The sequence below is a fragment of the Erythrolamprus reginae genome, chromosome Z (assembly GCF_031021105.1).
Source record: "Erythrolamprus reginae isolate rEryReg1 chromosome Z, rEryReg1.hap1, whole genome shotgun sequence".
Taxonomy (NCBI): domain Eukaryota; kingdom Metazoa; phylum Chordata; class Lepidosauria; order Squamata; family Dipsadidae; genus Erythrolamprus; species Erythrolamprus reginae.
In genome coordinates this window covers 149,297,106-149,361,452 of record NC_091963.1, presented here as the reverse complement: position 1 = coordinate 149,361,452, position 64,347 = coordinate 149,297,106, and the positions used below count along the sequence as shown (strand labels likewise).

At 42.7% G+C, this 64,347-nt stretch overlaps 1 protein-coding gene across 1 annotated transcript; it reads right to left on the bottom strand.

Annotated features, from left to right (window-relative positions):
* Positions 1–7,158: 7,158 nt before the first annotated feature.
* LOC139154692 (polyunsaturated fatty acid lipoxygenase ALOX15B-like) lies at positions 7,159–50,065 on the bottom strand. The gene is made up of 14 exons (XM_070729578.1): positions 49,880–50,065; positions 33,981–34,185; positions 32,978–33,059; positions 29,418–29,540; positions 27,131–27,234; positions 26,207–26,379; positions 24,678–24,821; positions 23,480–23,683; positions 20,215–20,301; positions 18,571–18,740; positions 15,499–15,620; positions 14,071–14,171; positions 12,109–12,279; positions 7,159–7,338 (listed from the first exon to the last, which is right to left on the bottom strand). Exons 1-14 carry the CDS (start codon positions 50,063–50,065, stop codon positions 7,159–7,161), a joined length of 2,052 nt encoding a protein of 683 aa, XP_070585679.1.
* Positions 50,066–64,347: the final 14,282 nt, after the last annotated feature.

Here is a 64,347-nt window from a genome sequence, read left to right as displayed (position 1 = left end):
AAACAGAATACCCTATGAGACTAGACTTTCAATCCTGGGCCTAGAAAGCTTAGAACTAAGACGCCTTAAACATGATCCAAGTATTGCCCACAAGATCATATGCTGCAACGTCCTGCCTGTCGGCGACTACTTCAGCTTCAACCACAACAACACAAGAGCACACAACAGATTTAAACTTAATATTAACCTCTCCAAACTTGACTGTAAAAAATATGACTTCAGTAACCAAGTTGTCGAAGCATGGAACTCATTACCGGACTCCATAGTGTCATCCCCAAACCCCCAACACTTTACCCTTAGATTATCTACGGTTGACCTATCCAGATTCCTAAGAGGTCAGTAAGGGGCGAATACAAGTGCACTAGAGTGCCTTCCGTCCCCTGTCCTATTGCTCACCTATATCTCCTATACCTTTCTTCTATTCCTATATCTTTTCTTCTATTCTTTCATTGATATGTTCTATTACTATATCTTCTTTTCTATTCTTTCATATATATATTTTACTATGAGTATCTCCTCTATAACCTTCATCATGTATTTTACTATGTGTGTATATATGTATATATACCCACTAAAACCCTCATTGTGTATTGGACAAAATAAATAAATAAATAAAAATAAATAAATAAATCCTAGGATATCATATCCTATCCCCGCGATGGCGAACCTATGACACACGTGCAACAGGTGGCATGCAGAGCCATACTGGGGGACACACGAGGTGTTGCCCTGTGTCAGCTCTAGCGTGCATATGCATGCTAGCCAGCTGAATTTTGGCCTTGGGGAAGGCCGTTTTGCCCCCCAGAGGCTTCAGGGAAGCTTCCCTAAAACCCCAGAGTGCAAAAAAGCCATTCAACAGGCAAACCGGAAGTTCAGAAAAATGGACTTCCAGTTTGCCTGTTCTGCTGTTTTTTGCACTCTGGAGGCTTCAGGGATTCCGGAGAGCGAAAAAAGCCCAACGGGCAAACCAGAAGTCCATTTTTCCAAATGTCCGGTTTGCCTATTCCCCCCCCCGTCCCAGACTTCAGTGAGAAACCAACTTCCAGCAGAAATAGCGAGTTAACCATCATTAACTGAGTTTAATAATAATTAAATTTAATAATTGATTGGATTTGTATGCCGCCCCTCTCCGAGGACGGGTGTGTGTGCGTAACCAAGTCTGGGACAAACTACTGATAAAAAAAATACTTCCAAGGGCAGGGTTGATAAATTCCCACGAACTGACTATTGTCCTAGAAATATTTGAACCGGGCTGCTAAATGCTGGCAAGTTACACAAAGACATTGTTTATTCCTCTTGGAACAAAGTATAATTGGACTTCTTTTTTTCAGCTGCCACTACCGATCGTTCGGCTGGATTACTTTAATATTGGAAACAAATGCAGTTAATTCTGCTTTTTCATTTTCTTATATGGGTTTTTCTCATTCTCATTTCTCTCTCTCTCTCTCTCTCCCTTCCTATAATAATAATAATAATAATAATAATAATAATAATAATAATAATAATAATAATAATAATCACCCACATCAACCCCCACAGTCCTGGGAGCAGAAGTGGGCCCAGAGCCACAACAAATAATAATAATAATAATAATAATAATAATAATAATAATAATAATAATGATGATGCATAACACACCAGACATTGTGATCATGGAGAAAAAGAAAGTATGGATCATCAGCATCTCAATCCCAGGAGACACCAGAATTGAGGAGAAGCAGCTAGAGAAATTAGTGAAATACGGAGATCTAAAAATCAAGCTGCAACGACTCTGGCATAAGCCAGTGAAAGTGGTCCCAGTGGTCCTTGGCACGCTGGGCGCAGTGCCAAAGGATCTCAGCGGACATTTGAAAACCATCAGAATTGACAAAATCTCCATCTGTCAATTGCAAAAGGCCGCTTTACTGGGATCCGCACACATAATTCACCGCTACATCACGCAGTCCTAGGTGCTTGGGAAGCGCCCAACTGGTGATGAAATACGAAATCCAGCATAGTGATCTCGTTTGCTGTGTTGTACTGACATAATAATAATAATAATAATAATAATAATAATAATAATAATAATAATAATAATACAGTAATAATAACAACAACTACAAACAACAATAATAATAATAATAATAATAATAATAATAATAATAATAATAATAAAACAGTAATCAAGAAATTAAATGAAAATCTGGAAAGTTGGACTACTGAATTCTAATTTTTGTCCGTCATGAGAGAAGTCCATCAGAAGAGGGGTGGCTTATAAATTTGGAAATAAGTAAATAAACAAACATACAGACTGACTGATTGATTGATTGATTTCGGAGTCAGTTTTAAAATAATGCTTACCTGGGAGTGCGTAGTTTCCACACGCTTAAAAAAACCCCCAATGACGAAACGACGATTGGTGGTTTAAATCCTGATTTATCTCTAGTAGGCAGAGTAAAATCTTGGGTGAAAAGCCAGGGGAGGTTTTAAGGTAGAAGAAATTTGGTGCCACATATTATATTACACACCCACACACCCTGTAAGGCGAAGGAGGAAATCAAATAAGATTGTGACATACAGGAATCACTTACAGGAACTGTTCTAAAACTTTTTCGGAGCGAGCGTTTCACATGTAAATGAATGACTTCATAGTATGTCCTGTGTACTATGATTTACTCACTACTGGATGATTGAAGATTTCACTCTGGGTTTGCACAAGAGGTAAACTCATGAATTAACTGGAATTCCTCCCTCCCCCCTCCTCCTGCTTACAAACCTCAGTCTCTTCTTGCTGTGATGATGTTCCCTAGTTGGGTCAAGAAATGTCTACAGGGAGACCATCTCACAGTCCTTCTCTTCTTTTTCTTCTTCCTCCTCCTCCTCCTCTTCCTCCTTTTCCTCCCCTTCTCTATTCTGCACACCCCAGTTCCCTTCTAGCACTGATGATGTTCCTTAGTTGGGTAATAAAACGTCTACTACAAGTTCAGAGACCACCACGGACCCCATGGGCCTCTTCCTCCTCCTCCTTTTGACAAACCTCCCTCCCTCTGGCTCTGCTGATATTCCCTAGTTGGGTCATGAAACGTCTGTCAGACCACACCTGGAGTACTGTGTTCAGTTCTGGTCACCACACTTCAAAGGAGACATTGAAACTCTGGAGAAGGTGCAGAAAAGAGCAACCAAGATGATTAAGGGACTGGAAACCAAGACTTACAAAGAGAGACTGAGGGAACTGGGCATGGATAGCCTAGAGAAAAGGAGGGCCAGAGCGGACATGATAGCACTCTACAGGTATACGAGGGGTTGCCACAGAGAGGAGGGGATCACTTTATTCTCCAGGGCACCAGAGGGCCGGACGAGGAACAACGTCTGGAAGCTGACCAAGGAGAGATTCAACCTGGAAATAAGGAAGAACTTCCTGACGGTCAGAGCGATCAACCAGTGGAACAACCTACCAGCGGACGTTGTGAACTCCAACACTCTGGACATTTTTAAGAGAAGATTGAACTGCCATTTGGCTGGGATGCTATAGAGTTCCTGCTTAGGCAGGGGGTTGGACTTTATTTATTTTATTTATTTATTCATTTGTCCAATACACAAATACATAGGAAGAAAAATTTATTTATTTATTTATTTATTATTTAGATTTGTATGCCGCCCCTCTCCGAAGACTCGTAAAAATAGACATGTAGTAATATATATAAGGGTAAAGTGAACTTAGAGGGGAGGATATATGAAAGAAAGAAAATATATATGATAAGTGAGAGAAAGCAAAGACAATTGGACAGGGGACGAAAGGCACACCAGTGCACTTATGTACGCCCCTTGATGACCCACATGGTCCCTTCCAACTCTAACAGCGGCTGGAAGCTGCAATAAATAAAAATAACAATAAATAAAAATAATAACAATAAATAAAAATAAATACAAATAAATACAAATAAATACAAATAAATAACAATAAATAACAATAAATAAATAAGCAAGCCACCCATTCAGGACCCCTCAGTTCAACCCCCAGTGACAAATAATTCCTTCCAACAAGCATTTATGTATTCATTTGACTTTTACAACCTCCCATTTCCAGCCTGTTATGCAAAACGCAAGCCAGGGTAGCGAGGAATTGTGTGTTCTGACTTGGTGCCAAATGAGGAAAGACGCGCACACACACCCCACTTTCCTCTGAAAACTGACTTCCTCATTCCTTCCAAAGCAAGTTAAGCAGGGGCCAGAAGAGTTCAAGAAGGAGAAAGTCAAATGTTTATTCTTATGCAAGTCCTATCATGCCATTAATGGAAGTTCAGCGACAGGCTCAGAAAAGGGATGGAATATTGAAGGGGCACTAAGAAAAGGGGGCAACCCTTGCTCGGCTTCGTAGGAAAACAAGCCGGAATTAGAAAGGCATTTGCAGAAAGGCAAACTGGAATTATAAATACATGCAGGAAGACAAGCCGGAATTATAAATACATGCAGGAAGACAAGCCAGGATTAGAAATGCACACAAGAAAATAAACCAGTATTAGAAATGCACGCAAGAAAACAAGCCAGGATTAGAAATGCATGCAAGAAAACAAGCCAGTATTAGAAATGCATGCAAGAAAACAAACCAGAATTAGAAATGTGTGCAAAAACAAGCCAGTATTAGAAATGCGTGCAAGAAAACCAGCCAGAATTAGAAATGCGTGCAAGAAAACCAGCCAGGATTAGAAATGCGTGCAAGAAAACAAACTAGAATTAGAAATGTGTGCAAGAAAACAAGCCAGTATTAGAAATGCATGCAGGAAAACAGGCCAGGATTAGAAATGCATGCAAGAAAACAAGCCAGAGTTAGAAATGCGTGCAAGAAAACAAGCCAGGATTAGAAATGCGTGCAAGAAAACAAGCCAGGATTAGAAATGCATGCAAGAAAACAAGCCAGTATTAGAAATGCATGCAAGAAAACAAACCAGAATTAGAAATGTGTGCAAAAACAAGCCAGTATTAGAAATGCGTGCAAGAAAACCAGCCAGAATTAGAAATGCGTGCAAGAAAACCAGCCAGGATTAGAAATGCGTGCAAGAAAACAAACTAGAATTAGAAATGTGTGCAAGAAAACAAGCCAGTATTAGAAATGCATGCAGGAAAACAGGCCAGGATTAGAAATGCATGCAAGAAAACAAGCCAGAGTTAGAAATGCGTGCAAGAAAACAAGCCAGGATTAGAAATGCGTGCAAGAAAACAAGCCAGGATTAGAAATGCGTGCAAGAAAACTTGATCCACAGCGGTAGCATTGGCGGCGGGCAGCCCTTCAGTGTAGAAGATCCTTTAAAGTCGGGAAAAGAGATAACCAGACAAATTGCAAAGTATTGAGAGGTGGCTGGACTAAAAATTAATAAGGAAAAAACAAAAATGTTAGTTAAAAATATGACTGAAAGACAAAAGAATGATTTAACTGAAAGCTTACATATTCAAATAACAGGGAGTGGGGTGTTAATTTAGGAGCCCAAATTACAGCAAGATGGAATAAAACAATGCTGAAATTTATTTGGCAAGGGAAAAGACCAAGAATAAACAAGGTTCTCCAACCTTGGCAACTATAAGACGGGGACTTCAACCCAATTCCTTGCCAGCTAAGGAATTCTGGGAATTAGAAACATAGAAGACTGACGGCAGAAAAAGACCTCATGGTCCATCTAGTCTGCCCTTATACTATTTTCTGTATTTTATCTTAGGATGGATACATGTTTATCCCAGGCATGTTTAAATTCAATTACTGTGGATTTACCAACCACGTTTGCTGGAAGTTTGTTCCAAGGATCTACTACTCTTTCAGTAAAATAATATTTTCTCATGTTGCCTTTGATCTTTCCCCCAACTAACTTCAGATTGTGTCCCCTTGTTCTTGTGTTCACTTTCCTATTAAAAACACTTCCACAAATTGAAGTCCACAAAGTCTTAAATCTGCCACGGTTGGAGAACCCTGATCTAAAAGCAATGAATGATGTAGAGAAAACCCTTGAAGTCAGTTTAAATGTCCCTATCGTGACTGTGTCAAACAATGGTGGGTCATTTCAGGGAGGGGGAAAAACCCCCTACACTTTTGTTGCTCGGTTTGGAGTACATTTGGGATATAAGGCAAACGCAAAGGAGTTTGTCGGGTTTTGCCATTCTTAACTCTTGTCACCATCCGGAAAGATGCGTCAGCACACAAACACACACACACACAAAACCCCAACTTGAAATTCAGCATTTCTTCAAAAGAAAAATTCAAAATTTGCTTTAAAACTGGATTTATTTTGGTAGCGGGAAAAAAACAGATGCCTCAGACATGTTTAGTTGCAAAAGGGCCTCTTGACCCAAATTAGTTACCTCAGTATCTATTTATTTATTTATATATTTATTTATGTATTTGTTATTGTGAGCCGCTCCGAATCTGCGGAGAGGGGCGGCATACAAATCTAATAAATAATAATAATAATAATAATAATAATAATAATAATAATAATAATGCTGCCCTTCTCAAAGCAACTCAGAATTGTTACCTCAGAATTAGTTACCTCAGAATGCTCAAATCAGCTTTCCCTGAACTCACAGAAGGCACCCGCAGCTAGTCCTCGAGTTACGACCATTCATTTAGTGGCCGTTCAAAGATACAATGGTGCTGGGGGGGGGAAAGGACTGAGGACTATCGTTTCACAGTTACGACCTCCATAGCCTCCCTGTGGGATCAAAATTCATATTTGTGACCATTGCTTGTGTCCCAAGCTCATGCGATTTCCCCCTTTTTGCGACATTCTGAGGGGAAGCCGGTTTCACTTAACGTCCGGGTCACCAGGTTTATCAACTACAGTGATTCGCTTAAGGACCGGGGCAGGAAAGGTTGTAATGTATGTGTGTGGGGGGGTGGGGGTGTCAAAACTCACTTAAATAAAAAAAAATCTCACTTAAGCAAGAGAAACGTCAGGCTCAATTTTGGTCATAAGTTGAGGACTAGCTGTACAACAACTGCATTTCGCGATAGTTTCTCCTCTGCCTCTTCTGTTGCCTGGGGTATCCCCAGAGGCAGAATTCATGCACCTCTGGTGCCAAAATGCTCTTCATATCTTCCCTCTCTCTCTCCCTCGCTTAAAAAACAACAACAACGGGTGGGAACCCTCATTGAGGACTAGCAACATGCACAGGCTGAGTGACCCCAGCGTCCTAGATTGTCGTGCTGTTTTCTATGTTGGGGGGATAGAGGTAAGTGTAAGGTAGCGTGAGTGTCTGGTTCCTGCTGTCGATGGCCGAAGTGATGCGCTTGAGATGCTCCTGGAAACGGCCGATGACCTGCTTTGGGGCTTCCTCCACAAAATGTTCCTCGTCGTAGTAGCCCAGCGGTTTCTGCAGAAGTGGAAGAGAAGAAAGAGAGTCGGAAGGGACCTCCTTTCATCTAGTCCAACCCCTCACCACCACCACAACTGCCCAAGCGGGAGATCTCCTGCACCATTTCAGAGAAAGGGCCGATCCAATCTCCTGTTCTGACCTAGGATTCCACAAACCATGAAGTGGACTGTTAAGTTCTTGTGAATTTCTCTCAGTTACACCCAACCAAGTCTTTCAAGGCTAAGTCACAAATCTTATCCATCTTGGAGAGCGGCCAGGCCGAGATCTTCAAAACTTGGCAAGGAATCTCCAAGAGTCACGAATCGATTAAACGAACTAATTACCTCCTGCAAACCCTCCTCTCCCCTTTCGAGGGGACATTCACAGTCCAGCTGTGGCTTTTTTCCCAAGTCGACCCTTGTTCCTCAGCTGTTCCCTTCATCTGGCAGCTCTGTGCATCCGCACACTGGGAATAGACTCCAGCTGTTCATCTACCTCACTGATGTCCGACTCCAGAGGCAGCTGATAACTGTCAGACAGCCCTGGCCTTGCCTCTGCCTCAGACGCAGAGCCTCAGACTCCAGGGCTGCCCCAAGTTCCACCCCAAACTCCACACTGTCTGAATCCGCTGCTGGTGGATCACAACACGTCAGAACAATAGTAACAAAGAAGATTGACGCCAGAAAAAGACCTCATGGTCCATTTAGTCTGCCCTTATACTATTTTCTGTATTTTATCTTAGGATGGATCTATGTTTATCCCAGGCATGTTTAAATTCAGTTACTGTGGATTGTTCCAAGCATCTACTACTCTTTCAGTCAAATAACATTTTCTCATGTTGCTTCTGATCTTTCCCCCAACTCACCTCAGATTGTGTCCCCTTGTTCTTGTGTTCACTTTCCTATTAAAAATATTTCCCTCCTGAACCTTATTTAACCCTTTAATATATTTAAATGTTTCGATCATGTCCCCCCTTTTCCTTCTGTCCTCCAGACTATACAGATTGAGTTCATTAAGTCTTTCCTGATAAGTTTTATGCTTAAGACCTTCCACCAATCTTGTAGCCCATCTTTGAACATGTTCTATTTGATCAATATCTTTTTGTAGGTGAGGTCTCCAGAACTGAACACAGTATTCTAAATGTGGTCTTACCAGTGCTCTATATAGCGAGATCACAATCTCCCTCTTCCTGCTTGTTATACCTCTAGCTAAGCAGCCAAGCATCCTACTTGCTTTTCCTACCGCCTGACCACACTGCTCACCCATTTGGAGACTGTCAGAAATCACTACCCCTAAATCCTTCTCTTCTGAAGTTTTTGCTAACACAGAACTGCCAATACAATACTCAGATTGAGGATTCCTTTTACCCAAGTGCATTATTTTATATTTGGAAACATTAAACTGCAGTTTCCATTGCTTTGACCATTTATCTTATAAAGCTAAATCATTTACCATATTACAGACGCCTCCAGGAATATCAACCCTATTGCACACTTTAGAGTCATCGGCAAATAGGCAAACCTTCCCTACCAAACGTTCCCCTATATTAAAAAGAATAGGACCCAGAACAGACCCTTGTGGCACACCGCTTGTAACCTCTCTCTGCTCAGAATACTCGCCATTAACAATAACTCTCTGATGTCTATGCTTCAGCCATTGCAAATCCACTGAACTATCCAGGGATTAAGTCCAATCTTCACTAACTTATCTATCAGCTCTTTATGTGGAACCGTTTCAAAGGCTTTGCTGAAGTCCAGATAGGCAATATCCACGGCACCACCTTGATCCAACACCTTTGTGACATAGTCAAAGAAATCAATGAGATTAGTCTGACATGATTTGCCTTCAGTAAAGCCATGCTGATTTGGGTCCAATAAGTTATTGTTTTTTAGGTGCTCATTTATCCTCTTTTTGAGTAGAGTCTCCATCATTTTAACTACAACTGATGTCAAGCTAACTGGCCTGTAGTTACCAGCTTCTTCTCTACTGCCCTTCTTGTGGATAGGCACAACACTGGCCATTCTCCAATCCTCGGAAACTTCTCCTGTTAACAGGGATTGGTTAAATAAATCAGTCAGGGGGGGTAGCAATGACAGATCTGAGTTCTTTAAGAACTCTGGGGTGGATGCCATCTGGACCCATTGCCTTATTTATCTTTAATCGTTCAAGTTCTTCTAAGACATCGGCTTCTAAGATCACTGGAGCTGAATCCGTACAGCTGGAAGCAATGCTATATCCCTCTATAGTATTATTTTGTAAGGTGTCTTTTGAGAAAACTGAACAGAAGTAGCTATTGAAATGGTCAGCGACCTCCTTATTCCCATCAATGTGTATATTATCTCCAGTACTAAGCTTTGTGATGCTGCAGTTTTTCTTCTTCCTATTACTAATATATCTGAAAAAGGTTTTATCCCCTTCCTTCATAGATTTGGCAATTTATTCCTCTTTTGAGGCTTTTGCAGTTCTTCTAAGACATCAGCTTCTAAGATCAGAATTAGAAGTAGAATAGAAGTGACCTCAGAGGTCATCTAGTCCAGCCCTCCCCCCCTGCTTAAGAAGGAGACCCGTAGCATTCTGGACAAAGGCTGGTCCAAATCTCCTCTTAAAAACCTCTAGTTATTGGAGCTTTCACAACAGCTGGGGTGGCACAGTGGTTAGAGTGCAGCCCAGCAGGCTAACTTCAGCTAACCCCTAGCTGTAAGTTCAGCAGTTCAACTCTCACCACTGGCTCAAGGTTGACTCAGCCTTCCATCCTTCCGAGATGGGTCAAATGAGGACCCAGATTGTTACAGGCAAGAGGCTGATTCTGAAAACTGCTCAGAGAGGGCTGTAAAAGCACCACGAAGCAATCTATAAATCTAAATGCTATAATGCTATAACTTCTGGTGGCAAGCTGTTGAGAATAAGGGGGTTTGGAGGTCATCTAGTCCAACCCCCATGCTGAAGCAGGAGACCCTGTACCATTTCAAACCAACGGCTGTCCAAGTCTCTAATTTGAAAGCCTCCAGGGATGGTGCACCCTCAGCTTCTGGTGGCAAGCCGTTCCACTGGTTGGTTGGTTGGTTGGTTGGTTGGTTGGTTGGTTGGTTGGTTGGTTGGTTGGTTGGTTGGTTGGTTGGTTGGTTGGATGGATGGATGGATGGATGGATGGATGGATGGATTTACTTACTTACTTACTTACTTACTTACTTACTTACTTACTTACTTACTTACTTACTTACTTTATTTATTTATTTATTTATTTATTTATTTATTTATTTATTTATTTATTTATTTAATTGGATTTGTATGCCGTCCCTCTCCGAGGACTTGGCCAATAAGGAATTCTATTCTATTCTATTCTATTCTAATCTAATTCTATTCTTACTCTTACTTTTATTTTATTCTATTCCTATTCTATTCTATTCTTATTCTATTCTTATTCTATTCTTATTCTATTCTATTCTTATTTTATTCCATTTATTCTATTTATTTATTGGAAATTCCTCCTGAATTCCAGGTTGCTGATGAGTTTCCATCTGTTGTGTCTTCTCCTGCCTTCGGGGGCTTTGGAGAATAATAGGTGGACCCCCTCTTCTCTTCTTTGGGGCAGCCCCCCACCCCCATAAATATTGGAAGGCTGCTCTTGCGTCCAACGTTTGCACAATGTCGAAAGAAAGCGGGGAATTTGCTACACGAGGGTGAATTGCTGGCAACGTTGCAACAGCACAAAGGATGCAAATCTAACCACAAAGTGTGTCTACAATTAAAGCTCCTGGGAAAAGCAGAAGGAGGCGGGGAAGCTGTTTGTGCCTGTGGAGTCACCACGCCGGTTCCCTTCCACCACATCTGGCCCACATCTGAACCCGGGTTTCGTGTCCCTAATCATGATAAGACGTGAAGGAGAGGTAGTGGAGAAGGCGTTTAGCACAGGGTTGAGGAGTGAAGAGACCAGGTTAAAGTTCAAGATGGAGTGAGAAAGAAAGAGAGGGAGGGAGGGAGAGAAGAAGGGAGGGAGGGAAGGAGAGAAGGAGGGAGGAGGAAGGAAGAAGGAGGGAGAGAAGGAAAGGAAGGAAGGAAGGAAGGAAGGAAGCAGAACAGGAATGGAGAGGAAGGAATGAAACAAAGGAAGAAAATAACAACAAAACCAAGAGAAAGAAAGAGGAGAGATAAAGGAAAAGAGGAAAAGAAAGAACGAAAGAAAGGGAAAAAAGAAAACAACAAAATATATATATAGAGAGAGGAAAGAGATTGAAAGAAATAGAAAGGAGGAAAATGAATGCTAGAAAGAAAACAGGAAAGAAAACAAGAGAGGGGGAGAAAGAGAGAGACAGAGAGAAAGAAGAATGGAAGAAGAAAGAGGAATAAATAAAGAAGAAAGGAGGATGGAAGGAAAGAAGGAAGGAAAGAGAAAAAGAAAAAGAAAGAAAAAATGAAAGAAAAAAAGGAAGGAAGGAGATACAATGAAAAAAGAGAGAAAAAGAAAAATGAAAACAAGAGAGGGAAAGAGGAGAGAGAAAGGGGAAGAGAAAAAGAAAGAATGAAGGAAAATGAAAGACAGAGAAAAAGAAAGAAAGAAAGAAAGAAAGGGGAGGAGAGAGGGAGGGAGGAAGAGAGGAAGGAAGGAAAAGAGAAAGAAAAAGAAGGGAAGGAAGAAAACGGAAGGAAGGGAAAGAAAGAAATGAAAGACAGAGAAAGAAAAAGAAAGGAAGGAGAGGGAAGGAAAGAAGGAAGAAAGAAAGAAATGAAAGAAAGAAAGAAAAAAGAAAGAAAGAAGAGAAGAGAAGAGAAGAGAAGAGAAAGACTCACCATGTCGAAGCTCTCATTCCGCAGCACCCAAAGGACCGAGAGCACCTGGCTTGTGACGTTCATTTCCGGGATGGTGTCCAGGAAGTCCTGGAGGCTGCGGGGGGCCTTCACATGGGGAGGGGGCTTCCGCATGGACGAAGGCAGGTTGGGCATGAAAGCCCCCATCTCAAACTGGGCCCGGAGGGGGGGGGAAAGGAGAGAAAGAGCGTCAGAAGGATTTGAGACCAGCTGCTGTGGCCTACAGGTGGAGCTCTTGCCTCACAGCCAGGTTGTGAGTTCAATCCCGGGTAGAGGCAGATGTAGAACAGGGGTCAGACTAGATGACCCACGTCCCATCCAACTCTGTCAATCTGTTCGAAGGAAAGAGAACAAAGGCCCAGAAAAGGAAGACTGCGCAGGTGAGTTCATCCGTTTACAGAAATTCGCTTAGCGACCGTTCAAAGTTACAACTGCGCTGGGAAAAAAGTGACCGTGGTTCATGCTTACGACCATTATGGCATCCCTGCGGTCAAAAATTCAGAGGCTTGGCAACCAGTCATGGCGTCCTGGGCTCACCTGATTCCCCCCTTTTGCGACCTTCTGACAAAGGTGGGGGGAGCCGGATTCGCTTAACGACCGAGCAACTCACTGAACGACTGACGCAATTCATTTAACAACAGTGGCCAGGGGGGGGCGGCAAATGTGGGGGTGAGGGGTGGGAGGCACAACCGGCTTAATAAAAGTCTTGCTTAGCAACGGGAATGTTGGACTGTCTTGGTCGTAAGTGGGGGACAACCTGAATTCGGTTGAAGGAAAGGTTGATTCCACAGAAGGAGCGGAGAGAGAGAGAGAGAGAGAGAGAATGTGTGGATTCAGATAAAGGGGAAGAAAAAGCAAAGGAACGAAGGAAACCGAACGAAGGAAGAGAAAGGAAAACAGTTGCTCAAAGGGATGAAAAGGGTTATGAAGGTTTCCTCGGAGTTGGGTCAAAAAAGGCAAGATGACCACCATCACAGTGCCATGCGAGGGATGGAGGGAGGAATGGGAGGAAGGAAGGAAGTGGGAAAAGAGGGGAAAGGAAGGAAGGAAGGAAGAAAATGGGACCAAGCATAGAAGGAGGGAGGAAAGAAAGGAAAGAAATAAGAAGGGAGGAAGGAGGGAGATGGGAAAAGGAAGGAAGGAAATGGAAAGAAGAAAGGATGGAGGGAGGGAGGAGGTGGGAAAAGAGAGAGGGGGGAAGAAGAAAGGAACAAAATGGGACTAAGAACAGAGGGAAGGAGAGGAGAGAGGGAGGAAGGAAAGGAATAAGGAGGAAGGAAAGATAGATAGATAGATAGATAGATAGATAGAAAGAAAGAAAGAAAGAAAGAAAGGGGAAAAGAGAGTAAGGAAGGGAGAGAGGGAGAGGAGGGAGGGAGGAAAGAAAGAAATAAGGAGGAAGGAAAATAGAAAGAAAGAAAGATAGAAAGAAATGGAAATAAGAAAGGAGGGAGGAGGTGCGAAAAGGGAGAGAGAGGAAGAAGGAAGGAACGAAATGGGACTAAGAACAGAGGGAGGGAAGGAGGAAAGAAATGGGAAAAGAGAGGGAGGGAGGGAGGGAGAGGAGGGAGGGAGGAAAGAAAGGAAAGGAAAAAGAAGGGAGAAAGGGTAGGAGATGGGAAAAGAGGAAGGAAAGAAGGAAGGGAGGGAATGAGACTAAGAACAGAGGGAGGGAGGGAGGGTAGAAATGGGAAGAGGGAGGGGGGGAGGAAAGGAAAGGAACGGAAGAAGAAGGGAGGAAGGAAATAGGAAAAGGGAGGGTGGAAAGGAGGGAGGGAGAGGAGGAGGAGGAGGGAAGGAGATGGGAATAAGGAAGGAGGGAGGGAGCGAAAGAGGAAGAAAGGAAATGAAAGGGAGGGAGGGATGAATCAGTTCAGACAATCATGGATGGCAATCAACCAAATTCCTCCCCATCCTGCGAGTATCCGCAACGGCCTCACCTACCTGCCCTCCGTTGACCGCCGCGTGATAGGCTGAGCAGGTGAAGATCACCATGGTCAGGTACTTGATGAGTTCTTGGACGGACGCGATGGCAGAAGGGACACCTGTAAATAAAATGGAAGCAGAAGTCCAGCTGAAATTCCCATATGGACAAGGGAAAGGAGGCCAAGCAGTGATGCTCCCCACACATTTACAACTCAGTCCATCCCACCTGTCCTTCCGGTCATAACTCTGGGGTCCTGCATGATTGGATCCAGTTTGTACAGAGGTCATTAAGTGAGTCATGTGATCATACATCCAGGTAAGAGGAAGACAAGAAAGATGCCAACGCACCCCCAAAAAACCCCAACAGGAAATACAGTTCAGGTAAATCCTCGACTTATGACCATCCGTTTAGGGACCGTTCAAGGTTACAGCAGCACTGGAAAAAAAGTAAGCTACGACCGTTTTTTACACTTAATGACCATTGTGCATCTTTTCTGGTCCTGTTTCCTCCCAGGAGATTCCTAGAGAGGCCCCACGGAGGCTTCTCCCTGCCTTTTCCAGCTGTTTCCTCCCAGGAGATACCACCAGGAAAACATGAAATGAAATGAAAATGATACCACCAGGAAAGCATGGAATGGAATGGAAATGATACCACCAGGAAAGAATGGGATGGAATGGAAATAACACTACTAGGTATATATTATATATATCTATAAATGGATAAAGGGAAAGATATAAGTTTAAGAATAACTCTGACATTGTAATGTAATTACGGTTTCTAAACTGCTCATCCCGCTAACCATAAAATGGATTGAGATTAGATATACACCCAGGGAAGGACAAGAGGGAGGAAGAGGAAGTAGATAGGAAGGGGAGAAAGGGAGAAAGAAGGTAGAGAGAGATAGAGGGAGGAGAGTAGTATGAAACATAGAAGGAAAGCAGACGGGAGAGAAAAATATAAAATGGAGCAAATTAAGGATATACACAATCTGAAGTTAGTTGGGGGAAAGATCAAAAGCAACATGAGAAAGTATTATTTTACTGAAAGAGTAGTAGATGCTTGGAACAAACTTCCAGCAGACGTGGTAGATAAATCCACAGTAACTGAATTTAAACATGCCTGGGATAAATATATATCCATCCTAAGATAAAATACAGGAAATAGTATAAGGGCAGACTAGATGGACCAGGAGGTCTTTTTCTGCCGTCAATCTTCTATATTTCTATGTTTTATGGCAATTGGGACCGAAATGTATAACGATGGATGTTTTGATAGTATGGTATAAGTACAGATGTTCATGTAAGCTTGGAGCAAATAATTAAAAAGAAAATTAAAAAAGAAAGGAAATGACACCACTAGGAAAGCATGGGATGGGATGGAAACGACACCACCAGGAAAGGACAAAACCAATGTTCCTCCCCCTCCACTTCCCACGTCTAGAATACCTGAGGTCTCTTTGCTCAGGAAGCCCATAGCGAAGATCTCGGCCACCCACGCCTGCAGTTCGACGTCTCCCTGGATCGCCTCATCGCTCTTGTAGTAGAGTCCGACGATATCCGAAACAAAGCTGCGGGGGGGGGGGGGGGAGGGAGGAGGAAAACCCGTCTCTCTTCCAGCAAAGCAGGCTTAGTCAACAGGTACTTCCCCCCTGCCCCCACCCTGAAGTTTCGAGTTGTGGGCTCTTTGGGAGCTTTCTGAACTTGGCGGGAGTTTTTTGCCGACGTCTCACGGCCCGACCAGGGAACGTTATCAGTGCTAGAAGGGGTGTGGGGTTTGTGGAGTAGAGGAGAAACAGAAGAGGAGGAGGACTGTGTGTGTGTGGGGGGGGGTCTACCACGCACTCTCAGCTCAGTTGTTTGCTCTCAGATGTTTCACATGTAAAAAGAGAGCATGGCCCCACTGCCTATTAGCCCTGATAACATTCCCTAGTTGGGTGATGAAACGTCTACAAGAACACCAGTACGATCAGAAAGCACCGAGGATCCCACAGTTGTTGTTGTTGTTGTCGTTTTCCTCCTCCTCCTCTTCCACTTCCTTCTCCTCCCCTCCCCCTCCTCTTCCTCCTCCTCCCCCTCCTCTTCCACCTCCTCCTCCTCCATAAACCCCTCTTTCTTCTAATACTGATTATGTTCCCTAGCTGGGTTATGAAACGTCTGCAAAAAAACCACCAAACTCAGAAAGCACCAAGTATCCCCCCTCCTCCCACTCTTCCTCCTCCCACTCTCCCCCCCCCCTCCTCCTCTGCAAACCTCACTCTCTTCTAAAACTGATAACATTCCCCAGTTGGGTCATAATACATCTACAAGAACACCGCTACATTCAGAGAGCACCAGGAAGCCCTCCTTTCAATCCTGGGCTGCCCAAATTCTCTTCTATCCAACTTTACAGTCTGTTAGGCACTGTAACTGTTGGGTTGGCAATATACTGGCTGCAAGTGTTGGAGCCTGCCACAAGAGGGAGTCAGAGTTCATAGCTCTGGAGTTTTTTCTTTGTTTCTCTTTGTCCATGGCTGTTAGATGTGCTCTGCATTTTCTCTGCAATCTCTCCGTATTGTAGTCATGTCTTATAGCTAAAACGTGTTTAGGTTTGATACCTTTCTTTGCTGATTATGACAAGGGAAGTGGTAAGAATTCTTTTTAATATGTTTGTGAGTGACATAGGGGAAGGTTTGGTAGGGAAGGTTTGCCTATTTGCCGATGACTCTAAAGTGTGCAATAGGGTTGATATTCCTGGAGGGGTCTGTAATATGGTAAATGATTTAACTTTATTAGGTAAATGGTCAAAGCAATGGAAACTGCAGTTTAATGTTTCCAAATCTAAAATAATGCACTTGGGGGAAACGAATCTTCAATCTGAGTATTGTATTGGCAGTTCTGTGTTAGCAAAAACTTAAGAAGAGAAGGATTTAGGGGTAGTGATTTCTGACAGTCTCCAAATGGGTGAACAGTGCAGTTGGGTGGTAGGGAAAGCAAGTAGGATGCTTGGCTGCATAGCTAGAGGTATAACAAGCAGGAAGAGGGAGATTGTGATCCCGCTATATAGAGTGCTGGTGAGACCACATTTGGAATACTGTGTTCAGTACTGGAGACCTCACCTACAAAAAGATATTGACAAAATTGAACAAAGGGTCCAAAGACGGGCTACAAGAACGGTGGAAGGTCTTAAGCATAAAACGTATCAGGAAAGACTTCATGAACTCAATCTGTATAGTCTGGAGGACAGAAGGAAAAGGGGGGACACGATCGAAACATTTAAATATGTTAAAGGGTTAAATAAGGTCCAGGAGGGAAGTGTTTTTAATAGGAAAGTGAACACAAGAACAAGGGGACACAAACTGAAGTTAGTTGGGGGAAAGATCAAAAGCAACGTGAGAAAATATTATTTCATTGAAAGAGTAGTAGATCCTTGGAATAAACTTCCAGCAGACGTGGTTGGTAAATCCACAGTAACTGAATTTAAACATGCCTGGGATAAACATATATCCATTGTAAGATGAAATACTGTACAGGAAATAGTATAAGGGCAGATTAGATGGACCATGAGGTCTTTTTCTGCCGTCATTCTTTTATGTTTCTATGTTTCTAAGAAAGACTTTGTACTTGGTAATATTTGGATTGTTATTCTGACCTGTTGTGCGTATGACTTCAGATTGTTTACCTGAATATGTTATTTATCAAAATAAATGTTACGTTAGTGCATATTTGTGTTCACAACTAATCTGAATCTAAACATTTATGTGTGCGTACCACCTTGGTAAACAGGGATTACTTAATGCTTGTTAGTCCAGGGTACATGGTTGTTAGGGATTGCCATTGTAAACTGTATATTGTACACTTGTACCAAACTTGTACTTAAAGAGTTAATGTGCACTTAAAGGGTTAACTTGTACTTGAAGTGTTAATATTCAAGGCTGTTTCGTCACTTCCTCATTGAAGCTATAAAAGCTCATTAGTCTGGTCAGTCACTTCCTTTACTTTTGTCTGAGAAGGGGGAGTTGTTCTTGCATTTTAGCTTCGTGCTTGTTATCTTCACTGTTTTGCTTTGTGCTAATCTTGTAATTGCTCAGTTCTGAATTTGCTTCGTGCTTATTCTGGATTGTTTATATTTTGTTTATATGTAAATAATACTTATTGAACTAAGTCTGTGTCTTGGCTTTATCACACATCCACGCTCTGTTAAAATTCTCTGCTCGGTATTGTTGAAGGTTTCATAGCCTAGCTAACCGAGACAAGCCAACATTGCTCATATATTAACATGGTTGTGTGAGTTGGAGAGAGATAAACCTCCACGTGCAGCCCCCAATCGGGAACTAAAATCTATGGCTCCAAACCTTCTCCCTCGTGCATGAGACTTGAATCCACTACCCTTGCAACAACCCCAGTTCCCCCCCATTCGTTAGGCCGAATTATAATGATGGACGACCCTGGCTTGCTCATCCCCCCCTTCCGAGTAGCCTGGGGGTGGGGGAGAACCTTGGAAGCCCCCCCCCCCAACTCTCTGGCTAAAACTTCCTTCACCTCTCGATAGCTTCCCAGATCTTCAGCCCATCGTCCCTGTAGTAGTAGTGGAGGAGGCCGCCCACCCCCCGGGCTTCGATGTCGTCTGGAAGGCAGAGCTGGGTGTAAGTCAGATCGTCTGTGGCTCTTTGGAGGAGCACCGCTAATCCCCGGCGCCCGGTGGCAATGGCCTTTGGAAAGAACACAGAATGACAGCGCTGGAAGGGATCCTAGAGGTCCTCTAGTCCTACTCCCCCTGCTCCAAGCAGGACACCCTATTCCGGTGATGGCGAACCTTTTTTTCTTCGAGTGCCGAAAGAGCGTGCGTGTGTGCTATCGCGCAAGCGTGAGTGCCCATACCCATAATTCAGTGCCTGGGGAGGGTAAAAACAGCTTCCCCTGCCCCCTGGAGACCCTCTGGAGGCTGGAAATGGTCTGTTTCCCAACTTCTGGTGAGCCCAGTAGGCTCGTGTTTTGCCCTCCCCAGGCGCCAAAGGCTGCCCTGGAGCCAGGGGAGGGGTAAAAACACCCTTCCCCTTCCTCCCGGAGGCTCTCTGGAAGCCAAAAATGCCCTCCCAGTGAGAGCCAAAAATCAGCTGGCCAGCACACACATACATGTTGGAACTGAGCTAGGGCACCGGCTTGGATGCCAGCAGATATGGCTCCGTGTGCCACCTGTGGCACCCGTGCCATAGGTTCGCCATTATTGCCCTATTCTATTCTATTCTATTATTCTATTCTAAATTCTATTCTATCCTATCGTATCCTACCCTACCCTACCCTATCCTGTCCTAATTTTCTATGTTCTGTTCCGTTCTGCTCCGTTCCGTCCCATCCCATCCCCTCCCCTCCCCTCCCCTCCCATTCCACTCCACTCCACTCCACTCCATTCCATCCCATTAAGATGAGGCCCATGGCTATGTAATCCAAACTCTACTCTATTTTTACACCATTAAGGAAGCAGAAAAGGAGTAGGGGAGAGGCATGGTTGTGCCCACCATCTTGACTTTTTTGACCTACTGCCTCTTGACAAGAGGCTGTCAAAAGAGAGAAGTGATATCCCCACTGTCCATTCCTCCACCTTTTTCCTCCATTGCGGGTTATCCGTACAGAGGACAGGTAATTCTCGACTTTACAACTATTTGGTTATTTATTGATTGATTGATTAGATTTCTATGCTGCCCTTCTCCGAGAACTCGGGCCGGCCCAATAGGGCTGAAAAATACTGACTTGGGACCAGTCCTTGCCATTACAACTGTCACAAGAGCCACGCATGGCCCAGTGATCAAAATTTGCATGCTTGGTAAGCAGCACGTAATGCTTTTTGTAAGAAAAAACAGATTTGTATTACTATTGGAAACAAACAACACCATCTGCTGGTTAGAAAAAATACTACAACAGACTGGTGGAATGTGTATGTTAACAGCTGAGACTGACCTTGATTAGAAAGCGTTTGGAAACACTTAAAAACAGTGTATAATTTGTTATTGTGTCTAAAGGCACATTCTGGATTAATTTTTAGAATTTAGAATGGATTAAATTTCAATATAAAGAGACTATATGGATTTGGGATTTAATTGTTTTGGGTCACCCAAGATCAACTGATTCTTTTGTCCACCAAAGCCCATCATGCCTGGCCCAGAGGCCCCATGGATGTCCTCTTACCTTATCAAATGTGCCTCCTTGACTGATCAGGAAGGTCCTGGCCAACACGTTGATGTGGATGGAGTAACGCAAGTGAGGAATCAGAAGCTGGGGCAGGAAAACAAGGATGAAACCATGGTTACTCGAGCTAAATCACCATCGGAGAAACCTCCCCTTCTGTATCTGGCTGAAAAATAGTCCAGCCTGGTGTTGTGAGTGCGCTCAACACTCCAGGAATCCAGCTTTTGTTTCCCAACTAATGCTCTTCCCCACAGCTCCCCCTTAAGGCTCAGTCCCCATGTGTGCCTTGTGAAGAGAGGCAGGGTGCACTGATCCCACCTTCTCTTGAACTGTCCATGGTCAAGGATCAGGAGGGAGAGGTCCAGGGATGGTTTTCACTTCCCTTCCCTACCGTTTCGCAAATGTGAGCATGTGCAACACCTGCAAATGCGCTAGAGTCGTGTGTGTGCCTTCCATGCGCTGCGCCCGGCCTCAAAAACGTGCGCAAATAGGATAGAATAGAGCCACTCTCTTAGATTCACTGTTTAGCCTCTCTTGGTCACCCTGCCTCCTTCTTTCCTTCCCGCCTACAGTCCATGAAGCTGATAGCGGATCCCGTTCAAGAGGAGACTGACTTGGTGATTGTTAGTACTATGTACATAATTGGTTGGGTTTGGCAATATATCAAACAAACCAACAATGTATGCTTAAATGTGTTGAAACAGTATTGCTAAAGAACCTAAGAAGAGCCATGCTGAATCGGGCCAAAGCCCATCGAGTCCAGCATTCTGTGTCCCACCAATTGTCCATGGGGATCTTGAGCAGAAAAAGAAGGAAAGACCCTCCCTTTCCCCTGACCCCCAACAAATGGTACTCAAGGGACTCCTGCCTGTCTCAACCAACATAGAGGTGGCACACGAACATCCGTTTCAATAACCACCTATGATACACTTGGCATCCATGAATCTGTCTAATCCTGCCTTAAAGCTATCCAGGCTGACAGCTGTCACGACCTCTTCTGGAAGTGAATTCCATAAACCAAGGACCCTGTGGGTGAAGAAATATTTCCCTTGATTTGTCCTCACTTTCTTACCTATGAGCTTTAGGGAGTGGCCTCTCGTCCTAATATTGTGTGATAAAGAAAAGAATTTTTCTCTATCCACCTTTTCTATCCCATGCATGATTTTATACCCTTCGATCCAGTCACCCCTTCAACGCCGTCTTTCAAGGCTGAAGAGACCAAGGCGTTGCAATCTGGTTTCATAAGGGAGGGGCTCCATTTCCTTGATCATACATTGCCCTTTTTTGCACCTCTTCTAGTTCCATTATATCCCTCTTGAGGTGCAGTGACCAGAGTTTAAAGCACTAACTGCTTTAAGAGTTAGTGTTACGGATTGCCATAAAAGGGGGCCAAAGGCGTGATTCTCCCTCTCTCTGATTTATTTTATTTTATTTATTTATTTATTCATTTGTCCAATACACAATACATATGGAAGAGAATAGACATGAAGTAATATATATAATGATAATATGTAAAAATAGAGGAGAGGATATATGAAAGAAAGAAAATATATATGATAAGTGAGAGAAAAGAAAGCCAATTGGACAGGGGATGAAAGGCACACCAGTGCACTTATGTACGCCCCTTACTGACTTCTTAGGAACCTGGAGAGGTCAATCGTGGAGAGTCTAAGGGAGAAATGTTGGGGGTTAGGGGTTGACACTATTGAGTCTGGTAATGAGTTCCACGCTTCGACAACTCGATCGTTAAAGTCATATTTTTTACAGTCAAGTTTGGAGCGGTTAATATTAAGTTTGAATCTGTTGCGTGCTCTTGTGTTGTTGCGGTTGAAGCTGAAGTAGTCATTGACCGGTAGGACGTTGCAGCATATGATCTTGTGGGCAATACTTAAATCGTGTATTTCTCTGTGACTGCTGTAGTAAGAACGATGTGTTCAAATGATGGTTTATGTACAGTATTTGTAAGCTGAACAAGCAAGACGTATAGTTTTGTAAATGCATTGACTGATTTAACTGTATATGACCAGGACTGTTCTTGACTAAGATATTTGCCAAAGTAAATAATATTTTATACACTTAAAGTATCTGGATTGTATTACTAAACCAGTACTTGTATATCTGGGCTTGTATCTCCCGAGTCGTACACTGAGGAGGCTGGTGAGGACTCAGAGGTTTCTTCCAGGGCCTTTGGAACCTCCTGCACCTCATAGCAGCGATGAAGAGGCTTCTCCTCTTCTTGATGCAAAAGCTCGCAGAGCTGCCAAGAGGCAGGAGTGGTTACTCTAGAGGAGTAACCACGGGAGTAGGTCTCCTCGGGAGTAAGACTGGGGGCTAATTGGCCACTCCCCTAATCTACTTAAGGACAGCAGAGGCAGCTGAAAGGCTGCAGGAAACAACAGTTTTGACTCTGTTATCTGTCGTGAATTGTATTGTGAATCCCTGTTTCTCTGCTTTGGATTTCTTATTGTGGAAGGCTCCTGGACATTTGGCCAAACCTTTGGAAATTACGTGCGATAGCAAGAATTAATAATTTAATATTTAATTTAATTTAATTTAATTTAATTTAATTTAATTTAATTTAATTTAATTTAATTTAATTTAATTTAATTTAATTTAATTTAATTTAATTTAATTTAATTTAATTTAATTTAATTTAATTTAATTTAATTTAATTTAATTTAATTTAATTTAATTTAATTTAATTTAATTTAATTTAATTTAATTTAATTTAATTTAATTATTTAATTTAATTTAATTTAATTTAATTTAATTTAATTTAATTTAATTTAATTTAATTTAATTTTTAATCTAATCTAATTTTATTTAATTTTTAATCTAATCTAATCTAATCTAATTTCACTTATATGCCACCCAATCCCAATGGGACTCAGGGCATCTTACAACAGTAAATAGTACAAACAATAAACAAAGTCAAATAATTGTTTTGAGTTCAAGCTGTTTGAACCCAAGCCAGCCACTAATGAAGATTAATTAGCAGCTGACTTCCTGCAAGAAAGGATTGCTTTTGGATTTGTGTGTGGGTCTCCACTGCTAAGCCAGTTAATAGCAGTGGTTCATTGATTAAATTTAAGTTCGTTCATATGGTGTGTTTGTTACGTTTGTAACTGGGGCAGAACAAAGCCGTCCCAATCCTAAAAGACCCCAGCTTGACTCAGCCCACTGCTCCCCACCTTCCAACGAAAACACTCCACCCTGGATTCAGGAACCGAATTTTGGATACATGGGAGGGGGTCACAAAACTCACCTTGTACAATGGGTGACACATGGAGAGGGTTCTCAGAGTGGCCACCGAGAAAGTCTCGGACATCAGGTGCCCGCGGAGCAGGTGGGCGATGACCTCGTGGGTATGGAACTCGGAGTTTCGCACCCAGGTCTTGGCTAAAGTCCAGAGCCACTCCTCGTCGGTGGGCAGGAAGATGGGACTTTGAGGACCGGGCTGCTGGCTGAGCTAAGGGTCACAAGAGGGAGGAAGAGGGGAAACATTGGGATGCTTGAAGGTCAAAAGTGGACCTCACCTCCGACCTCAGAGAAATCCGATCTGATCTCCAGGGAATCCTCAACTTCCAACCATTCATTTAGTGACTGGTCCTTCAAAAAGTAACTTATGACTAGTTACTTTTCCAGTTCTAGTATCACTAATTCTTGTACTTATGACCGATGCTCACACATGGTCGATCCTCACGCTTATGACCATTCCTTGCACTTACAACTTCCTCGCACTTGTGACCAATCCTCGCACTTATGATTGATCCTCACACTTACAGCCGATCCTTGTACTTATGACCATTCTTTGCATTTATGACCATTCCTCGCACTTGTGACCGATTCTCACAAATGCGAGGAAGAGGGAGGAAGGAAGGAAAGAGAGAAGGAAGGAAGGAAGGAAGGAAGGAGAGAAAGAGGGAAGGGAGGGAGAGAAGAATGGAGGGAGGACTGGAGGAAGGGAGGAAGGAGTTGGAAGAAGGGAAGGAAGGAAGAGAGAGAGGGAGGAAGGGAGGGAGGGAGGAAGAATGGAAGGAAGGAAGGGGAGGGAGGGAAGGAGGAAGGGAGGGAAGGAAGAAAGAGAGAGAGGGAGAGGAAGGGAAGAAGGAAGGAAGGGGAAGAAAGAAAGAAAGAAAGAAAGAAAGAAAGAAGAGAGAGAAAGAAAGAAAGAAAATAAGGAAGGAAGGAAAACAAGGAAGAAGGGAAGGAAGCCACAGTAGCATATTCCTTAAAATCCAAGCCAGCTCAAGGTTGACTCAGCCTTCCGTCCATCCTTCCGAGATGGGTCAAACAAGGACACAGATTGTCAGAGGGAAAGGCAAGAGTCCGACTCTGTAAACTGCTTGGAGAGGGCCATAAAAGCCCCATGAAGTGGTCTGTAAGTCTAAAGGGCGATTGCTATTGGTAGTAGAAGCTTTGGGGGGGTCGATCCCTTGACCAGATCAATTCATTGGATTTACCTGGATCGCCAGGGGCAGAACCTCCCCGCTAGGTTTCTGGTGGAGCAGACAAAGTGGGGCAGCGATATATTGTGGGCGGCTGTTTAATAAAACGGTGGGGATGTTCTCCAGGATCTTGTAGTCCACCAGGTAGATGGTTCCTTTCTGCAAAAAAATTAAAACATTAAAAAAATGATTAGCCATTTCCATCAACATGGAATTTGTTGTATGAGTGGCTTGACAGAAAAAAATAATATAATACGATAAACATTAACAGTAATATCAATACTAGGGTTACAAGGACAAGTGAACATAATTATTATATCAATATTTTGAGATATATATATATATACTGTATATAGGCCGAGAGGCAAATAAGGAGCTGTGATGTTCCTTCAGTACACCAGGGTGATTGGGCACAAAAATATGTAACCCTTCCCTGGTGCAGAGCTGAAGGGATTGGATACTGTAGCCTAGAGGATAATTCTCTGACTTACAAGGCAAAGGTTGCAGGTTCAAGTCCCAGTGGGTATGGCTAGCTGATGAGGCCAGAACAAGGCCAAAATAGATCTATCCTAGTCTGCCTTAATTTTCAAATTCAGCAAAAACATGTGACATATATGTGTGTGTGTGTGTGTGTGTCACACGTTTTTGCTGAATTTGAAAATTAAGGCAGACTAGGATAGATCTATTTCGGCCTTGTTCTGGCCTCATCAGCTAGCAATACTTGCAACCTTTGCCTTGTAAGGCAGAGAATTAACCTCTAGGCTACAGTATCTAATCCCTTCAGCTCTGTACCAGGGAAGGGTTACATGTTTTTTGTGTTGAATCACCTTAGGCAGAAAACCCTATACTAGAGACAAATGGTTATCCAACATCTTCCTAAAAACTTCCAGTGTTGGAATATTGACAGTTTCTGGAGGCAAGCGGTTCCATGGGTTAATTGCTCTAACAGTCAGGAATTTCCCCCTTAGTTCTAAGTTGCTTCTTTCCTTGTTTAGTTCCCACCCATTGCTTCTTGTTCTACCCTCAGGTGCTTAGGAAAATAGCCTGACTCCCTCTTCTTTGTGGCAGCTCCTGAGATATTGTAACACTGCTATCATGTCTCTCCTGGTCCTTCTTTTCATTAAACTAGACATACCCAGTTCTTGCGTTTCTAGTAGAAATAGGTAGAATCATAAATAAATGTAAAAATAAGAGTTGATTATACGTATTGTAAAATAACCTTAAAGGTTTTAATGTATGTATATATATTTTTTATGTTTGTTTTTGCATGTTTTTGTTTGTATTTCTTTTCTTACGTTTTTAAAGTTTATATACGAATAAAAATCATTTAAAAATAAAATAAAAAATGATTAGCCATTGGAGTTGAGCAAGTGGTTCCAATAAATGGTGCCTCTCTCGATTGGTGTTTTTTTTTTTAAATAAAAGAGGCAGAAGAAAATGTGATTTGTTTGGGAGCGACTTTTTTTGGGGGGGGGGGACAACATATGATCACTTTAGCCCTCAAATATTTTTTTTAGAGACCACAAAGGTTGGAAAGGAATCACCTTCAGTTCTTCCTGCAGGGTGGTAGACCTTCCCAAAGTCGCTGCCACCATCTCTGGGGTAACAGGGAAATTTGTCGGGATACTGGTGCATTTCTGGATTTTGATTGGGTTGATTCCGTTCAGAAACTGGTAGCCAAAGAAGGCATCGTCCTTCCAGTGCTGAAACACGAACTCTGCAGAAAGGTACAATGGAGGAGGTGAGCCCAGAATAATAATAATAATAATAATAATAATAATAATAATAATAATAATAATAATAATATAATATAATATAATATAATATAATATAATATAATATAATATAATATAATATAATATAATATAATATAATATAATTATAACCGCCCTGAGTCTATGGACAGTGGCGGCATACAAATCTAATTAATAATAATAATAATAATAATAATAATAATAATAATAATAATAATAATATCCAGCATAGTGATCTTGTTTGCTGTGTTATATTGTTGATATAACAACAACAACAGAGCTGGAAGGGACCTTGGAGGTCTTCTAGTCCAACCCCCTGCTTGGGTAGGAGACCCTACACTACTTCAGACAGTTGGTTATCCAACATCTTAAAAACTTCCAGTGTTGGATGGTGATGGAGAACGATGGAGGGTGTAGTACAAAATGGCTAGGAGAATGTGCAGGAGATTCCAGCCTGGTGTCTTCAGTGGAACTGTTTCCATAAAAACCATTAAAACGGTGTTTCTCAAACTTGGCTAAAGGGTGGACGTCAAGTCCCAGAATCCCCCAGCCAGCATGCTTTACGATGTGCAGACTTCACACCTCCTGCCAGAGGCAATCTATACACGGCTTGAGCAAAGATGTGTTACCTGTTTTGGGCGAATCCAGTTGTGGATCCCGTTGTGAGTGTATTGCTGTGAAATGAAGACCAGACCTTTGTCCATCATCACTGACCTGAGACAGGAGTGTGGTAGAACCAGAAGATCTTGCGAATGTCCTCCAGCTTCTCCCAGGAATAAGGCTTGTAGAGGAAGCCTTTCAGTTTGGCCTCAAATAGGCTGATGGAGGGAAGGAGGAGATGACATGACGTTGGAGTTGGGTTGGAAAGAGGATCCCCCAAAATGAATAGGTAGATTGATAGTTTGCATGGGCATGCACACACACACACACACACACACACACACACACAACGCACACACTTTCAGGGAGCATTTCGTTATTGCATATCTATCTATCATCATTCAATCCTATCCTATCCATCCATAAATCTCCATTTATTGACAGTGCTTCCTACCTACCTACCTACCTACCTATCTACCTACCTACCTATATACTGTATATTATATATATATATATATATTTCTCTCTCTCTCTCTCTCTCTCTCTCTCTATCTATCTATCTATCTATCTATCTATCTATCTATCTATCTTCTATCTCTGTCTGTCTGTCTATCTTCTATATATATCTATCTGTCTCTGTCTTTCCACCTTTCTCTATTTATCTATCTGTCTTTCTATCTGTCTTTCTATCTGTCATCTGTCTGTCTGTCTATCTATTTAATCTATCTATCCATATATCTTTCTATCTGGGTCTCTCTCTTTCTCTATATATTTCTTTATCTATATCTATCTGCTATCTCTACCTGTCTGTCTGTCTGTCTGTCTGTCTGTCTGTCTGTCTGTCTGTCATCCATCCATCTATCATCTGTCTATCTATCTAATTATCATCTGTCTATGTAACTATCATCTATCTATCTATCTATCTATCATTTATCTATCTATCTTCTACCTACCTACCTACCTATCTATCTATCAATCCCATATCTATCATCTATCTATCATCTATCTATCATCTATCTATTATCTACCTACCTACCTACCTACCTACCTACCTATCTATCTAATATCTATCTATCTAGTATCTATCTATCTATCTATCTATCTATCTATCTATCTATCTATCTATCTATCTAGTATCTATCTATCTATCTATCTATCATTTATCTATCTATCTTCTACCTACCTACCTACCTACCTACCTATCTATCTATCTATCTCATATCTATCATCTATCTATCATCTATCTATCATCTATCTATTATCTACCTACCTACCTACCTATCTATCTATCTAATATCTATCTATCTAGTATCTATCTATCTATCTATCTATCTATCTATCTATCTATCTAGTATCTATCTATCTATCTATCTATCTATCATTTATCTATCTATCTTCTACCTACCTACCTACCTACCTATCTATCTATCTATCTATCTATCTATCTATCTATCTCATATCTATCATCTATCTATCATCTATCTATCATCTATCTATTATCTACCTACCTACCTACCTACCTACCTATCTATCTATCTAATATCTATCTATCTAGTATCTATCTATCTATCTATCTATCTATCTATCTATCTATCTATCTATCTATCATTTATCTATCTATCTTTTACCTACCTACCTACCTACCTACCTACCTACCTACCTATCTATCTATCTATCTATCTATCTCATATCTATCATCTATCTATCATCTATCTATCATCTATCTATTATCTACCTACCTACCTACCTACCTATCTATCTATCTATCTATCTATCTAATATCTATCTATCTAGTATCTATCTATCTATCTATCTATCATTTATCTATCTATCTTCTACCTACCTACCTACCTATCTATCTATCTATCTCATATCTATCATCTATCTATCATCTATCTATCATCTATCTATTATCTACCTACCTACCTACCTACCTATCTATCTATCTATCTATCTAATATCTATCTATCTAGTATCTATCTATCTATCTATCATTTATCTATCTATCTTCTACCTACCTACCTACCTACCTATCTATCTATCTATCTATCTATCTATCTATCTCATATCTATCATCTATCTATCATCTATCTATCATCCATCTGTCTGACTGACTCTCTCTCTCTCTTTGTCTATGATCTATCTGTCACCTACTGTGTCTGTCTATCCTATTTATACATGGATATTTCTCCTTCCTTCTCTCTTTCTCTCTCAGCCCCCCCTTCCCAGGTGGGCTCAATTCTTAGGGGCTGCTGCATGGAGAGGGAAGTCTGATGTGCTGGGTTTTTGCCTTCAGTAGAAGGCTACCCCGCCCTCCTCTCTAACCACCCCCCTGGCATCTCTTAGTGGTCTTCCCTCCTTCTCTCCCCTCCCTAGTAAAAACCATATTCCTGACACTTACGCAGTTGACCCACGTCCGAAAAAGGCCGTTGACTTAGGGAAGGAGTATTTAATATTATACTCAATGGTGGCGGTGGTGTCAATGTCGGCGCACCAGGGTACCTTTGGCAGGTATTCCTTCCACCTGTGCAGAGAAATTTTATTTTTTGCATTGTATTTGTAAAACTCCCGAGAATCTAACGCAGTGCTTCCCAACCATGGCAACTTGAAGATGGACGGACTTCAAAAGCAACATGAGAAAATATTATTTGACTGAAAGAGTAGCAGATCCTTGGAACAAACTTCCAGCAGACGTGGTTGATAAATCCACAGTCACTGAATTTAAACATGCCTGGGATAAACATAGATCCATCCTAAGATAAAATACAGGAAATAGTATAAGAGCAGACTAGATGGACCATGAGGTCTTTTTCTGCTGTCAGTCTTCTATGTTTCTATGTTTCTATGTTTCTATGTTTCTATGTTTGTTTCTATGTTTCAATTCCCAGAATTCCCCAGCAAGCAAAGCTGGGAGTTGAAGTCCACAAGTCTTAAAATGTTTCCAAGGTAGGAGATCCCTGTTTTACAAAGGATGAATTTTAAATCCCACAATTCCCCAGCCAGCATGTTTTAAGATAGGTGGACTTCAACTCCCAGAATTCCCCGTCTTCATGTTTTCAGAAGTCTGAACTTCAACTCCCAGAATTCCCTAGTCAGCCTTCTCGGAGATGTATAGACCTCCATTATTTATTTATTTTATTTATTTATTTTGTCCAATACACAATACATATAGAATAGAATAGACATGTAGTAATATATATAAAGAAAATATATAAAAATAGAGGAGAAGATATATGAAAGGAAGAAAATATATATGATATATGAGATAAAGGAGAGACAATTGGACAGGGGACGAAAGGCAGGCTAGTGCACTTATGTGCGACCCTTACTGGCCTCTTAGGAACCTTGAGAGGTCAATCGTGGAGAGTCTAAGGGAGAAATGTTGGGGGTTAGGGGTTGACACTATTGAGTCCGGTAATGAGTTCCATGCTTTGCTTGTTCAGTTTATAAATCCTTCATTATTTACTTATCCAATATTTCCAATATGTTATTTGTAAGCTGAACAAGCAAATAATGGAAGATTTTAATGTAAATGTTCTTATTCTTATTAGAATTATTAATAGAATTATATAAGCTTGTTAAATGTAATAAAAGTGTTGGTTATGACCTATAAAATCCTTTATGACACTGGACCAGATTATCTCAGGGACCGCCTTCTGCCGCATGAATCCCAGCAACCAGTTAGGTCCCATAGAGTGGGCCTTCTCTGAGTCCTGTCAACTAAACAACATCGTTTGGTGGGACCCAGGGGAAGAGCCTTCTCGGTGGCAGCCCCGACCCTCTGGAACCAACTCCCCCCAGAGATTAGAATAGCCCCCAGTCCACCCTCCTTGCCTATCGTAAGCTACTTAAAACCCACCTCTGCCGTCAGGCATGGGGGAACTGAGATATTCTTTCCTCCTAGGCTTCTACAATTTATGCATGGTATGTTTGTATGTATGTTTGGTTTTATTATAAGGGTTTTTAGTTGTTTTAGTATTGGATTGTTACATGCTGTTTTTTATCACTGTTGTTAGCCGCCCCGAGTCCATGGAAAGGGGCGGCATACAAATCCAATAAATAAAAATAAATAAATTTTTAAAAAATATACGATTAATAATATTCTAGTATTTGTATTAAAACAGTGATGGTGAATTTTTTTTGGCTTGGGTGCCGAAAGGGTGCACGACATGCCTGCACTCATAACACAATGTTCTCTCCCTCCCGCGCATTATTATTATTATTATTATTATTATTATTATTATTATTATTATTATTATTATTATTATTACTATTATTATTATTATTATTTATTGGATTTGTATGCCGCCCCTCTCCACAGAATGCACACAAACCCACCGCCCTGCCCCCTCCGTCCATGCGCATAGGCCTCACTGAAGCCTCTGGACTTTTGGTAGGCTCGTTGGGCCGTTTTTCACCACCCCCAAGCTTCAGGAGGCTTTCCTAAACCCTGGGGCAGGGGTGGGAAGCAGGCAGGAAGGGGTGGAACGCAGTTCCACTGGCGGAAATGAAGCTGTGTGCCCAGCTCCAGCTGACTATCCCCCGCTCCCATCCTCCTTCTCAGGAAGCGGCAGGGAGACCAGCACCAGCAGGAGTTGCAGGGGGCCCATTTCCTCCCCCCTCTTTTCTCAACAGCTGATCGGCACCCGTTCGCCTAGCTACTCAGGCAGAGGCTGGGGGCGACCCAGGAAGGAGAGCGCAGGAAACGCAAAGTAAATTGTCACCCCAGAGGGCGACACTGGTGAGGTTGTAAGTCGAAGACTTAACAGTTCACTTGAACGATGATTGAAGGAAAAATTCATTGTGTACAAAATAATTTAAGTTTTCTTTTAAGAATATCAGTATTTGCTGTCTGTAGTTTCTGTCTTTAACAAAATTAGGATTTCCTGTTTTTCCTTATCTTGTGACTGTCATTTTGGGATCTGTTTTTAACAAGATAAATGTTTGCTGTTTACCCAATAAACCATATAAGGTGCTATTTATCTCCGGGAGAGGAAGGCAGGATGTGGACCATATTTGGGCAAGGAATTCTGTGTACCCCTATGATAAGTTGAGGAATTCTATGTACCTTTGTGATTTGTAAAAACTATATAACCTGCTCTTTAGCTTCTGTACAAGTGTCTCTTCCCTTATGAAAAATACCCGCTTTGCAAACTATTTTTGGTGTACCCAGAGAGAATAAACATTTCTGTTCTCTTTGTCCAAACGTCTTGTGTGAACTTTTTCATAAAATTTCAGCGCACAATGATGATTGTTCAAGCCACTCCCACCAGGGTCACATGGCCGGCAAGCCACTCCTACCCAGTCACATGAACATCAAGCCACACCCACAAGATAAGCCACACCCACAGTAAAACTGTTGGCTGCCCATTACTGCTCTGAGGAGAGTGTAAACAGCTGAAAAGAAGGCCAAAAATCAGTTGGTCAACATGTACTTGGGTGCTGGAGCCGACACAGGGCCACGCCTCGCGTTCCCTCAGATATGGCTCAGTGTGCCATCTGTGGCACATGAGCCATAGGTTCACCATAACTGTATTAAAAGCCATGACACTTGAGAACAGGGTGACTGGCATAAAAACAATACATTGAAATACTGAATAACTAAATAACGAAAGATAATTTAATAACAATATGTACGGGATTAATAGAAGTATATAGGTTGGCTAAATGAAACAAAAAAGATTATTGCTATTTTATTTTGTATTGAAATGTACGACACTTAGGTGCCACACTGTTCAGGCATCGATAGGTTTGTAAAAAACTTTTTTTTAAAAGTATTTTAAAAACATAGAAGATGGATGGACCTCAACTCCCAGAATTCCCCAATCTTCATATTTTAAGAAGTGTGGACCTTAACTCCCAGAATCCCCCAGCCAGCGTGATTTAAGCCGAATAGACTTCAACTCCCAGAATTCCCCAGCCAGCCTCCTTTATGATGCTCCCGTCTGCTTCTCGACTCACCCATATTTTCTGTGCCGCAGTTGCAGTTCCTCCTGACGATGCCTCCGTTGGAGACAGTGGGTGTCGTCTGAAGGGGTGTGAGCTGTAGGTGAAAAAGGAAGGGGGGGAAATCAGAAGAACCCGGTGATTGTCCTCCATTCCTTATCTCTATGGGCAAGAGCCAGGGGGAAAAGGGGGGGGGAGAAGAAGAAGAAAAAGAAGAAGGAGAAGAAGAAGGAGAAGAAGAAGGAGAAGAAGAAGAAGAAGAAGAAGAAGAAGAAGAAGAAGAAGAAGAAGAAGAAGAAGAAGAAGAAGAAGAAGAAGAAGAAGAAAGGAACAAGAAAGAGGTAAAGAGGAAGAGGAAGAAGAATAAGAAGTAGAAGAAGGAGAAGGAGAAGAAGGAGAAGAGAAGAACAAGAAAGAGGTGAAGAGGAAGAGGAAGAAGAAGAAGAAGAAGAAGAGAGGAACAAGAAAGAGGTGAAGAAGAAGAAGAAGAAGAAGAAAAAGAAGAAGTAGAAGTAGAAGAAGAAGTAGTAGAAGAAGAAGAAGAAGTAGAAGAAGAAGAAGAAGAAGAAGAAGAAGAAGAAGAAGAAGAAGAAGAGAGGAACAAGAAAGAGGTGAAGAAGAAGAAGAAGAAGAGGAGGAGGAGGAGGAGGAGGATTGTTGTGGGGGTGTTGGTGCTCTCTAAAGTTGGCGGTTTTCTTGCAGACGTTTCATGACCCAACTAGGTAATGTCATCAATGCTAGAAGGGAGGGGATTTGTGGGAAGGAGGAGAACTATGGAATGTTATCAATACCATTTGTATATAACCTAAATGGCTACCATTGTGGCTGTAAGTCCAGGATGATCAGTGTTTTGTCTCTGTATGTCTCTTTCTGTCTGTGTGTGTGTGTGTGTGTGTGTGTGTGTGTGTGTGTGTGTGTACGTGTGTATGTGAGAGAGAGAGAGAGCGGAAGAACCCTCCGAATTGTCCGGTAGGTCTAACTGAGGCCTCCAATCTCAACCTACTCTAGATCTACTCACCGGTTCCTTCTCTGAAGGAGACGATGCAGTAACCCTCAATCCACTTGTAACAGGGAAAACGGAAGGCCTCTCCTTGTGGACTAGTCACCTGGACAGTATTGCAGTACCAGCTGCTCTGCGGGAACCAGGAATAGGGTTCCTTCTGCAGGCGGATCAGCAGGATGGGTCCCAGGTCACAGTCGCAGGCAAGTTCCACCTCAGCCATCTGTGGGGAGAAGCAAATAGAGAGAGGCTCGTGAGCCAATGAAGAGGAGGAGGAGGAGGAAGGTGGGCCTCATGTTATGTGGGGTTGGTCTGTGGGGTTCTTGCGGGAGATTCAGTCAACCGAAAGCAACATGAGAAAATATTATTTTACTGAAAGAGTAGTAGATGCTTGGAACAAACTTCCAGCAGACGTGGTTGGTAAATCTAGAGGAACTGAATTTAAACATGCCTGGGATAAACATATATCCATTGTAAGATAAAATACAGGAAATAGTATAAGGGCAGATGGACCATGGGGTCTTTTTCTGCCATCAGTCTTCTATGTTTCTATGTTTCTAACACTCTAGGACAGTGGGGGGGGGGCACTCGAAGACTAGAAAAGGTGCAAAAAAGGGCAACAAGAATGATCAAGGAAATGGAGCCCCTCCCTTATGAAACCAGCTTGCAACGCCTTGGTCTCTTCAGCCTTGAAAGACGGCGTTGAAGGGGTGACTTGATCTGTGTATAAAATCATGCTTGGGATAGAAAAGGTGGATAGAGAAAATTATCTTCTCTATCACACAGTCCTAAGACGAGGGGGAATTCCCTAAAGCTCACAGGTGAGAAAGGGAGGACAAATAAAGGGAAATATTTCTTCACCCAGAGGGTCCTTGGTTGATGGAATTCCCTTCCAGAAGAGATTGTGACAGCTGTCAGCCTCGATAGCTTCAAGACAGGATTAGACAGATTCACGGAGGCCAAGTGTATCATAGATGGTTATTGAAACGGATTTATTTATTTATTTATTTATTCATTCATTCATTCATTCATTCATTCATTCATTTATTTATTGGATTTGTATGCCGCCCCTCTCCATAGACTTGGGGCGGCTAACAACCGTAATAAAAAACATCATGCAAATCCAATACTAAAAACAACTAAAATGCCCTTATTATAAAACTAAACATACATCCATACAAACAAACATACCATGCATAAATTATAAAGGCTTAGGGGGAAAGAATGTCTCAGTTCCCCCATGCCTGACGACAGAGGTGAGTTTTAAGCAGCTTACGAAAGGCGAGGAGGGTGGGGGCAATTCTAATCTCTGGGGGGAGTTGATTCCAGAGGGTCGGGGCTGCCACAGAGAAGGCTGTCCATGTGCCGCCTCTATGTTGGTTGAGGCAGGCAGGGTTCCCTTGAGTACCATTTGTTGGGGGTCAAGGGAAAGGGAGGGTCTTTCCCCATGGACAATTGGTGGGCCACTGTGGGACACAGAATGCTGGGCTCGATGGGCTTTGGCCTGATTCATCAGGGCTCTTCTTAGGTTCTTAGGTTCTTATAAGCCATTATCTCCAACTTCTGCACCGGCTTGACATTGGACTTCCTTGGAGGCTGCTGATGAGAAGGCTCTGCCTGTGCAAAGAGCAACCTGTTCTGTCTGTGTTTTGGTGGCCTTGCGCTTCTCAAATTGGGGCGAACTCCCACGCCGAAGGAGGCACGCTTCAACCTGTGGAAATCTTGGGGGATGAGTTAATTGATGCAAACTCCGCTTCGACTTTGAAGCTTCGGCTGCACCCAGGAGATCAATATCTCTGCCATGTTACCGTACAGGGCGGTCAGGTCCAGGGACTTGAAAGACACGGCCCAGGAGGACGACAGGCTGGTGCAAAGGAGAAGGCTCAGAAAAGGAAAAAGGAAAAGAGACACACAACTTGACCGAAGTGTATAAAATCATGCATGGGTTAGAAAAGGTGGATAGAGAAAAATTATTTTCTCTATCCCACAATACTAGGAAGAGGGGGCCCTCCCTAAAGCTCACAGGTAAGAAAGTGAGGACAAATAAAGGGAAATATTTCTTCACCCAGAGGGTCATTGGTTGATGGGATTCCCTTCCAGAAGAGGTCATGACAGCTGTCAGCCTGGAGAGCTTCAAGGCAGGATTAGACAGATTCATGGATGCCAAGTGTATCAGAGGTGGTGATTGAAACGGATGTCCATGTGCCGCCTCTATGTTGGTTGAGGCAGGCAGGGTTCCCTTGGGTCCCATTTGTTGGGGGTCAGGGGAAAGGGAGGGTCTTGCATTCTCTTTCTGCTCAAGATCCCCATGGACAATTGGGGGGCCACTGTGGGACACAGAATGCTGGACTCGGTGGGCTTTGGCCTGATTCAGCAGAGCTCTTCTTAGGTTCTTAGGTTCTTACATTATTGTAGAGTCTTTGGTGCTCTCTGACCTTGGTTATTTTCTTTCACGCGTTTCGTGGCCAAACTATGTAATGTCATCAGTGCTAGAAGGAAGGGAGATGATGAGGAGGACAACGAGGAAGAAGAGGAAGGGGAAGAGGAGGGGGAGAAATAAGAGGAAGAGGAAGAACACAAAGAAGATGAAGAGGAAAAGGAGGAGGGGAGGGGGAAGAGGAGAGGAAGACAAAGAAGAAGAAAAGGAAGAGGGAGAAGATGAGGAGGAAGAAGAAGAAGAAGAAGAAGAAGAAGAAGAAGAAGAAGAAGAAGTAGAAGAAGAAGAGGAAGAGCAAGACCAAGAGCAAGAGGAAGAGGAAGAAGAGGAAGAGGAAGAAAAGGAAGAGGAAGAGGAAGAGGAAGAAGGAGGAGGAGGAGGAGGAGGAGGAGGAGAAGAAGAAGAAGAAGAAGAGGAAAAAGAAGAGGAAGAAGAAGATGAAGGAGAAGAACTGCTGAGGGGTCTTTCATGCTAGTGACCTTGGTTGTTTCCTTGCAGATGTTTCATGACCCGACTAGGTAACAACATCAGTGCTAGACAGGAATGGGTTTTGCTCTCTGTTTATAAACTAATGGCTTACCCATGTCACCATTAGAGGGAGTGTTCTTTTGTGGTTCCTTCATTAGACTTTGGTTGATTGTTTGATTGTTTGGTAGTTCCTGCTTCCTTAATTGGGATATTATTTGCTTCTTGTTGGTCTAGTCAGTGTTAATCTGGTGTTAATCTCAGCTCATCTGGGTTTCGACGGCTGGCAAGGAGGGGTTTGTATTATTATTATTTTTTTAAATTTCCTTTTTGGCTTTTGGAGTCTCCCTTTTCAATGGTGTGTAGACGTTGTTTATTTCTCTGTGCCAGTTGGCGACTGGTTTGTTTCGAGGCCAAGCTTCCAGGAATTGTCTAGCTTTTGGGAACTTGGTTTAGGCTAGTCTCACTGTCTCCCAGTAAACCATCATTGTCTTCTACCATCCCTTAGTAAACAGGAGCCTGATCAGGGAACTACCAAGGAATAAATAACATTCCCACCTATGCTGACAGGGGGAAACCATATGCATATAAACAAAGAGCAAAACCCATTCCCTTCTAACACCAGTGATGTTCCCTAGTTGGGTCATGGAATGTCTATAGGAAAAGAACTAAGCTCAGAGAGACACTACAGACTATATAGTCCTCCTCCTCCTCTTCCTTTTCATAAACCACACTCATTTCTAGTACAGTACTGATGATGCTCCCTAGTTGGGTCATGAAACATCTGAAGTAGATGTTATAGTATAGTAGCATATTAAGAAATTTTAAGGATAAGGTTTTTTGTTTTATTAATTTATTTTAATTATTTTAATTATATTGTTAAAATGGAAAGACAGAAGTAGATGTTAAATTACAGTAGTATATTACTCCAATTATTTTAATTACAACGTTAAAATGGAAATAGCGAAGTAGATGTGATATTATAGTAGTATATTATGAGTTATTTTTCTGTATTGATCTAAATCACAATTAGTCTTTTTTTCTGTATTAATAAGACTTCTATGTTAGTGGAGCAATGGTAGTTACTTTACATGTTAAATGTTGTTTGTCTTGTTTGTCATAAAGAAAAATTAATTAAAAAAATATTCAAAATAATAATAATAACAACAATAATAATAATAATGGATCATCAACATCGCAATCCCAGGAGATAGCAGAATTGAGGAGAAGCAGCTAGAGAAATTAGTGAAATACGAAGATCTAAAAATCGAGCTGCAAAGACTCTGGCATAAGCCAGTGAAAGTGGTCCCAGTGGTCCTTGGCATGCTGGGCGCAGGGTCAAAGGATCTCAGCGGACATTTGAAAACCATCGGAATTGACAAAATCTCCATCTGTCAATTGCAATAGGCCACTTTACTGGGATCGGCAAACATAATTTGCCGCTACATCACGCAGTCCTAGGTGCGTGGGAAGCGCCCGACTGGTGATGAAATACGAAATCCAGCATAGTGATCTCGTTTGCTGTGTTGCACTGACATAATAATAATAATAGTAATAATAATAATAATAATAATAATAATAATAATAATAATAATAATAATAATCTTCTTCTCCTTCTCCTTCTCCTTCTTCCACTCCCTCATAGGCACTGATTATATCCCCTAGCTGGATCATGAAACATCTGCAAGAAAGCCACCCAAGCTGAGAGACCGCCACGGACCCCACAGTTCAACCCCGAGCTACAAATATTCTCTTCTACCAACACAGTTGTCGTGTTGTGTGAAACCTATAGGAAGGCCACAGTGAAGATAGTTCCAACAATTATTGCCTAGGTCAGGGGTAGGCAAAGTTGGCCCTCCTGTGACATGTGGACTTCAACTGGGGCTACCTTTGAAAAGTGTTCAGAAACTTCAGATCATGCAGAATGCAGCTGTGAGAGCAATCATGGGCTTTCCTAAATATGCCCATGTTACACCAACACTCCGAAGTCTGCATTGGTTGCCGATCAGTTTTCGGTCGCAATTCAAAGTGTTGGTTATGACCTATAAAGCCCTTCATGGCATTGGACCAGATTATCTCCGGGACCGCCTTCTGCTGCATGAATCCCAGCGACCAGTTAGGTCCCACAGAGTTAGCCTTCTCCGGGTCCCGTCAACTAAATAATGTCATCTGACGGGACACAGGGGAAGAGCCTTCTCTGTGGCGGCCCTGACCCTCTGGAACCAGCTCCCCCCAGAGATCAGAATTGCCCCCACCCTCCTCACCTTTCGTAAGCTCCTTAAAACCCACCTCTATCGTCAGGCATGGAGGAATTGAGATATTCCTTCCCCCTAGGCCTTTACAATTTATGCATGGTATGTTTGTTTGCATGTATGTATGTTTGGTTTTACAATAAGGGTTTTAAGTTATTTTAAGTATTAGATTTGTTATATGTTGTTTTATTATTGTTGTTAGCTGCCCCGAGTCTACAGAGAGGGGCGTCATACAAATCTAATAGATAGATAGATAGATAGATAGATAGATAGATAGATAGATAGATAGATAGGTAGGTAGGTAGGTAGGTAGGTAGGTAGGTAGGTAGGTAGATAGATAGATAGATAGATAGATAGATAGATAGATAGATAGATAGATAGATAGATAGATACAACTGATAGATAGATAGATAGATAGATAGATAGATAGATAGATAGATAGATAGATAGATAGATAGATAGATAGATAGATAGATAGATAGATAGATACAACTGATTGATAGATAGATAGATAGATAGATAGATAGATAGATAGATAGATAGATAGATAAATAAATACTCCCAGAATTCCCCAGCTAGTATGAGTGGCTCAGGAATTCTGGGAGGTCCACAAGTCACAGGAGAGCCAATTTTGCCTACCCTTGGCCCAGGTGGTGGGTCACAAAGACCAGAAATAATGGAGATAGCTATCAGCTACTTGTTAGTCCTTAAAAAAAAATTCAATATCCCGAGTTACAAAACCTCAGCAACTTGTGGTTTTGGAAATCTCTGGAATTTTTCAAGAAGGTGTTGGGCTGCCACCTCCGGCATAGTTTGGAAATTGCGTTTAAATCTTGTGGCTCCTTCTGAGCTGACATTCTAGGACGGTGACTTATTTTCCAGGAATACTTGGCTTTCTGGCCTGTTCCCAGGCTCTGCTCCAACATCTCTAGAGGGAGGGAAGCCAAGCCAAGCCGTTCTCTCTGTCCTCGGTTCTCCCATCCAGGTGTTCTTAGGTATTTCCTCTGCCTTCCTCTGGACTCCTTTCAGGTCGATTCACATCAAAGGAAGCCCTGGAGAACAAAGACCTTCCTGGTGACAGCTCAACTGAATTCCACCTCCTACTGACATTTGTGACCCAAGAGGGACCTTGATGTGCTTCCCCAAGCTAGCCGAGAGGAGATCACATTGCGATGGCTATCCTTAACAGGTGGACCGCCCTCAAACTACCAGAGATCCCATCCCCTACTAGCATGGCAGAAAGAATCCAAGCATCAAATACAAACTAGATAAACAAGACCTTACAGACAACACTCACACCGTAAAAGACCTTGAAATACTCCTGTTGGATGACCAAAGTGTCAAAGCCCACTGCAACAACATCACCAAAAAGGCTTCAAGAGTTGTTAACCTAATCCTCCGTAGCTTCTTCACCAGAAATCTCACACTAGTAACCAGAGCATACAAAACTTTTACCAGACCAATCCTTGAATACAGCTCATCTGGCTGGAACGAACACTGCATTTCAGATATTAATAATAATAATAATAATAATAATAATAATAATAATAATAATTTATTAGATTTGTATGCCGCCCCTCTCCGAAGACTCGGGCGGCTCACAACAACGATAAAAACAATATTATAATGGCACAAATCTAATATTAAAAAACTAAAAACCCTATCATAATTAAAAACCAGACAACACATACATACCAAACATAAATTACAATAAGCCTGGGGGAAAGGTGTCTCAAATCCCCCATGCCTGGCGGTATAGGTGGAACTTGAGTAGTTTACAGAAGACAAGGAGGGTGGGAGCAGTTCTAATCTCCGGGGGGAGTTGATTCCAGAGGGCTGGGGCCACCACAGAGAAGGCTCTTCCCCTGGGGCCTGCCAGACGACATTGTTTAGTCGACGGGACCCGGAGAAGGCCAACTCTGTGGGACCTTATCGGCCGCTGGGATTCATGCGTCCAGAGATACTTTACTAGAAGAGCCCTCCACTCCTCCATTCGCAACACAATACCCTACGCAACCAGACATGAAATCCTAGGCTTAGAAAGCTTAGAACTATGTCACCGTAAACACGACCTAAGCATAGCCCATGAAATCATCTGCTGCAATGTCCTTCCTGTTATTGACTACTTCAGCTTCAACCACAACAATGCCTGAGCACATAACAGTTAGTAAACCGCTCCAAACTCGACTGTAGAAAATAGGACTTCGGCAACCGAGTAGTTAATGCCTGGAACACACTACTGGACTCTAGTATCATCACCTAACCTCCAAAACTTTACCCTTAGACTACTCACTGTTGATCTCATCAAATTCTTAAGAGGTCAGTAAGGGGCGTGTATAAGTGCACCAGCGTGCCTTCCGTCCCCTGTCCTAATGTTTCTCTCTTACTAGTATCATGTATATAAACATTGTTATATCTTTGTATACTACCAATAGGTATTTGACAATAATAAATAAATATAAAAATAAGATCAAACTGATCTCTGAATAAAATACCCAGATCACCCTCAAACTACTGGAGCTCAAACTCTTGAAAGTTGTACTAACGCGATGCCCAGATCACCAGATCTCAGAAGGTTCTCCAAGACAAGTGAGTCCCCAGTCGACGTCTGGTGGATCCATTGCAGGAGAAACCTGAGGATGAGAGCTAGGGATCCAAAATCTGATTTGCCTTCAACTGGAAATCACCGTCAAGTCATAAGCTGGGACACACACAGTGTTTATTCTGTCTTATTGATTGATGGATGGATTTGGCTGTCACAAGCTTCTGGCTGTGGGTGGTTCAGAAGGCAAAGCAGAAAACAAGGATGATTACTATCCCATAACAATTAGGCTGAGCTCCTTAAGCCTATAATCCAATTTAAGCAATATACAGTAATACCCCGGTTATTGCGTCCCCAACCATTGCGAACAGGGTAATTTGCGATTTTTCAACCCGGAAGTCAAAACACCATCTGCGCATGCGTGCCCTTTTTTCTATGGGCACGCATGCGTAGATGGCGCCCGGCAGATCAGCTGCTGGGCGGCTTCCCTGGGTCTTCCCCCTCTTGCTGGCGGGAGGGCGAGCAGCGGGCATCAGCAAGGAGTTTCCCCACCACCCATGCAAACTCCTCGCTGCCGCACGCCCTTCGCCCGCCCACACCGTTCATTCTCGCCGCTTTGGAGCTGAGTCCTGAAGCGAATTCGCTTCAGGACTCAGCTCCAAAGCGGCGAGAGCGAGCGCCAGCGAACGGCTTGTCCGCCGCCTGCCTGCCCGCTAGCGAGGAGCCGAAGATTGGGGGCGGCGCGGCTGTTTTAAAACGTCGCCACCGGCATGGGGGGCTTGCCAGCACCCCCCGGACCCCCAACCCGGGTTTGGGGGGCTGCTAGGAAGCCCCCCATGCCGGCGGCGACGTTTTAAAACAGCCGTGCCGCCCCCAATCTTCGGCTCCTCGCTAGCGCTGCGGAAGTAAAAACACCATCTGCACATGCGCAGATGGTGTTTTTACTTCCGCAGCGCTACATCGCGAAAACCCGCTCGTTGCGGGGGGTCCTGGAACGGAACCCTCGCAACGAGCGGGGGATCACTGTAATCCAATTTAACCAGTCAATGACTACTTCAGCTTCAACCGCAACAATACAAGAGCACGCAACAGATTCAAACTTAATACAAACCGCTCCAAACTTGACTGTAAAAAAATATGATTTCAACAATCGAGTTATCGAAGCGTGGAACTCATTACCGGACTCAATTGTGTCAACCCCTAACCCCCAACATTTCTCCCTTAGACTCTCCACGATTGACCTCTCCAGATTCCTAAGAGGCCAGTAAGGGGTGTACATAAGTGCACTGGTGTGCCTTTCGTCCCCTGTCCAATTGTCTTCCTTTCTTTCACCTATCTTATATATTCTCTTCCTTTCATATATCCTCTCCTCTAAGTTCACTTTTACCCTTATATATATTACCACATGTCTATTTTCTTCCTATGTATTTGTGTATTGGACAAATGAATAAATAAAATAAATAAATAAATATAAGAATGACAAATACTACTCACATCATGAAATCTCCAGAACCATAAAGCTTACAAAATTGAAACTTGGGATGTTCCTCTTGGCTTTTAAGTGCTCGCTAAGAAAATATCAGATCACTAGTATATTTTTTTATACAGTATTATATTAATTTACACGCTCTGGTGTTAGATGTTCTACTCCCCCTCCCCACCTGAAAAGAACCTGGTCCAACTGCCAGTTGTCTTATATTAACAAGCTCTGAAGCTACCCCTTCACTAAACCAGGCATGGTTGTGGCCAGCATGTCACTCATCCAGCCTGCAGGCTGGGAGTTTAGACATTCTACTCCCCCTTCCCGCCTGAAAAGAACTTGATTCCAACTGCCAGTTGTCTTATATTAAAATGCCCTGATGCTAAGGAGTTGCACATTCACAAGTCGAACACTTCCCAGGTGTCTAGGACTGTGTGATGTATTGTGCGTGTAGATCCAAGTATGGTGGCCTTTTGCAAGTGACAGATCATGATTTCGATTTGTAGTTCGATTTGAAGATCCTGATATCGGCTAAGTGTTTCTTGTTGTTTTTCATCAATTTGACTGTCGCGTGGTATGGCAACATCAATGATCCACACTTTTTTCTTTTCCACAATTGTGAAGTCCAATGTATTGTGTTCTTTGTTATTGTTGTTGCTGCTGCTGTTGTTATTAGTCACGGTTCACGAACGCCAGTTACATCTTCTGCCTCCTCAAGGGATCTTTGAGGATGTAGGCCTTCTAGTTTCTCCATAAACTTACCCAAAGATTAGACTGGAAAGAAAGTCTGATAGAAGCAAAAATGGAGTCTTGAGGGAAGGGTGGACAGCCACTTCTTTCCAAAAAAAGAAAAAAGAAATGTGTTGCTCCCTTCAAGGAGCTTTCACCACCATGTGGACCCAACCCATATTATCTCTCAAGACACGTGAGGCCCTGGCCAACCAGGCGGAACATGGACCTGTAACGCAGGAGTCAAAAAAAATCCCAGCCTTGAGCACAGGCCAACTCCCACAAGACCACAAGAGGATGAAATCTCTGAGACGAAATCACACCTCGGTCACGTCCACACAACCTCTACAGTCTCTTTATGATCTGAGCTATGGTATCTGAGGGGAACACCAACCCCACAGCAACGCCCAGATCCTACCCAAAATTGACTTGAGTTGGTCACACAGACGTGGTTATGAGACGGTTGCTCGACAAATGGATCTGTTCCGTGGACAGAGTCTCGTGTTCTCCTGTCGATCACTTGACCAAAAACTCCATCCGGAATGAATTTTTTGGTAGGCTTGTGAGTCAACTATTTACCACACACAGAGAGAGAGACACTCCCATTTTATCAGAGTTTAATATCAATTGACATAATGTTACTCGGGGCGTTTCCAATTTTTAGATATTGATCTGACATCCTTGTGAACATTGGGCCCTATCTAATAAAAGGAAATTTAACGCTGAGAAAAGCAAAGTCCTACACTTAGGTAAGAAAAATAAAAAATATACACATATAAACTGGTCGAAACCACACTCAATAGCATTTTTGGCCTCCGGAGGGCCTCCAAGTGGGGTAGGGAAGGCCATTGTTGACCTCCCCAGGCTTCAAGAAGGCCTCTTGTGCCTAGAGAGGGTGAAAAACAGGCCTACTGGGCCCACTGAAAACTGGGAAATGGGCTGTTTCTGGCCTCCAGAGGGCCTCCAGGGAGGCAGGGGAAGCTGTTTTTGCCATCCCCAGGCTCCAATAAAGCCGATGGTGCCTGGGGAAGGCTTACTGGGTTCATCGGAAGTTGGGAAATAGGCTGTTTCTGGCCCCCAGAGGGCCTCCAGAGGGCTTCTTTCACCCTTCCCATGCTCCAGGATACCCTCTGGTGCCTGAGGAGGGCAAAAAACAGGCCTACCAGGCCCACTGGAAGATGGGGGAGGGGGTTGCTCGCTCACTCGCTTTCAGCACCTGAGGGGAATAAAAAGATCCACCATCCCTAGTGTAGGGTTTTCAGCCTCAGTGGTCCTCCAAGGTCCCTTTGAAGTCTGTGATTCTGTTAATCCATTCATGGTGAATGACTAATGACAACAACCCCCAGTTCCAGGTCTGCATCATCACTATCCCAAGATATAAACCACATCAAGTGCAGACCCTGCCCCCTAGGGAGACCCCACCCTTCCCACCCCTTCATAACTACATCAAGTCTGTGGTTGCCACCTTGGCCTTTGAAGTCTACGCCGAACTCAGGTAGAGCCATGTAAACTTCTGCTTTAAGAAGGGATCAACTCTTTGTCCTGTCCAGTCATTGGAAAGCCTGCATCGTCCTAAGATGGACTACACTTTCTTTCTTTTATTTCTTCACCCAGAGGGTTGTTGGTTTATGGAATTCCCTTCCAGAAGAGGTCGTGACAGCTGTCAGCCTGGGGAGCTTCAAGGCAGGTTTAGACAGATTCATAGATTCCAAGAGTATCGGTGGTTATTGAAATGGATGTCCAAGTGCCGCTTCTATGTTGGTTGAGGCAGGCGGGAGTTCCTTGAATACCATTTGTTGGGGGTCAGGGGAAAGAGAGGTTTTGCCTTCTCTTTCTGCTCAACATCCCCATGGACAATTGGTGGGCCACCGTGTGACGCAGAATGCTGGACTCTATGGGCTTTGGCCTGATTCAGCAGGGCTCTTCTTAGGTTCTTATGAGAAGAAGAGGTATGAATGGAGGAAGAGGAGAAGGGGTGGAGGAGAAAAGGAGAGGAGAAGGGGTGAAGGAGAAGAGATGGAGGAAGAAGAGAAAAGGAGGTACGGATGGAGGAAAAGGAGAAGAGATGGAGGAGGAAGAGGAGAAGGAGAGGAAGGATGGAGGAGGAGGAGAGGAGGAGGAAAAAGAAAAGGGAGAAGAAGGGATGGAGGAGAAGGAGAAGGGATGGAGGAGAAGGAGAAGAGATGGGGAGAAGGAGACGGGAAACAGGAGAGAGGAAAGGAAGGGAAGGCGCTGGCTGAGGAATTCTGGGAGTTACGGTCCACAAGTCTTAGAACCACCAGCCCTGTTCTAAATCATTTAAGACCCTTCAAATTCAGGATGAAGCCATGAAGCTTAACCAGAAGCCCTTCAATGAACTACAGTACTTTGCTGAGTGGATTCCAAGACCAGATTATATGAGTTAAGCTATACACACACACACACACACACACACACACTCACACACACACACACCATCAATCCAACTAAGCGTCCCACCTCACTTTTCCCGAAGAGTAGAATAATTAGAGTAGAATTAAAGAAAGAGGGCAGGTAAGCCAGCCTCTCCTGGCCAACTATTCTTTGGACCAACAATGAAAACCCCATCCGGAGTTAGTTATTTTGGGTGGGTTTGTGAGTCAACAATTTACCATACACACACACACACACACACACACCTCCCTCTTATCAGAGTTTAGTATCAATTTACACAACGTCATTCGAGGTGTTTCCAATTTCTAGGTATTGATTCGACATCCACTCATGTCATCCCGATGGAAGGCAGATCAGCTGTCCATCACTTACTAGTGATAACTCTATTATTGCAACCGACGAGGTTGTTTGGGCAACTGAAGGGCAGAGAATTCTATTCTATTCTATTCTAACATTTCGTGCACGCGCACACTCGCACTACATTTGTGTGTCCCCTTACACAATTTCGCTTCCATGCATGCTCAGAGGGACAATTTTACTTAAACACAGGCTCAGAGAGTTGAATAATCACCAAAAATTACAATCCATCCATACATACATACATACATACATACATACATACATACATACATACATACATACATACATATAATAGAATTCTTTATTGGCCAAGTGTGATAGGACACACCGGAAATTTGTCTTTGGTGCCTATGCTCTCAGTGTACATAAAAGAAAAGATACATTTGTCAAGAATAGAATAGAATAGAACAGAACAGAACAGAATAGAATAGAATTCTTTATTGGCCAAGTGTGATTGGACACACCGGGAATTTGTCTTGGTGCAGATGCTCTCAGTGTACATAAAAGAAAAAGATGCATTTGTCACAAATCATGAGGCACAACACTAAATGATTGTCATAGGGGTCAAATAAGCAATCAGGAAACAATCAATATCAACAGAAATCTTAAGGATACAAGCAACAGGTTGCAGTTAAAGATACAATCAACAAATTAACAGCAGGCATGGGCTGACACAAACAGCACTAGAGCTGTCATGCCAAAAATTGCAATATTGGTGAGCCACTATCGCAGTGCCCACACCCTCCCATGCTTACAACAACAACAACAAAAATAATAATAATAATAATAATAATAATAATAATAATAATAATAATTTATTAGATTTGTATGCCGCCCCTTTCCGAAGACTCCTCTCAAGAGGCACCAAAAGTACACAGAACATTCAATACCATCATACCAGATATTCTTTTAACTAAGCTAAAACAGCTAGCAATACCTGAACACACTTGTAAGTGGATCACAAGCTTCCTTCCTTCTAGGAAGCAGCAGGTGAAGCTACGAAGAATCACATCAGATACGTGTACAATTAGCACAGGGGCCCCCCAAAGCTGTGTACTCTCACCACTTCTCTCTATAAACCAATGACTGCATCTCAAACGATCCATCTGTTAAACTACTGAAGTTTGCAGACGATACAACAGTGATCTTACTCATTGAAGACAACGATGAATGCACACACAAATGGGAGGCTGAACAACTAGGCTCGTGGTGCGACCAGAACAATCTAGAACTGAACACACTCAAAACCGTAGAAATGTCATCCCCAAACCCCCAACACTTTACCCTTAGATTATCCACGGTTGACCTATCCAGATTTCTAAGAGGTCAGTAAGGGGCGAGTACAAGTGCACTAGAGTGCCTTCCGTCCCCTGTCCTATTGCTCTCCTATATCTCCTCTACCTTTCTTCTATTCCTATATCTCTTCTTCTATTCTTTCATTGATATATTCTATTACTATATCTTCTTTTCTATTCTTTCTTAGATATATTTTACTATGAGTATCTCCTCTATAACCTTCATCATGTAATTTACTATGTGCATATAGATATATACCCACTAAAACCCTCATTGTGTATTGGATAAAATAAATAAATAAAATAAATAAATAAATAAATAAATGGTGGTAGTCTTTAGGGGAAACCCTCCCATCCTTCCACCTCTTACAATACTAGACAATCCAAAATCAACAGTAGAGACCTTCCAATTTCTAGGTTCTGTCGGAGTTCAAGACCTAAAATGGTCACCTAACATCAAAAACCTCATCAAAAAAGCACAACAAAGAATGTTCTTTCTTCTCCAACATAGGAAGCTCAAACTGCCCAAAGAGCTGCTGATCCAGTTCTACAGAGGAATCGTTGAGTCTGTCATCTGCACCTCTATAACTGTCTGGTTTGGTGCTGCAACCCAACAGGACCGACACAGACTTCAGAGGAGAATCAGAACTGCAGAAAAAACAATGGCTGCCAACCTGCCTTCCACTGAGGACCTGTATTCTTCCATTGAGGACCTGTATCCTATATTTTATATATATTTTCTCCCATCCATATATCCTTCCTCTACTCTTCATTGATGTATTCTATTCTTATATCTCTTCTTCTATCCATTCCCTGATATTTACTACTACACGTTTTAATTCTCTTTAACTTTCAATTTGTATTGGACAAAATAAATAAATAAATAAAATACTATACGAGTCAAAAAGAGGGACGTCAAAATATTGACTGACCCCTCGCATCCTGGACACAAACTGTTTCAACTCCCATCCTCAAAATGATGCTATGGAATACTGCACACCAAGACAACTAGACACAAGAACAGATTGCCTCCAGAAGTTGTGAATGCTCCAACACTGGAAGTTTTTAAGAAGAGATTGGATAACCCTCCATCTGAAAGTAGTGTAGGGTTTCCTGCCCAAGCAGGGGGTTGGACTAGAAGACCTCTAAGGTCCCTTCCAATTCTGTCTTTCTGCTATCCTGTCTCTCTGGATCCAAATGATCCAATGTCGTGCCATCAAGATTTATGTACCATAAATGGCATATATGGTGTGTTGGGGTTTTTTTACTGCGGGATTTAAATTCTTTTTAAATTGTTTTCTTGAGGTTTTAGTGCTTTCTATATGTTTGAGTTTTGTTGTGAGCCACTTAGAGTCCTAGCAGCATACTTACTTACTTACTTACTTACTTACTTACTTACTTACTTACTTACTTACTTACTTACTTACTTACTTATTTATTGGATTTGTATGCCGCCCCTCTCAGTAGACTCGGGGCGGCTAACAGCAGTAATAAAAACAGCATAAACAATCCAATATTAAAACTATTAAAAACCCTTATTATAAAACCAAACATACATACAGACATACCATGCATAAAATTGTGAAGGCCTAGGGGGAAAGAGTATCTCAGTTCCCCCTTGCCTGGCGGCAGAGGTGGGTTTTAAGAAGCTTACGGAAGGCAAGGAGGGTGAGGGCTATTCTAATCTCTGGGGGCAGTTGGTTCCAAAGGGCCGGGGCCGCCACAGAGAAGGCTCTCCCCCTGGGTCCTGCCACGCGACATTGTTTAGTTGATGGAACCCGGAGAAGACCCACTCTGTGGGACCTAACTGGTCGCTGGGATTCGTGCAGCAGAAGGCGGCATACAAATCAAATCAAATCAATCAATCAATCAAATCTATTCCAAGAGCTAAGGTACCATTTGCCAACCTATTTTTTCCCTCTTGGGACTTGAGCCCAAATCTTACCGATCCCTGGCAGCAGGTCATCCCAAACTGGTTCAGATACTGCTTGGGGCTTTCTCCATTGGTGCCCACCAAGACGATGGAGATCAAATCAAAAGTCCCCGTTAAAAGGCCTTGCCCCGTAGTCACTTGGACCTTGTAGATCACTGGTTCCACGGTCCGGTTCTGAGAAGATTCGCTTTGGTCCATCCTGATGACGGGATCAAGAAGGAGAAGAAGGAGGAGAATGTGCCTGCGAAGGGTGAGGATGGATCAAGAAGAAACGAATTGCTTCTGAACCGGCTCTTCTCCACTTGTGAGTTACACCCACATGCCTCCAAGCCAACTCAGGATGGGCTGTCCTGCCTCCTCCTCCTCCTCCTCTCCAGTTCCTCCTCCTTCTCTTCTTTTTTTATTTTTTTATTTTTATTTATTCATTTGTCCAATACACAAATACATAGGAAGAAAAATAGACATGTAGTAATACAGTATATATAAGGGTAAAGTGAACTTAGAGGAGAGAATATATGATAGAAAGAAAATATATATGGTAAGTGAGAGAAAGGAAAGACAATTGGACAGGGGACGAAAGGCACACCAGTGCACTTATGTACGCCCCAGACAACCAATCAATCATTGCTTTAACTTCTCGCTTGAAAGGCCTCGTGCTTAGCCAATCAGACTTCAGCATCAGCCTTCTTGGCTAGTGGTAAGCCGAGGACTCTGAGTTTCTGGTATGGTTGTATGTTGAGGATTTAACAGATTAAGTTACCTGTTTGGGAGACATTTGCAAGAAAACCACCAATTCCAGAGAACATGAAAGACCCCACAGTTTTTGCTGGTTGTTGTTGTTGTTGTTGTTGTTCTTCTTCTTCTTCTTCTTCTTCATCTTTCCTTCTTCTTCTTTTCCTCCTCCTCCTTCACTACCACCACCACCTCTTCCTCTTCCTCCTCCCCCTCCTCTTTGGGTCGTTGGGTCATGAAACATCTGTAAAAAAACCAGGTCAGAAGCATCAAATACCCCTTAGTACTTCTTCTTGTTGTTCTTCTTTTTCTTGTTCTTCTTGTTCTTGTTCTTCTCCTTCTTCTTCATCTTCCTCCCCCCTTCTTCTCCTCCTCCTCCTCCCATAAACCTTGACCCATTAGCATAACTCACATTCTTCCTCCCCTCACTGGAGGAAAACCTTGCAACTCAACGCTTCCACTAGAGGAAAACTAGATTGGCCAACCCTTGTCTCCATGGTGGAATCATCAAGAGTCATCAACGTCTGAGTAAGGGGATGTTGATGAGCAGAGATCCATCTAAGACAGCAGAGATCCATCTACAGAGTTGAAGAAAAATAAAGAGATGTATAGGTGAGGAATACTAGATGTAACCCTCAACTTACAACTGATCACCATCACTCTGCTAAACAAACAATTCACTAAACACTGTCAAACTATTTTCTAAGTTTGCACTACTATTAATCTTCTCATAGTTCCCATCATCATCTCCTCCCACTTATGACTGTATGACTATAGCTTGTTGCTTGCATCCTTAAGATTTTTTAAAATATTGATTGTTTCCTTATTGCTTATTTGACCCCTACGACAATCATTAAGTGTTGTACCACATGATTCTTGACAAATGTCTCTTTTTCTTTTATGTACGCTGAGAGCATCTGCACCAAAGACAAATTCCTTGTGGGTCCAATCACCCTTGGCCAATAAAGAATTCTATTCTATTCTATTCTATTCCATTGTATCCTATTCTATTCTATTCTATTATTATATTATATGCTACTATATATTATATGCTATGCTATGCTGTTCTTGACAAATGTATCTTTTCTTTTATGTACACTGAGAGCATCTGCACCAAAGACAAATCCCTTGTGTGTCCAATCACCCTTGGCCAATAAAGAATTCTATTCTATTCCATTGTATTCCATTCTATTCCATTCCATTCCATTCTATTCTATTCTATTCCATTCTATTCCATTCTATTCTATTCTATTATTATATTATATGCTATTATATTATATTATATGCTATGCAGTTCTTGACAAATGTATCTTTTCTTTTATGTACACTGAGAGCATCTGCACCAAAGACAAATCCCTTGTGTGTCCAATCACACTTGTCCAATAAAGAATCCTATTCTATTCTTAGTGACTCTTCAACATGACTTGCAGCCATTTTTCAGACTTACAACCATTGCAAGAACATACGACTTGGTTAATGTGATCCATATGCAGACTCTTGGCAACCAATTCACCTTCACACTCTTGTAAGAGAGACTAATGAAACTGAATTGCGACAACTGATGGGGCGATGGGACAAGGTGACACAATATATGGCGAGTAGGATCCAAGACCAAGCTATAAGAAACAAGTTGGAATCACTCTATAATATGTAAATAGATATTTTGCTCTTGAGTTAAAATGGTATATATTAGGATCACCCCCAATTTGATGGTGGGGTATGAATGTTTGTCTGCTGGTGGGCACAATCGCTGAGCACTTGTTATATGTTGTGTTAAAAAATTAATAAAAATATTTCTTTAAAATACAATTCACCTTCACAATGGTTTCAGCATATGGGGAGTCACACCATCCCCTCTGGAGACTTCTGACCATGACGAAGCCAGATTCACTCAATGACCGTGTTGGTAACGACCGTGGCAAAGGGAAGTCATAAAACAGGGCAAAATTCACCTTGCAACAGAAACTGGGGCGGCTCCCTTTGTGGTAGTAAAGGAAGAACTATCCATATCCATCAGGGGCAGGTTCCGGATTCCACTATTGTACTGGTTCGCTTAGGGATTGTGCTGCGTGGAAGCGCCTTGCGTTTGCCCAGGTTCGCCTGCTGCACCAGTTGCGGCCCTACTTGGACAGGGAGTCATTGCTCACAGTCACTCATGCCCTCATCACCTCATCACGCTCTCTACATGAGGCTACCTTTGAAGAGTGTTCAGAAACTTCAGATCGTGCAGAATGCAGCCACGAGAGCCATCGTGGGGCTTCCCAGATTCGCCCACGTTTCTACAACACTCCGCAGCCTGCACTGGCTGCCGATCGGTTTCCGGTCACAATTCAAAGTGTTGGTTACGACCTATAAAGCCCTTCATGGCATCGGACCAGAATATTTCTGGGACCGCCTTCTACCACACGAATCCCAGCAGCCGATAAGGTCCCACAGAGTTGGCCTTCTCTGGGTCCTGTCGACCAAACAATGTCGTTTGGCGGGGCCCAGGGGAAGAGCCTTCTCAGTGGCGGCCCCGGCCCTCTGGAATCAACTCCCCCCGGAGATTAGAACTGCCCCCACCCTCCTTGTCTTTCGCAAATTACTCAAGACCCACCTTTGTTGCCAGGCATGGGGGAGTTAAGATATTCCTTCCCCATGGCCATTACAAGTTATGCATGGTATGTTTGTGTGTATGTTTGGTTTTTATAATAAGGGTTTTTAGCTGTTTTATTAAATTGGATTGTTACATGTTGTTTTTTATCATTGTTGTTGTTAGGGGCAGCATACAAATCCAATAAATAAATAAAATAAATTCAGGTGCGTACATGCGCAGTACTAAAAAAAGCTTATGCGCATGCGCAGAAGAAGAAAAAACAAGATGGTGGTGACTACGGCACCACTGAACTAGCTCAGGGCACAGCAGGCCTGGGTTGCTGCAGGTTCCAGCGAGCCAGGCCGCAAAGTTACTAACGGTTCTATCGAACCAGTCTGAACCAGTAGTCACTGACAACATTTAAAAAGTGTAAACCTAATCTTACGTAGCTTCTTCTCTAGAAACACTGATTTATTAAACAGAGCATACAAAACATTCGTCAGACCAATTCTTGAATACAGCTCACCTGTGTGGAATCCACAATGCATATCAGATATTAATACAACTGAAGGAGTCCAGAAATACTTCACAATTCAAAACAATGTTCTTTATCACAAAATTCAAAATAAACTGAGCACTCTTTTTATATTGCAAAGAGCACTCGTCCCAAAACAACCGGGTAGTCTGTACAATTTCCCTTAATCAGTCTTTAAGTTCTTAGCTTCTTCCACAAAGTGAGACACACCCACCCACTTTGCTCTGCGTTGGTTTCAAAGACGTGAAAAATCAACAAAGAAAGTCAAGGCACGATTCCTGAAGAACTGCGATGAGATACTTTTCCACAACGGCCAAACCCACACGCTGCTATTTGTATCAGCAGCCCTAATTACTGGAGCCCCACCCAAACACAGGTGGCTGCTCTTATCTCCTGTAATATGTCCTTACTTGGTCTCTTCTACACATAATTCTGCACTTGCGTGGGTCCATCCGAATCAATGGAAGATAAGGGAGATTGACTGCCTGGGCTGTGTGCCAAGCCCCCCTCTGCCGAGTCACTCCCACCTTCTTCTTCGTCCGAGGAAACTAAACTCTGAACTGACTCTGTCGGCAATAACCCATTGCTTCTGGTTCTGCCCTTGGAGAATAGGTTGAGTCTATTCTATTCTACATTTATTTTATTTTAATTTAATTTTTTGCTTTATGGGTTTTTGTGTTTTTTTTAAAGTGTGCTCTAGTTACGCAGAATCTACAGCAACATTCACCAACCAGGATATAAAATGAAAACGCCCAGCAACCTGGCAAACTTTTGACTTTTTTCCTTGCCTGTTTCTATGCTGTTTTAATCCTGGTTTGTTTCTTTTCACTAGCTGATTCCCAAAGTCACTCACAGACCTAGTCAGGAGCCTCAATATTCATTGTGTGTTTCTAATTACATACCTCCGTATGGACAAATGGTATTTCGGGATAGAAACGGTGTTTAAAATGTGCTGCTTGAAAACTTTCCCATGTCTCTTTTCTCCCCCCCCCTTTAAGGATGCAGCAACTGTGCTTTTATTGTTCCTATGAATCCCCTGTGGCACGCTCTCAAACAGGACTACAATGCCCATCATTCTAACATGTGATATAGAGCGCTGGTGAGACCACATTTGGAATACTGTGTCCAGTTCTGGAGACCTCACCTACAAAAAGATATTGACAAAATTGAACGGGTCCAAAGACGGGCTACAAGAATGGTGGAAGGTCTTAAGCATAAAACGTATCAGGAAAGACTTCATGAACTCAATCTGTATAGTCTGGAGGACAGAAGGAAAAGGGGGGACATGATCGAAACATTTAAATATGTCAAAGGGTTAAATAAGGTTCAGGAGGGAAGTGTTTTTAATAGGAAAGTGAACACAAGAACAAGGGGACACAATCTGAAGTTAGTTGGGGGAAAGATCAAAAGCAACGTGAGAAAATATTATTTCACTGAAAGAGTAGTAGATCCTTGGAACAAACTTCCAGCAGACGTGGTTGGTAAATCCACAGGAACTGAATGTAAACATGCCTGGGATAAACATATATCCATCCTAAGATAAAATACAGAAAATAGTATACGGGCAGACTAGATGGACCATGAGGTCTTTTTCTGCCGTCAGTCTTCTATGTTTCTATGTTTCTATGATTATTGGTCCCTTGAATTTGCAAATGATAAACAATTAAAAATCGAAGCAATAAAAGATTTGCTAGGCAGATTCCATCCACTTTCATCGTTCTGTTTCAAAGGCACTTATTTGATTACTTCCAACCAAAGCTTAGCTTAAATTAAAACCATCAGATATCTGGGTAACATGATATTTATTTTATCCTTCCCATCTTCTTGGGTGTCCTGGCTACCACATGAAATCAACATGGCCTGGATGTCGGTCAAAAACAAGTAAAATTTACCCAATAAAGATGAACTCTCTTAGATTAAAATTTGGCTGACCGACCGCACCCAACGAGTTGTCCTCAACGGTTCCAAATCCACATGGAAGAACATAGGCAGCGGGGTACCACAGAGTTCTGTCCTGGGCCCTGTGCTCTTCAACATTTTCATCAATGACCTGGACGATGGAATAGAAGGGCAACTAATCAAATTCGCAGACGACACCAAGCTGGCGGGGGTAGCCAACACCCTTGAAGACAGGCTCAAATTACAGAAAGACCTGGACAGACTAACACAGTGGGCCCACATCAACAAAACGAAACCCCTCTTAGCAATAGCGACTGCGAAAGAGATCTCAGAGTCTTGGTGGACAATCAACTAAACACGAGCCAACAATGTGCAGCAGCAGCCAAAAAAGCCAATACAATCCTAAGCTGCATCAACAGGGGAATACACTCCAAGACCAGGGAAGTCTTAATACCACTCTACTACGCCCTGGTCCGACCACACCTGGAGTACTGTGTTCAGTTCTGGTCACCACACTTCAAAAGAGACATTGAAACTCTGGAGAAGGTGCAAAAAAGAGCAACCAAGATGATTAAGGGACTGGAAACCAAGACTTACGAAGAGAGACTGAGGGAACTGGGCATGGATAGCCTAGAGAAAAGGAGGGCCAGAGCGGACATGATAGCAGTCTACAAGTATACGAGGGGATGGCACAGAGAGGAGGGGATCACTTTATTCTCCAGGGCACCAGAGGGCCGGACGAGGAACAATGGCTGGAAGCTGACCAAAGAGAGATTCAACATGGAGATAAGGAGGAACTTCCTGACGGTCAGAGCGATCAACCAATGGAACAACCTACCAGCGGACGTTGTGAACTCCAACACTCTGGACATTTTTAAGAGAAGATTGAACTGCCACTTGACTGGTGTACTATAGGGTTCCTCCCTGGGCAGGGGGTTGAACTCGATGGCCTTCATGGTCCCTTTCAACTCTTAACAATAAGTAAGTAAGTAGGTAGGTAGGTAAGTAGGTAGGTAGGTAGGTAGGGAGAGAGAGAGAGAGAGGCCAACAGTGGGTAGTCTAAGGGCAAAGCTTTGGGGGTTAGTTGATGATACTACACTCAGGTAGAGAGTTCCATGCATCAACTACTCAGTTACTAAAGTAGTATTTCCTGCAGTCCAGTTTGAAGAAGTTTACTTTGAGTTTGCATCTGTTGTGTGCTTGTGTATTATTGTGTTGAAGCTGAAGTAGTCGTTGACAGGAAGGACGTTGTAGCAGATGATTTTATGGGCTGTGCTTAGGTTGTTTTTAAGGCGACGTAGTTCTAAGCTTTCTAAACCTAGGATTGTAAGTCTAAAATGTATAAGTAAACTATAAAAAGAAAAAGGAGTTGAACAAGGCCTCACTTCAGGCTCATAGCATTATTGTTCACAGCAGTTATTAAAGGCTGCATTATTGCCTTTTTTGATTGTTCGCAGTAAATCATAAATAATCTTCCTTAATTGTCTACACATGCCACTTCCATGCAGCCTGTTCTGCCAGCTGCTAGGAATTGGATTTAATTTGTTTAGTTGAGTAATAATATTAAGCAACGAAGGAGTTTTGTTGGCACCTCCAAGTCACGAGTGTCGTGTTAGTCCGCAGTGCTTGAGAAATGTCGACATAAAAACCTCAACCTGTTTTCTTTCCTCTAAAAGAAAACCAAATCAAACAAAACACACAAACAGACACAAATTGGTTTTCTCTTCTGTTGTCCTACTCCTCCTATGGGTGGGCAGTCCTCACTTAGCGACCATTCAAAGTTACAACGACAACGGAAAAATGTGGGTCACCATGTTTAGAACCACCCCAAAATTCTGCAGGTCCTGTGGGATCAAAATTTGGGAGGTGCAGATTTAAAAACGGATTGGGATCACGAGTTCACCCGCTGAGACTTTCCTAGATAGCTTGACCTCCAAGATCCCTTCTGTTCTGGTTTCTGGTAGAAGTTTAGTAATTACAAATAACTCTCATTAAATGCATCATTTCATGAATAAAGCAACTCCGTTTATTTCTCTACTCTCCTGTATTTTCAACACATTCCAGACATCACTCGGTCCGTTATCTCTCTCTTAGCCGCATTCCTCACATTCCTTTTCCTGCTTCACTGAGACAAGATTTATTTCCTAACTACATCGCTTTAAAAAAGACAGCAGCACTGACTAAATACAATACAAAATACTTGGCTTACTTTAGCGTGGCGAAAACACCTCCATATTTCTCTTCAGCAACGTTGAAACTCCACCCTTCTTCTCCACTAGCCCCCTGATGTGCCAAGTACCTCACTACAATATTTAACCCATTCCTCTCCTTAATATCTTCTTCCAGACCTTTGCTCTCTACGTTTCTGAATCCTTCTAAATTCACGATTAACCCAGCAAGCGTCTGATTCTCCCTCGCTAGATCCTGAACTCATAGCCCCATCCTGTGGCTGGCCTCCCACCTGTTCTACTACCTGTAACCCCGGGACCCTCACTACTTCATAAACACTATCTGAATCTGAGTCCTCAATATCTTCATCATCCTCCAACTGATCAGGAGTATGTACAACACCTTCCAGCTCTATTCTGATTCTAAAATGGTCTATGACCTTTCGGACCTCAGGAGCCACTAAATTCATAATTTGAAATCTCGCGGACCACTTATATGATCTGCCTAAGGACTGGCTGGGTGGGAGTGGCTAGGTGGTCATGGGACTGGGTGGGCGTGACTAACTCAATGTCACTCACATCGAGGGGCACCTCGCCAGCCTCTACTTTCTCCTCCCAGCTGGTCCTTGCCTGCGTCTCCGGGCTCCTTAAGCCCCAACTAAAAGCAGTTGTTGGAACTAAGGAGCCACCACCAGAAAGAGTTGGCGAAACAGCTGGCTCAGTTCAAACTGGATCAAATTGATGGAAGCTCAGCAGAAGCACTTCATTGAGGACTAGGAGCGTAGGCTTTCCAAGCAGAGGGAAGACCTGCGGGAGTGCAAGACCAGGTGCCGGCACCTGGAGGCTCAGTGGGCTGAGATGGTCAGCCAGTTCCAGGCCATGGTGCAGTCCAACTGGAACAAGGCCCTCCCTCTCTTTGTCACCAGGGCCGCTTCCCTCCAGCCTTTGGCCAAAGCCCCACACCAGGAGGCCAAACCAGACCCCCAGCTGGAATTTCTACCCCCTTCCGATCCCCACAAAAAGACTCTGAAGAGGGAGACTGTCTGCAGCAACGCAAGCAGCAAAGGACGGCTGTCTTTGGCACTACCATTGCGCCCTCCGATGCTATCGCAGGCATGTGCACTCCCAGCGGTTGTGTGTGTGCCTGTCAGTGTGACATTTGGTTTCTGCGCATGCGCAGCAAGAGAAATCTTGCACAAGGACGCTCACGCGAGCCAGAGTCCTTGGAGAGGGGTGGCACACAAATCTAATAAATAATAATAATAACAAAAACAACAACAACAACAACTTCCCAGGGTTGAAAAACCATGGTTCACAGCAGCATCTTTCAACCTTGGCAACTTTAAGACGGTTGGACTTCAATTCCCAGAATTCCCTAGGCAGCCATGTTGGCTGAGGAATTCTGGGAATTGAAGTCCACTCATCTCCCAACTTCGGAGAAGCGCAGCATAGAAATCTAATAAATAACACAAGTCTTTGGAGAAGGGCGGCATACAAATCTAATTAATAATGATGATGATAATAATAATGATGATGATGATGATGATGATGATGATTATTATTATTATTATTATTATTATTATTATTATTATTATTATTACAGTAATCCCTCATTTTCATGGGGGATGCATTCCAAGACCACCCATGAAAAACGAATTTCCATGAAGTAGAGGAAAGATATTTTTTAATGTCTTTAACAAGTATTTGGACTTTTAAACGCCACCCTTTTCATTAAACAGTCATTCTATAATGTTTCTCAGCTGGAACTACATGTGATATCCTAGCATTTTCTTTAACAGAATACAGTAGTACTGTAGAACAGCGTTTCCCAACCTTGGCAACTTGAAGATATCTGGACTTCAATTCCCAGAATTCTGGGAGTTAAAGTCCAAATATCTTCAAGCTGCCAAGGTTGGGAAACACTGCTGTAGAAGAATTCTATGAATTTTCAATGGATTTAAGCCCCCTTTGAAAACCCGTGAAGTAGCAAATCCACAAAAGATGAACCTCGAAGTAGTGAGGGATGACTGTATTATTATTTCGGCGATTTAAACATAGAAACATAGAAGACTGGCGGCAGAAAAAGACCTCCTGGTCCATCTAGTCTGCCCTTATACTATTTTCTGTATTTTATCTTAGGATGGATATATGTTTATCCCAGGCATGTTTAAATTCAGTTACTGTGGATTTATCTACCACATCTGCTGGAAGTTTGTTCCAAGGATCTACTACTCTTTCAGTCAAATAATATTTTCTCATGTTGCTTTTGATCTTTCCCCCAACTAACTTCAGATTGTGTCCCCTTGTTCTTGGGTTCACTTTCCTATTAAAAACACTTCCCTCCTGGACCTTATTTAACCCTTTCACATATTTTAACATATTTTTGCTGATATTTTTGTTTCCGTCCATGCGCAGAAACAAAAAATCGGCAAACATCGCTGAAATCTCGCTCACACAAGCATCTTCATATTTGGCATGTGCAGAAGCCAAAATCTCACACAGGGGCACATGTGCATGTGTCAGGAATGTACAGCTGCATGTGCAACCCGAAAATCCCTACCAGAATGTAGCACCTGACCATTGCGGTAGCGGGCCGTCACCGAACACAATTGTTCATTGCACGTGTATGTCCCAGAGTCCGTAGTTTGAGGATCCCTGATTTAGTGCAATATTAAAAAATGCCACTGGTGTAGGATCTCCTGCTTGTGCAGTGGGTGCTGGACTAGAAGACCTCCAAGGTCGAGCTACCCAGAGTCCTTAGGGAGTTGGATGGACTGCAATTTAATTTAAATTTAATTTATTAGACTTCTAAGCTGCCCAACTCATACACATCAAATTAATAAATAATAAAGAAGTAAAGGTCCATTCCAGATCTATTCTGATCCTGATCCTGGTCAGGCCACCTGGAATTTCTTTGGGACGGAACAGGAAATGGTGGTGAAGACAGAGTTAAATTCCCGCCCAGCTGATTCACTTCTCTTCCCATTTTGGAGCCGCTCAGGATCGCTGGCATAGTCTATCTCTCAGAAGCATCTCTCAAATTGACCAGCGAAGAACGGATGCTTGGACAGTTATTGGCAGAGTCACGTCTTGCCTTCTAAGCCTGGGGCGGTGATCTGACACCTTCTCCAAAACAAAACACAATTCAAAGTGTTGGTTATGACCTATAAAGCCCAACGTGGCATCGGGCCAGATTTCTTGCGGGACCACCTCCTGCCTTATGAGTCCCAGTAACCCATAATTCATTCATTCATTCATTCATTCATTCATTCATTCTTTCTTCCTTCCTTCCATTCAGTCATTCTTTCTTTCATTCATTCATTCATTCATTCATTCATTCTTTCGTTCATTCATTCATTCATTCATTCATTCTTTCATTCATTCATTCATTCATTCTTTCATTCATTCATTCATTCATTCATTCTTTCTCTTTCATTCATTCATTCATTCTTTCTTTCTTTCATTCATTCATTGATTCTTTCATTCATTCATTCTTTCATTCATTCATTCATTCATTCATTCTTTCATTCATTCATTCATTCATTCATTCTTTCTTTCTTTCTTTCTTTCTTTCTTTCATTCATTCATTCTTTCTTTCATTCATTCTTTCATTCTTTCATTCATTCATTCATTCATTCATTTAGTCCAATACACAATACATATTGAAGAGGATAGACATGAAGTATTATATATAAAGAAAAGATATAAAAGTAGAGAAGATATATGAAAGGAAGAAAAGATATATGATATATGAGATAAGGAGAGACAATTGGACAGGGGACGAAAGGCACACTAGTGCACTTATGTATGCCCCTTACTGACCTCTTAGGAATCTGGAGAGGTCAACCGTGGATAGTCTCAGGGTAAAATGTTGGGTGTTAGGGGATGATACTACAGAGTCCGGTAATGAGTTCCACGCTTCGACAACCCGATTATTGAAAGCCGCCAGTGATGAAGCTCCCACAACGTTTGAAGGCAACTTTTGTTCCATCAATGTCAGAAAATTCCACCTTATTTCCAAGTTGAATTTATCCTTGTTCAGTTTCCATCCATTATTCTTTGTCTGGCCTTCTGGTGCCTTGGAAAACAACCCGACCCCCATCCTCTCTGTGGCAGCCCCTCAAATATTGGGGGTGTCCTTCCCAGCTCCCTACAAGGAGGCACTTGTGCACCCACTCCTCAAGAAGTCTTCCCTGGACCCAGCCGTGCTTAATAACTATTGTCCGGTCTCCAAACTTCCCTTTATGGGGAAGGTTGTTGAGAAGGTGGTGTCGCTCCAACTCCAGCGGTCCTTGGAAGAAGCTGATTATCTAGGCCCTCAACAGTCAGGATTCAGGCCTGGCTACAGTACAGAAACCACTTTGGTCGCACTGATGGATGATCTCTGGCAGACCCGGGACAGGGGCTTGTCCTCTGTCCTGGTGCTTCTTGACCTCTCAGCGGCTTTCGATACCATCGACCTTGGTATCCTTCTGTGCTGTCTGGAGAGGTTGGGAGTGGGAGGCACTGTTCTTCAGTGGTTTTTATTATTATTATTTTATTTATTTTATGGAAGAGAATAGACATTAAGATATATATATAACGATAGAAAGTAAAAAGAAGAGAAGTAGATGGGAGGGAGAGAATATATATGATATAAGAGATAAGGAGAGAATATATATGATCCCGGTCTGTCACAGTCGGTGTTAGTGGGGGGTCAGAAGGCGACCTCTAGGTTTCTCCCTTGCGGGGTGCCTCAGGGGTGGGTCCTCTCCCCCCTGCTATTTAATATCTACATGAAACCGCTGGGGGAGATCATCCAAGGGCATGGGGTGAAGTATCATCAGTAAGCTGATGATACCCAGTCGTACATCTCCACCCAATGTCCTATCTCTGCACTTTTTCCAAAAGTATCAACATATTTTTTGGGGGGGCAATGTGGGAGCCAAAACTGGATGCAGGATTCCCGGTGTGGCCTTACTAAAGCTTTACAACATGGTACCAATCCTCCCCCTGATTTTAATTCTACGCCTCCATTTAATAACAACCGAGGATCGCATTAGCTTAACGGGGATACAGAAGAGGTTTTCCAGGGAGAGACAAAAGGACACGTTCAGAAAACAGACAAGAGAGTTAGCCCTCAACTTACAACTATATGCATTTAGTGACTGTTTGAAGACCCGATAGCGTGGGGAAAAGTTTCCGTCACTGAGCGTGATGGTTATTAAATGAGTTGCAGCTGTATTTATGCCTTTTTTTAATTTGCCGTAGATTTGAAGGAAATGTCTAGAGATTGTTTCCAAGGCAAAATATGGGGAAAAACATTCCACATTGGTAATCCTTGACATATATGACCATGGTTCAGACTTACAACGACACAAAAAGTTTTCATTCCTCAGCAAGGCAATTGGCCGCTGTATCCCAGCGGCTGGTTAGGTCCCACAGAGTTGACCTTCCCTGGGTCCCGTCGACCAGACAATGTTGTCTGGCAGGGCCTAGGGGAAGAGCCTTCTCTGTGGCAGCCCCGGCCCTCTGGAACGAACTCCCTCCAGAGATACGTACCGCCCCCTCCCTCCTGGTCTTTCGTAAAGCTCTGAAGACACACCACTGCCGGTGGTCATGGGAGCCATGAATGATGAGATGATCTCTAGAGCAGTGTTTCCCAACCTTGGCAACTTGAAGATATCTGGACTTCAACTCCCAGAATTCCCCAGCCAGCGAATGCTGACTGGGGAATTCTGGGAGTTGAAGTCCAGATATCTTCAAGTTGCCAAGGTTGGGAAACACTGCTCTAGACCAGTGTTTTTCAACCAGTGTGCCGTGGCACACTAGTGTGCCGCGAGACATGGTCAGGTGTGCCGCGAAGCTCAGAGAGAAAGAAAGCAAGAGAGAAAGAAAGCAAGAGAGAGAGAGAGAGAAAGAAAGAAAGAGAAAGAGCGAGAGAGCGAGAAAAAGAACTAAAGAGAAAGAAAGCAAGAGAGAGAGAAAGAACAAGAGAAAGAAAAAGAGGGAGAAAAAGAGAGAGAAAGAAAGCAAGAGAGAGAGAGAGAGAAAGAGAGGGAGGGAAGGAGAGAGAGAAAGACATAGAGGGACATAGGGAGGGAGAAAGAGAGCAAAAAAGAGAGGAAGGAAGAGAAAGAGGAAGGAAGGGAGAGAAAGAGGGAGGGAGAAAGAAATAGAGCGAAGGGGAGGAAGAGAGAGAATTTTTTTCTTCAAACTTTTTTTAGCCACCCCCCCCCCTCCCGCTCAATGTGCCCCAGGGTTTCGTAAATGTAAAAAATGTGCCGCGGCTCAAAAAAGGTTGAAAATCACTGCTCTAGACGATATTATGAATGATTGAATTGGATGAAAGTGCATGATTGTGTATGGGTTTCTTCTAAACATTTTTAGTACCGTAAATAAAGTCACTTTTTTTCCTGCAGTACTGATGTAGAGGCGGGTTTCACATAATACAACATAATTTAACAACCAGTTTGCCCAGAATCGAAAATGTGAGTGCATGCAAACACACACCGTGTCACAAAACACGGCCATTCGCTGTTACTGGCCATCCATGCCAATGATGGCCTGCTACCAAAACAGTAAGTTGCTA

Bases quoted from the DNA above. Each gene is read 5' to 3' on its own strand.
- LOC139154692 (XM_070729578.1), bottom strand. From the start codon at position 50,065: ATGGACCAAAGCGAATCTTCTCAGAACCGGACCGTGGAACCAGTGATC. The intron at 23,684-24,677 runs GTAAATCCAATG...TGTGACCCTTAG, and splicing joins TTCTGCCCCTGGCGATCCAG to CTCAGCCAGCAGCCCGGTCC. The intron at 15,621-18,570 runs GTGAAGGAAGTT...CCCCCCCCGCAG, and splicing joins ATCTGGGAAGCTATCGAGAG to CTTTGTTTCGGATATCGTCG.